We start from the raw sequence: 72,089 nt of genomic DNA on the forward strand, positions 1-72,089 counted from the left end.
TTTAAGTGATCCCTTACACAAGTTATAAGAGTTTTTGCTGTACATATGACGTGTAAGATTTCCAGCCGATTTCTATGCACTATTAACGGTAGCATTCTATGACGTCACCCTGCAGGTACTAACCTGTATGGTTCTAGGTTCAGAATCGAAGATAACGATCCATGACGTCTTCGACGACATTAGAATCCATAATGGCTGACCCAGGGATATGAACGCAGTCCTAAATAGTTGTTCCAATTCCTGTGGTGTTGCAGTCGAACACTCTGCCATTCATCCTCAGCCCTGGCTTGCTAATCACCAAGCGAACCCACCACCTCTGCGCTGTACTCAATATCGAAAGGCCGATACTCATAATCACGGATTGTCATCAGAGATCAACCACCTCCATACAGCAGAAACTGACTCACACACTACATTGTAAGTATTAAACCATTCTTCTCTCTCAGTCCTTATTGCTTGTGTGTGTGTGTGTGTGTGTGTGTGTGTGTGTGTGTGTGGTTTGAGGTTTTCACACACACACACACACACACACACACACACCCACACACACACACACACACAAAACAAGCAATGTCTGTATGTGTGTGTACATATGTGTTTTTCATGATCTTTTTTCATTTACCCTCAGTTCAACAGCTCCCTGATGTACATGATACACTTAAGGAAGAGCAGTAACAGGAGATATCAAACCAGAATTAGGCACACTACCTGATGCAGCTCCCAAAACGTTGGAGTCGAAATCAAGTACATTTGAGCAGTAGCAGAAGCAGAAATTAAGTCAGCATGGAGAACTGTTTCCAGTCTTTGAGGTTCCACTATATCCATCACCTAGACCAAAAAGCTAACATGTAGACAAGTTCTCTGATGTAGGCCAGATATATCAGAGCAGGAGACAACTGTTTTCAGACTTTGAGCTCCCAGCAAGTTCAATACAGGCAATACTCATCAAGCCTCAGCTAAGTCGTTACGGAGTACTGTTTTTTAACATCAGTTGTTAATTGACTGCCAAGATCAGAGCATGTTAATGATGGTTCAGCACCTAACATCGACTTTGAAGTTATAGTGGAAGAAGAGAATATCCAGCTGGCTACAAAGGTGCATTTCGGTGATATAGAGTGGGATCAATTGAGCAGAAAGCTGAAATGCACCAAGGACTGCATGGCAACCGATTATAATTCATTCCTTCGAGACGTCAGAGTCTTCGATGGCAGCAGCGTACCCATCATTGACACATTTGATGGTGATACAACGAGGTTAACATTTCAAGACGGAATACAATGAGTATATTTAAAGCATCCAACTGTCAAAAACCTTCGTGGGCTGTGCAATGCCATAAGGATGACCATGAAGAGATTCAGTGTAAGGTGAAGTTATGGTAAACCATTCTTCGATGATATTGTCAAGTGTGTATTGGTACATGAAATTCATGTTGAAGAAATGAGTTAGCTTCGTGTATATGTGTGTGTGTTTGTGTGCTACACCTAAGTCATTTAGTATTAATCCTAGAGACAGAAATTCTGTACAAGGAGAACTTACAGATGCCATTCCTAAGTCTGTCAGTTTTCCAATTGGACTGTGTGAAATAATTATGAATATAAATAACATTTAGTTGGAAATATTGCACAGTAATGAATATGACTGATGTAGAAAGAACAGAACAACAACGTTGTTTTTAACGATAATAATCTATTTTCCTCATTTTCATGAATTACCAAATGTATATTAATAATGTATAAAAATTGCATATTATAAATTATATTTGTTTACAAACTGCAACGTGTTTTATTCCAGGATACATGCTCCCCATGAGATTTATCAGTTCAGATGTAGGAGAGAGAGAGAGAGAGAAAGATAGAGAGAGAGCCTTAGTGGTTCATACAATTGCAGTATCGGAGGAAGAGAGAGACTTTGCAGTCGAGTTGCTGCTATGTCCTAGAGACTTAGGACATTTCAAATGAAGAAAAATTTAACCGTTCCGCTGTTACAATGACAGATAGAGTTATTACTTTTCCTAGAATGCTATTCACATGCAACATACCAACGCAGTGGACCACCTAGACGGAGCATGCTATTTCTGGCCTACATCCATACCTATACACCGGTACTCTGAAAGATCTAAGCTATATTTTCCGGTACAGCTTTACACAGTTTCTTCCAACACGTGACCGTTATCAAGTCTCTATCTATCACATTCCTACAGCATTGATACATTCACTGCCAGGAAGACAGATATCCGATGAGGTGTTGAAGAGATGTCTGGAATACTAAGAAAATAAGCATAAACTATAGGAAAAAGCCTTGTAATAACCGACAGCTACTGCAGTATTCGAGACAGCTCTCCAATTAGGACAGTAATTCTTAATGTCAGCCAATTCCACATTATATGGTTTGATCTCTGGTCTTCAGATGCTTTCCTGCTGATTTTATCTACTTTTCCTACCGCAATCACACTGTCATCCCCCTGACAGAAGTGAAATGCAGATAGCTGTTAACTGCACGGCACGCATTTGAGGAAAGTGTTCGTCAGTTTGACTCCCCCTGCTGCCAAGAAGTTGAAGACTGGTAAACACTTAGAGCAGAGCAAGCAGACATGACTGAAGGGGATGGGGAGAAGCTATAACTCACTGATGACGTCATCGATGATATCATCAATGACACACACTGTCTGAGAACTCTGTTAGAACAACTACCGACCTCTACAAGCTTTTTAGTAAAAACGTATAATATGTTTTGTTAGAAAAGAATTCTAACAATTACAGAATCGGAACCTCTGCCGCACAAAGGAAATAAAAATTAATAACAGAGATGAATGCGTCGGCACTGATTAATGTTGCGTTAATGCGCATCCTCACTAGAGGTTATTAGTAAATGCGACGTAAAAACACGAGTGGTTGCTTTTATATTTCTGATGTAATGCGGATATAATCAAACAAGAAGCTGAGCGCTGCCAGAATCCAAGTGCTGGCTGGCGTGCTAGGCATCTAGCCAGTAGCGTGAAACATGCTCCTGTGAAAGGAAGTCGCATTGGCACGACGCACGAAATTGAAAAAAAGTTACTGTTCTGTAAGATTGAAAACTAGAAGTCATGTCCTAAAAATCTCATATATACAGACCAATGACACTGCAAAAATATGTCTCGCAGCTAGAGTTCGAAAGGTTACTGTATCTTTCAGTTTGTCCTTTGTGAATGTAGTTTCAATCGAGAGTACCTTATCCTATTTACTCTTTGTTTGGTATTTCCACTATCACAATGTGAAGCTTTGCGCCCAACGGGAATTAATTTTACTTGTTTACTTTTTCATCGTCTGTTACTTATATTCCTCCAGTAAGCGTACATCAGTCGGCTGTCTTGTTGCCTCTCTTTAGTCTTTGAATAAAATGAATAAAAATATGTAATAATCTGAAACTTGGTTAGATGATAGTGTTCTGCGTGGTCTTGAATCCTATCAGACCAATGGAGTTGCGGGCTCTTTGGTAACATTTTATGTGAAACAGATTGGGATGAAGATAACATGGACAGGAACTGATATGTAATGAGATGTAATACATTGAGAAGAACTGTACTGTCTACAACACTAGAGGGAAAAATGACCTTTATTTTCTAAGATGTTTGTAAGCTGTAGGAAGGGATAACGCGGAAAAACAAAGAACCGTTACACCCACTGTTTTTTCCTCGGCGAAGAGGCCGGTCGGAGTGGCCGTACGGCACTGGGCGCTACAGTCTGGAACCGAGCGTCCGCTACGGTCGCAGGTTCGAATCCTGCCTCGGGCATGGATGTGTGTGATGTCCTTAGGTTAGTTAGGTTTAATTAGTTCTAAGTTGTAGGCGACTGATTACCTCTTAAGTTAAGTCGCTTAGTACTCAGAGGCATTTGAACCTCGACGAAGGGTCGTCTTTCGTTATCTGTAGGTCGAACTGTAAAGATGCGTGAGAATGTTTTGTGTGCAAAATGCTGAATAATTACCATATAAAAACGTATCGACACTGTTTTTCATTGACGGTGCAACGAATCCACAACCTTCGAATCCCATGAAGCTATTTCTTGGAAATTTTCTTTTCAAAAACTTGTACAAGATTGGGCGCCGATCATCGATACGACGCTGCATAATATCTGAGGTACGTGAATGCACTTGTTTACTTACTTTTGTGGTCACCATATTTAATTTTGTGCTTAGGTTATGGTCAGCCGCGAGCAGGAACCTGTAACTATTTTCCTTTCACCAAGTCGAATCCAGTCTATTTCTTTAAAGATAAAATAAATGCATTTCCCCTCAACTTTTCTCTACATAGGCCACAAGGGACAGGCCTTGCTCGCCTCTGAACGAAGTGTACGTTTGCAAGTTTCACATAGGGACACGTAAGTAACCAGTATAAATATTTGAGAAACATAGGATTATTATTTATTTGTGGTCTCGTTTTATCGCAAATGTACGTTCTTTCTTATTCTTACAGCCAGCCCACCCCTAAATTTTAGTAACTTTTGTTCTTTATCTTAATCGCACCACCACTTTACGTTGGAGTATATTATGTGATTTGTTGGAAAGCTTTCTCTTTCCAAATTGCCGCGCCGACTGGCCGAAATGTAGAACAACAAACATTAGCAGAAGCAAAGAGAGAAATTATACGGAGTTCAATATGCAACAATACACATTTTTGATTATTTGCCCAGTAACATAAGATGTCTGTCTGACAGGTAGCGAAGCAAGGTTTAAATCTAATTTTAAATATTTCTCCTGGACAACTCCTATTTCATTAACAAATTTCTACTTAGAAGCTGTTAGGTAGTAAGAAAACTTGTTTTAAAGTGTAGTTGCATGAGATGGAATTAAACCGCAATGTGATAATGTTAACACTAATCAGATATACATATCCTGTAAACTGACTCTTTCCACATCATTTCGATAAAAAATTGGTCTGTGGAACATGTAACCAACCATCTCTGTATTGAGAAGGGAGAAGAGGCGGTAGACGGTGGCTAGGACTGGACGACATATGGCAGATTATACGTTGTTGATAAAACGGTAACTCTCATGAAAGATTTCATGGTCTCTGAGCGGAAGGCGTTTGATATTGTCCTGGGAAAGGACATGGAACATGTGCAAAAAAATGGTTCAAATGGCTCTGAGCACTATGGGACTCAACTGCTGTGGTCATCAGTCTCCTAGGACTTAGAACTACTTAAACCTAACTAACCTAAGGACATCACACACATCCATGCCCGAGGCAGGATTCGAACCTGCGACCGTAGCAGTCTCACGGTTCCGGACTGCGGGTCTAGAACCGCGAGACCACCGCGGCCGGCTAACATGTGCAGAAGTAAAGAAAGTGGAAGGTGGGACGTAATGGTAATGGTGTGGCAGCAAGCGACAGTTCTCATGGACAGGATGTTTAGTAAGGTGTTGGGATTCGATTTTGGGTCTGATGCAGGACTAGCGCAGATATTCCAGGTGTTTGAGAACATGTGCGAATATGATCAGCTGTTACAAGATATGGGAGGAGAGTTTGTCCGGTTATGGAAAGCGAGTTATGGTGTACGATGTCAAGGATTTGAAGGGAGTGGTAAAACTGGAGAAAGGCGAACACCCATGCAACATCTGCTGTTAACATTTGAAGAGAGGACACATGAGGGTACGTGTATGTGCAGGTACGTGCGGTTGTCACGGGATTTAATCTTCATATTCGTCTGATTTGCTTTTTGGGTGTTTTTTTTTCAGCCCATCAGACTTCTGATTAGCTTTATGCAAGTCACTACGAATTCGTGTGCCGTCCCTTTATCTTAGCGTAACGCTCTCAATTATTTGTTCTATATATTCCAGTCTCTTATCGCTAGCCTATTTTCTTGTTGACATGATGACTTTTTGCGCTACTTTCTTCAATGAAATAGTCTGATTAATTTCTTCAATACTCTTTTCCTCCAAGAAAACGAGACAATCTTGACTCCATACGACGTACACTTAACGTATAATGGTGAAGATCTAAGTGACGTGCCAGTTTACTGTGCGGCTTTGCCATATTTTTTTTGAGATGTCGCTTGGCCCTTACTTGCCAATGTAGTTTATCTATAATTCTGGCGTTCATTACACCTCAAAGAGTTTGTTACTTGAGGCTGTTTTACTGTGTAAGGAAACAAGAGGCATGTCGTCGTCTTTTGCATTTCACTATAGATCTTTTTAATTATGTTAACAACAGCTTGCCATTCTATATTTGACAACTAGTCTCTAAATCCATTAAGCCCACGTAAGGATTGCTAAATTTTAAGGAGTTATGCAGATTCGACTCGACTGGACACCAAGTTGTTTCGCATTATGCAGCATTTGCTCAATCTGACAGATTGTCCAAGAACATTGAGAAAGTGTTACTCTGATTTAAGCGTTCCTGTTATCCTATACCTCATTTTTGCATGTAGAAATGTGATAGCTGTTGTATGATACCCAAGGTAACTGAAAATTTTATAAAATTCTTTACGGCGAAATTTTGTCCTTGTTAATATTACTTCCTTCGCAATTACGTGCACTTCTTAGTTGTATCGGGATTCACCATTTTTCAGTCAAGTCGTTTCTTTATGTTTTCCTCTTCAGCTACATTGAATGGCTGTACTAATAGGTTGATAATATAACTACACAAAGGTACTCCCCAATTTTTGTTATCGCTTTTAATACAACCTAAACAGAGTCATCAGGATTTGGCTTGGAGCCATGCCAGTAGCGTCTATCAGTGCTGTACTGGTAGCGATTTATTCTACAGTGAAAATTGAAGTAACTTTTTGTAACAGGTACTTTTACACTCTTATCACTGTGGATTCCGCTGTATCCATTGCAATAGATGAAGAAACAATCTCGTAATTTATTATGCGTCTCTCCGTATGTGTTCGAGTGAATGTTGACTTCATCCTTCATGTCATCTGATCTGAAGCTGCTGAGAAGTATGTCAGTATTTAATTAATGATGTTTAACTAACTAAACTTGTCACACACTAACTAAGAAAGCCAGCATAAGATTGCTTTAGGTGCAGAGCAAGAGATTAATTTGTGATACAGTGGCTTAAACGTTTATAGGTTGGCCAAAACTGCATTTGACTCACTGCTTATCAAAGATTACAAACAAAGTAAGGAAAGAGAATGTACTCCAGGATATAGTGGTCGTAAAAACCGTGGGAACTGATTTGCTACGAATTATGCTTGAACTTCTAATTGTTAATTGCTAATAACTTAGTTTTCCAATTTATTTATTTGATCATAAGTAGTGTAATAATTAACGTAGTAATACAAAGAAGGTGTCAAATAGCATACATATTTTGGATGCGTATCATAACAGACTTTTATTTTCACATATTGAAATACATTGTCACCTCCTTCTACAATTATTTTATACGTTGCACATAATGCTATTATGGAGGCCCTTAAACTGCATACTTAATCGAGTTGTTCCAGTCTTTTCCACCGTGGGTGAACTGGGATACTAAATGCCTATAGAAACAGTGGGCAGTCAAAAAATATATGAGGCATGATAAGTGATTACAAATAAGAGTATCCAGAGCTCTAGAATCACACGTATGGAAGTATACTTAACATGTGACCCACACTGTCGCAACACAAATTATTTGTAGTACCAGTCGCCATTGGAATAACAGAAATACTTCTGCCCGAATAACAACGCTAAACCTGGAGTCAGGCCATGTGTTCTTTCTTCCTGAAGGATTAAGTATCAACAAGATGACAGCATCAGAAGAGTAGTGAGAAGCAAGTAGAGAAGTTCGGCACGCATCACACAAATTAAATATGAGTCACCTTAACCGCTGGATGTGTCGATGCACATGGATTTCTCTCTGACTCCATGCGTCCCTAATTATTCGCTAATTAACACATTTATACTACCGCATTGTTCGAATTAATAAATTCTGGAAAAAGTATTGTAGGCACCCCGGTGGTCCCGGTCGCCTACAGTGGACTGGATGGCCATGCGGTGACCTCTCCAGTTGTCAGGATGCTAGGAAATGGCTGCAGAAGCGTCAGAAACGCCAAAGAAATATTATTAATTCATAGCAACTTTATTCCTGCTGAGTACAATGTGGCTTGGTGATATCAACGACCTTACCCGAGTCCTCGCTGACTAGTAGCGATGACACCAGCTCCGGGCCGCGCAGTCTTGCTAGCGCAGCGCCGCGTGCTGTGACGTAGCGGAGGAATGCGCTTACTTCGGCCACGCGTGGCTGGTCGCGCTCGGCTGGCCGGCCGTCTCGCGGCGGACAGCAGGCTGCTGCGCGTAGAGGATCCGGGTTGGAATCCCCGGCGCTGTCGGCACGAGGGGCGTTCTCGTAGTGCGGAGTGTACTCTATCCCACCCCGTCTTCTTCCCTGCTCCACCTGGTGGCTCGTCCGCGGTGGATGGGCGGAACGGGCTGCAGTCCCCCAGCGTCGTCGGCTCACCCGGTTGCGACGGCGGATGCACAGGGCCTAGGCCCCGCACGATCTCGACGACAGCTCACTGATGTGGCAGCAAGCGAGTCTGCCGCGATGTCTGCTAATCCTGGCTTTATGATTGACAGTGGCAGCAGAGAGGACCAAAGCTGGTACAGTCCCCTCACGTCTGCTGCTGGATGGGCCGCCCTTACTGCAACATCGCCTTAATAAAGATTAACATGTCGATCACCGAGCTGAGCGCTACACAGCGACCCAGTACACTTCTAACTGCAAGTCTAGCTGCGAGTGTAAGTGTCTTGCTGCTATCAAAGCTGGCGTATTTAAGGGAAGCATGAGCGACGTCCTGACGTCATGCTCGTTTGTAATGACCGCATTCGTTCCACTTATACTGCTAATTCAAATGGTTCAAATGGCTCTAAGCACTGTGGGACTTAACATCTGCGGCCATCAGTCCCCTAGAACTTCGAACTACTTAAACCTAACTAACCGAAGGACATCACACACATCCATGCCCGAGGCAGGATTCGAATCTGCGACCGTAGCAGCAGCGCAGTTCCGGACTGTGCGTCTAGAACAGCGAGACCACCGCGACCGGTTATACTGCTAATTCATCTGTCGTACTCGCCCCTTAGGCGTCCTTGCGACAGAGTTACGTGTTGTTGCAGCAGACTTACGCGAAGTTGTGAAATGCAGTACAGCTGACGCTATACCTCTGTCTTGCATTCTACGAAAGTCTCCGTCTAACACAAACCCGCGTGCTAAGCAATTCTCTCTTGCCTGTTGTGTGTAGCCAGGCCATTGCCCCTGCGTGACGACACATTCCATACATGTGCAACCTTCTTACCTCTAGGCTAACTTACTGCCTCTGGCTATCGGCATAGGCAACGAAACTTCGACAATATTCCACGTTACCAACTTTTACTATTCCGCGACACTACACATCCCCCTCCTTTAAGAAAATTCGTCCCGAATTTTACAATTCTGGTCTTACTGGTTGTGCACGCCATACTTCCTTATACTCTACAGACATTTTACAACTACTCCTTCAACACTGTAAAACTTTTCTTATCCGCTAACAAATCTACACTCCTGGAAATTGAAATAAGAACACCGTGAATTCATTGGTCCAGGAAGGGGAAACTTTATTCACACATTCCTGGGGTCAGATACATCACATGATCGCACTGACAGAACCACAGGCACATAGACACAGGCAACAGAGCATGCACAATGTCGGCACTAGTACAGTGTATATCCACCTTTCGCAGCAATGCAGGCTGCTATTCTCCCATGGAGACTATCGTAGAGATGCTGGATGTAGTCCTGTGGAACGGCTTGCCATGCCATTTCCACCTGGCGCCTCAGTTGGACCAGCGTTCGTGCTGGACGTGCAGACCGCGTGAGACGACGCTTCATCCAGTCCCAAACATGCTCAATGGGGGACAGATCCGGAGATCTTGCTGGCCAGGGTAGTTGACTTACACCTTCTAGAGCACGTTGGGTGGCACGGGATACATGCGGACGTGCATTGTCCTGTTGGAACAGCAAGTTCCCTTGCCGGTCTAGGAATGGTAGAACGATGGGTTCGATGACGGTTTGGATGTACCGTGCACTATTCAGTGTCCCCTCGACGATCACCAGAGGTGTACGGCCAGTGTAAGAGATCGCTCCCCACACCATGATGCCGGGTGTTGGCCCTGTGTGCCTCGGTCGTATGCAGTCCTGATTGTGGCGCTCACCTGCACTGCGTCAAACACGCATTCGACCATCATTGGCACCAAGGCAGAAGCGACTCTCATCGCTGAAGACGACACGTCTCCATTCGTCCCTCCATTCACGCGTGTCGCGACACCACTGGAGGCGGGCTGCACGATGTTGGGGCGTGAGCGGAAGACGGCCTAACGGTGTGCGGGACCGTAGCCCAGCTCCAAGGAGACGGTTGCGAATGGGCCTCGCCGATACCCGAGGAGCAACAGTGTCCCTAATTTGCTGGGAAGTGGCGGTGCGGTCCCCTACGGCACTGCGTAGTATCCTACGGTCTTGGCGTGCATCCGTGCGTCGCTGCGGTCCGGTCCCAGGTCGACGGGCACGTGCACCTTCCGCCGACCACTGGCGACAACATCGATGTACTGTGGAGACCTCACGCCCCACGTGTTGAGCAATTCGGCGGTACGTCCACCCGGCCTCCCGCATGCCCACTATACGCCCTCGCTCAAAGTCCGTCGACTGAACATACAGTTCACGTCCACGCTGTCGCGGCATGCTACCAGTGTTAAAGACGGCGATGGAGCTCCGTATGCCACGGCAAACTGGCTGACACTGACGGCGCCGGTGCACAAATGCTGCGCAGCTAGCGCCATTCGACGGCCAACACCGCGGTTCCTGGTGTGTCCGCTGTGCCGTGCGTGTGATCATTGCTTGTACACCCTCTCGCAGTGTCCGGAACAAGTATTGTGGGTCTGAGACACCGGTGTCAATGTGTTCTTTTTTCCATTTCCAGGAGTGTATTTACACTTAATACTGATTCCAATCTTATCATTGGGTATCTATTTATATTACGTTCCACTATTCCCGATCTATCCCATAGGTATTTTGATGTACGGTTGTTATTTCAGAACCAGACATCTTTTTCCGTATACAAAAGTAAGTTGCACAAATAAACAATAGAACTAATATTATGCTAGTCGTTGACACACCAAATATAATTGTGTTTTGCTTACGTTTCTCCCGATATTGCTCACGTGCTGCAGTAGTTGATTAACTGAGAGCTGCTCTTTTTCTGAGATAATCAAGCTATCTAAAGATTGTAGCAATGTGGGATCCAAGGACTCGTTAGTAAACGTTAGGTTCTAGCGAGGCAATATGTGTGGCGGTTCCTCTGGATAATACAAGGTAGGCTGTGGCACGTTTATCATTGTTGTATCCGTGACAGCAGCTGGTAGGTAAAAATGCTTCCCCACTATTTCATATCCAGTGCCATTAATCAATAACCGACAGCCCTGCAATTCAAGCTTTGATATATCTGTCAATCCACCATTTCTGTAACAAGTGGCAACTACGATCTCTAGTTCGAACACAGTAAATCCAATGTTCCCCAACTTTCTGAAATTTCGGTCTCGGAGTAACACCTTTTCGCATTCTAAGGTTCCCATATTCCCCAAGAACAACTACATCTCACACTAATGATTGTGGGTTGCCACCTCCTTTGCTGGACAAATAAAAACACTTCACCTGGAACAGTCTGTCAACTCTTCCGTAGACATTACCACTTCTAATTGTCTTGCAAACAAAATTCCCTTATCTAGTGGTTGCACCTGCAACACACAAATGACAAGTAAAAACTACACCTACACTATTACCTAATAACAATAAATATATGAGGCATGTTAAGTGATTACAAATAAGAATAGCCAGAGGTCTAGAATCACTCCTCCCCGAGGACACTTAATCTACTTATCCCTAGAGCTAGGTGCGTAAGCAACGTTCCTCTGCTGTTCTTTTAGCTTCAGTACCCTCACACCCTTTGTTACTGCTGGAGGAATCTGCGGTAACGCATCCGCTGCGCCCTTAAACGGCTTAATCCTACTCACATGAACTACTGACGACTTGTTTGGTAACTGCATCTTTACGTTCACTGGAGACACTATTTCATTTACCAGAATATTAAGTCAAAAACTTCTTCGTTTTACCCTTTGGAACATAAGGATTAGCCAACAATACCCATTGACCAATTCTGTATTGCGGCAGTTTACGTGTTCTTTGACCAATACTCTATTGTTTCTCCAAAGCTTTAGTATTAGCACGCCGTACCCTTTGCCAAATCTCTCTCAATTTCTTGGCGAAATTGTTCACTGACTCATCCTGTGAACCTACCTGAGGTATGAGCACATCAAATGGTGATGGCATTTTCCGACCATAAATTACCTCATACGGAGATAGCCCCGTTCCTTTATGAACTTTCCCGTTAAATGCGCTTGTCAACAGATTTGTATACACGACCCAATCCGTGTGTTCTGAATTTACGTAATGGCTAATCATCTTAACTAACATCCTATGAACTCGTTCTGTTCCTCCATTCGACTGAGGATGAAATGGGCTTGTCCGCAATTTCTTAACTTTCAATAAACGGCATAACTACTTCATCAGCTCCGACATAAAGATACTACCCTGATCTGTAAGTATAGTATCAGGCACACCATACCTCAGCAACTAGTTATTTACTAATGCTTGCGCAAAAGTGCTTGCCTTCTGATCTGGAATAGCTACCATTACCAGGTATCGGGAAAAATGATCTAATATTGTTAATACGTATCGATTACCCGCTTGGGTCTTGTTAAATGCCCCGATTACGTATGAATGGGAACGGACGATCCACTTCAGGTAGTCTCTGTAACTGAATTTTCTGATGACTTAAATCTGCTCTCTGCGCAGACGGTGTACAATTTTGCACATACTGCTCTACATCATTGCGACGTGTCTTCCAACAAAACCTTTCAGCTACCCGTCTACCAGTCGTTCTTTTACCACCACGACCCGACAATACATGGTCGTGCGCTTGTTTCAACACTTCTTCCCTCAGCGACTCCGGTACTACGACGCGTAGTCCGCACTTCGTCTTCCTGCAAAGCAACCCATCCTGCATTTCAAACTGCGGTTGCGTCCGGAACAATTGACACTCTCTGTCAGTGGCTTGCGCCTTCATCCATTCCTTCTCACTTATGCGCACAACTTGTACAGCTGCTATTTTTCTACTAAGCGCATCTGCATTCGTATGTTTTACCCCTGGTTTCTGAATTACCTCGTAGTCAAATTCACTTAGTTTCAGTGCCCATCTCGTTAAACGACTTGAAGGATCTTTCAACCCCAACAACCACTTCAATGCTGCGTGATCTGTAATTACTTTGAACTTACGCCCATATAAATAACAGCGAAAATACGAGATACCGTAAATCACTGCTAACATTTCTTTCTCTGAAGTTGAATAATTCTTCTCTGCCTTATTCAGTTGCCTGGAAGCATAAGTCACTGGATGTTCCTGTCCATTAACCCTCTGAGAAAGAATACAACCTACAGCAATATTACTAGCTTCACAAGATAGTATGAACTCTTGTTCGAAATCAGGACGTATCAACACTGGGTCTGATGTTAGTATCTATTTGAGCTCCTCGAATGCCTTGTGACACTGTGCTGTCCATTCAAACTGAACACCTTTCTTTAACAATCTCGTTAATGGATGTGCTATTTCCGCGAACTCCTTTACATATCGTCTGTAGTAATTACATAAACCGACATATTACTGAATTTGTTTAGTGGTCTGTGGTACTGGAAAATTACGCCCAGCGACGTTAGACAAGGATCAGTTCTTACACCATCCTGACTGATAATATGCCCAAGATAAGTCACTTGCGTCTGAGAAAACTGACATTTCTCGACATTAAGTGCAAGATTTGCCGCTCTTAGCCTAATAAGTACTTCGTTTAGTCGTCCCACATGCTCTTCTATATTACGCGAAAAAGTAACAATATCATCGAGGTATACCATAGCAATCTTCGGTTTCAGTCCAGAAAGCATACAATCTAACAGACGCTGGAAAGTAGCAGGAGCGTTTTTCAACTCAAATGGCATTCTGCGATACTGAAAGTGACCGAGGCTTGTCGTAATGGCCGTCTTCGGTCTACCCTCGGGACCTACTTCTATCTGATGGTACCCACGCTTTAGATCTAGTGTCGAAAAATATTTACACCGATGTAGGTTATCCAATGTTTCCGTGATGTTCGGTATTGGATACGCATCTGTTACAGTTCGTGCATTGAAAAAACGATAGTCACAACAAAATCTATACCTTTCTTAGGAACTACCACTATGTTGGCAGACCACGGGCTTCCACTGTTCTCTATAATACCGTCCCTTAGCTGTTGATTAATAAATTCTTCCACTAGTGGTTGTAGGTGTTTCGATATCCTGTATGGTTTTCTATAGACCGGCGGACTATCGCCAGTCGATATACGGTGATGTGTAACAGGAGTTGCTGGTAATGGACCTTCTAAATTAAACAAATCTAAGTACTCTAATAGCAAAGCTTCCATAGCTTTCCGATCACCATTCTCCAAATGACGAATCTTATCACGTAGTACAGATGCCTTGACGGTTTGCTTGACGTTATAATCACCTTGGGATTCACCTATATCCTCATCTTCGAGTATTTCCAAACTCGCTACCACTAAATCCTTTGGGAGATCCACTTCATCTGCCCCAAAATTATCTACACTGACCGGAATCATCAGTTCCCCATTTCTATCCGTTACGCGCGGAACGCTCCTCGTAATAAAACAATGCATTTCATCCAATGCTTCATTGCTCTGCAGTGGCTCCACCACACATAGTCTCTGCTGTGGTACATCGGTACCTATTGACAACCAAACTAACTTCCCTGTACCCGAAGGCAGTTTGACATGCTTAATCATCTTTAATGCCCTTGTACGCGGTTCAAATGGTGACATCTTAGCAACGGATGCACCTCACGACGTAGAAACATTTACAGCTGTTGTACCCATTGGAAACAAGTTTCCACTAAGTTCAACTGTACGCTGTGAAAGATTAATTTTGGCATAGTGTCTATCGAGGAAGTCCAGTCCGAGAGTCACAGAATACCCTTGTCCCACAGTTGGCAACACTTCCATTTGCTCTCTGAACTCTACAGTTCCAATCGTAAAACCGATCTGTGTTGTACCCAATGATTGCATCTCATTATTCCCTACTCCACGTAATCTGTACCTAGGAGTACCTAGTCTTCTCCTACCCACGAGGTCTAGACTAGCAACAGATACATGTGCCACTGTATCAGTCCAAAACTTACATCTCTTATTCCTTACAACACCCATCAAGCAACAATCTGTCTCTGTACTAGTTTTCACCGTACTCCTGATTACCGGGAATGTCTTCCGACGGACGAAACACTCCCGTTCCAGTTTAACGCTTTTTCCTGTTTATTCCCGTTACCATTCTGCTTACGACGACACTCATTCGCCTTGTGACCGTAGCGTTTACGGGCATAGCACTGCGGCTGTCTGCATTGAGCCTTCACGTGACCTTTCCTCCCACAACGGTAACAATTCCTCTCTGACGCAAAAAAGCGTTTATCATTCGAACCCTTGTTGCAAAGTCTACCTCCTGCAGATGCGTTGCAATACGCAGTGTTGCAGTTAAATCCCCAGGATTCTCCATCTTAACCCTACGAGAAAATTCTGCAGGAATTCCCCTGAGGAATACATCGAGGGCTCTGTTTTCTGCCTCTCGTAGTAACACACGATCCGCATCAGGAGTACCCGATAATTCATAGGTCTGCGAATTAATTTTCCGTATCATACCTGAAAAAGACTCCACTGGCTCATTGGCCTTCTGTGTCAAATTAGCTAACTTCTCCCTAAAACATTTTGCACTTTTCTGCTTACGATATCTTTGTCGTAATCCATCTGCCAATTCTTCAAACGTGCTCGCCTTATTAAGCGTCTCATGGTACATCACGAACGTCTTGGCTTCACCTGCAAGTCGCAAATTTGCCACACGTAACGCAGTTACGTCCGACCAATTGCTCATCGCAGCTGTTGCCAAAACATTGTTAACGAATGCTGTGACATCCTCTGTTGTTTTACATTAGAATGGCGTGATCAGATTAGCTACTGAAGGATATATTGCAAGGTTGGACATTGCTACTGACTTGCGCTCACTTGAACCCGTTTGCGACTCTTGCGCCGAACGCAAGGACTCCATTTGCGTCATTAATTCTACATGACGTAACGTATGCTGCGCATTCTCTTCTAACAATTTTCAGACATGCTTCGTCAGAGCAGCTATACTCACTTCAGTACTAACGGATCTTGTTTCCGGCATGATTTGTGCAAATTACGAACAACTTACTCTATACTGAATTTACTCCTCAGAACAATAACTACACTAGCTGCTCAACTCCTTTGTCACAGTTGAGCACTACACACAAGAAGACAAACAAGACTCACAATGCACAACTAAACAAAATTAATCCTTCCGGCTTGTTATTGCCCAGCGACACTCTCTACAATTGTGCACTGCGTGATCAAATCGTCTACAAATTGAACATTCTATTAGTACAAACTCCCCATGCCCTTTAAATTACTCACAATACATCTGACTGGTATCAAGTACGTTTCCCAACTGTTTCCCTTAACCTCAGATAAATCTGCTGTTTCCACAGGTCTCACAAAGTGCACTCCCAACAAAGAACGTGCATCCATAGTTATTAACAAATCTCGCCTTGTGCACATACCACTACACCAAATCTGTAGGCGGTGGGCGCGAGGACTTCTGACACCAAATCTGTAGGCAGTAGGCGCGACCACTTATGACACCAAATCTGTTGGCGCCCCGGTGGTCCTGGTCTCCTACGGTGGACTGGATGGCCATGCGGTGACCTCTCCAGTTGTCAGGATGCTAGGAAATGGCTGTAGAAGCGCCATAAACACCAAAGAAACATTATTAATTCATAGCAACTTTATTCCTGCCGAGTACAATGTGGCTTGGTGATATCAACGACCTTCCCCGAGTCCTCGCTGACTCGTAGCGATGACACCAGATCCGAGCCGCGCAGTCTTGCTAGCGCAGCGCCGCGTGCTGTGACGTAGCGGAGGAATGCGCTTACTTCGGCCGCGCTCGGCGGCGGACAGCAGGCTGCTGCGCGTAAAGGATCCGGGTTGGAATCCCCGGCGCTGTCGGCACGAGGGGCGTTCTCGTAGTGTGGAGTGTACTCTGTCCCACCCCGTCTTCTTCCCTGCTCCTCCTGGTGGCTCGTCCGCGGTGGATGGGCGGAACGGGCTGCAGTCCCCCAGCGTCGTCGGCTCACCTGGTTGTGATGGCGGATGCACAGGGCCTAGGCCCCGCACGATCTCGACGACAGCTCACTGATGTGGCAGCAAGCGAGTCTGCCGCGATGTCTGCTAATCCTGGCTTGATGATTGACAGCGGCAGCAGAGAGGACCAGAGCTGGTACTGTCCCCTCACGTCTGCTGCTGGATGGGCCGCCCTTACTGCAACATCACTTAATAAAGGTTAACACGTCGATCACCGAGCTGATCGCTACACAGCGACCAAGTACACTTCTAACTGCAAGTCTAACTGCGAGTGTAAGTGCCTTGTTGCTATCAAAGCTGGCGTATTTAAGGGAAGCATGAGCGACGTCCTGACGTCATGCTCGTTTGTAATGACCGCATTCGTTCCACTTATACTGCTAATTCATCTGTCGTACTCGCTCCTTAGGTGTTCTTGCGACAGAGTTGTGAAATGCAGAATAGCTGACGCTATATCTCTGTCTTGCACTCTACGAAAGTCTCCGTCTAACACAAACCTGCGTGCTAAGCAATTCTCTCTCGCATGTTGTGTGTAGCCAGGCCATTTACCCCTGCGTGACGGCACATTCCATACATGTGCATTCCTCTTACCTCTAGGCTAACTTACTGCCTCTGGCTTTCGGCATAGACAACGAAACTTTGACAATATTTCATGTTTCCAACTCTTTGCTATTCCGCGACACTACAGTATGCAACCGAGTAAAGATTAGTGGCTCCTGTGAACTATAGGAAACAACAAATGAAGAAAGTAAATGAGCTTTGTACATAATACTTGTAACTCTGTAGTACTTTGCAATTCTACACGTCTGACGATGGAAATTAAACCAAACCTCAGAATGCGAATGAAAATGAATGTGGCTTTCCTATTTACCTGCCGCAGGAAATGCGCCTCCCAAGATTACTAGCGACACTCACACCTCAAACTGGTTAATACGCCTAAACGACCAATTACAACATATTTGCACCTAACTGAGCAAGAAGAGTATCCCTAAAGCATTTCAGTATCGATTAATTTTAATTACGAGGTTCACTCCAAAAGAAATGCACACTACTTTTTTTAAAATTCATCTTTTATTCTACATGTCTGAAAGTTTTACAGTGTGTAGATACATCCTTTAGGAACAATATTTTCATTTCTCCACATAATTTCCATCCCTCTCAACTGCCTTACGCCATCTTGGAACCAGCGCCTATATTCCCGCATGGTAAAATTCTAGACCAACCTGTTGGAGCCACTGTTTGGCAGCATGCACAAGGGAGTCATCATCTTCAAAACTTGTTCCACGAAGAGAGTCTTCTAGTTTCCCAAAGAGATGATAGCCACATGGAGCCAGGTCAGGGCTGTAAGGCGGGTGTTTCAGTGTTGTCCATCCGAGTTTTGTGATCGCTTCCATGGTTTTTTGACTGACATGTGGCCGTGCATTGTCGTACAACAGCAAAACATCCTACTTTAGCCAATGTGGTCGAACACGACTCAGTCGAGCTTGAAGTTTCTTCAGTGTCGCCACATATGCATCAGAATTTATGGTGGTTCCACTTGGCATGATGTCCAATAGCAAGAATCCTTCGGAATCGAAAAACACTGTAGCCATAACTTTTCCAGCAGAAGGTGTGGTTTTGAATTTTTTTTCTTGTGTGATTTTGCATGATGCCACTTCATTGATTGCCTCTTCGTCTTTGGTGAAAAATGATGGAGCCATGTTTCATCACCTGTCACAATTCTTCCAAGAAATTCATCTCCACCATTCTGATACTGTTCCAAAAGTCCACTGCGTACCTTCTTTCCTGTTTCTTTGTGAGCCACTGTCAACATCCTGGGAACCCACCTGGCACAAACCTTTTTTAACTCCAACACTTTCAGTATTCTGCAAACACTTGCTTGACCTATCCCAACGTAGCGTGACAATTCGTTCACTGTGATGCGTCTGTCAGCAGTCACCAATTCGTTAACTCTCTGCACATCGTCTGGAGTGTGTGCAGTACGAGGCCTGCCGTTGCGAGGACAATCCCCAATATTGCCGTGCCCGCTTTCATCAGGTAACCTGCTTGCCCACCGACTAACTGTACTGCGATCGACAGCAGCATCTCCATACACCTTTTTCAACCTCTTGTGGATGTTTCCCACTGTCTCGTTTTCACAGCATAGGAATTCTATGACAGCACGTTGCTTCTGACGAATGTCAAGTGTAGCAGCCATCTTGAAGACATGCTGTGACGGCGCCACTCTCGGGAACAGGTTGAACTAAGTTTGAAAACAAGCGGGAAGGATTTATCTACATACCGTAAAACTTTCACACATGCCGAATGAAAACTGTATTTATACAAAAATAGTGTGCATTTCTTTTGGAGTGACCCTCGTACTTGTGCTTGAGAGAAGAAAGTGTATGCGTATGCTAGAACGCACTCAGTGACAGGTCTAATACATCTTTCTATCCCTTCTGATACTGCTGCCGCGGTTGCTGCTTTAGTTATTTAAAAATTTATGCAAAACGATTATTCAGAGGAGTTTAGTACTGTAATCTACACTGTCGTATTTTAAAACTCACCTATTTACTAACAATAATGATACAAAGACATGCGACCGCTCCCGTTCACGGATACCGGGAGAAGACAAGACACAGTTGTCTACCCCTGTCATTTATTTCACAACAAACGAAAGTGACCCGGTAGTAGGGACGCAAATTACTCGAGTGAGCGCTATCAGTGATAAATAAATACTTCACGAGTAAAAAATTAACACGAAAGAGATATCTAACATACAAAGCTAAACAGAAAGAGTTACGCCGCAGCGGGGTGCTGTGTAATACACAGTCCAGTCGCATTAATGTGATCACCTGTCAGAAGCGTGAATAACCATCTTTCGCAATGAGAACAGCTGCGAGACGATCAGGAAGAGAGCCAATGAGGTTCTGGAACGTATCGACAGGGATGTGAAGCTATTCTCACTCCAATGCCGTGCCCAGATTCCATAGTTGTCTCCGCTGAGAACCAATGGCGCGAACAGCCCGATCGAGTTGGTCCCAGACATTCTCGACTCTATTTATATCAAGTGAGTTTGGTAGTCAGAGGAGTATGGTAAAATCATCCTTGTGCTCTTCGAATCCTTCTGGTAGGTGGCATCGTTCGGAGGAAAAACTAACTGCATGTAGGAGTCGATATGGCTCCCAAGGATGGATGTATAGTTACGGTGATCCGCTCTAGAATACGAGATCACCCAGAAAATGCCACGAAAATATTCGCCAGACCATATCGCTCACTCCTCCGGTCTCGACCCCTTCCCATGATTGCTTGAGGCTGTTTCCTTTCAGACGTTTCACGCCGCTTACGCTATCGGCTCCGTCTGGCGACAGAACATTAAAAGTGATTCACTTGAAAAGGCCACCTGTCGTCCCTCAGAGGACGCTCAGTAGTGGTACTTATGTGGATATGGAGTCTGTTATTTTGGGTCTGTCTTGAAAATGGAAATTTGTGTTAGTTGCAAATAACTTATATTTAAAAATCTGTTTGACCTGTAACTGACTTTTTGACAATGCCTCCGCTTAGTTTGGTTTCACATACGGATTATTGGTAATAAGTAGAGAAATAATTTAAGAGATAGAGTGTTAAATACAGTACTGACAAAATTACTCGATTTACTTTATTTATTCACAGCACGATCCTTTACAATTCTTTAATACTACATGTATATATTGTGTATGCGCGCGCACATAAAAACCGAATGCCATAATTTAAAAATGGAATAAGAAATTATACTGAATTTATATTATCGTTCTGGCGAGAGGCGACAGTCTGGTAAGTGCATCAAGCTACAAAATCCTCCCCTAAAACATGGAGATAATGTAGGTGATGAGAAAAAGTGATGTACTCTGTTTAAACGTAAATTGGTAAGTATGCTTGAGATATACATGGAACTGTTCCCATTACTAAAAACCTACACTACTGGTCATTAAAATTGCTACATGCTACAGACGCGAAATTTAACCGACAGGAAGAAGATGCTGTGATATGCAAATGATTAGCTTTTCAGAGCATTCACACAAGGTTGGCGCCGGGGGCGACACCTACAACGTGCTGACATAAAGAAAGTTTCCAACAGATTTCTCATACACAAACAGCAGTTGACCGGCGTTGCCTGGTGAAGCTTTGTAGTGATGTCTCGTGTAAGGAGGAGAAATGCGTACCCATCACGTTTCCGACTTTGATAAAAGTGTGTCGTATCGCGACATTGCTGCTCGCGTTGGTCGAGATACAATGACTGTTAACAGAATATGGAATCGGTGGGTTCAGGAGGGTAACACGGAACGCCGTGCTGGATCCCAACGGCCTAGTATCACTAGCAGTCGAGATGACAAGCATCTTAACCTCATGGCTATAGTGGGTCGTGTAGCCGCGTCCCGATCCCTGAGTCAACAGATGGGGACGTTTGCAAGGCAACTGTTGTGGTTGTCAGGAGAGCCAACCGTGTTTTTCTAAAGGAGGCCGAAATGCATGCGTCTCAGCTCACGCAGGCTGGCGTGAGGTCTGGAACATGACAAGGGAATTAGAATTGAGAAAAACGGACGTAGCTGGTGGAATACTTAACTTTAATCCATTAATGAAGAACGTCACTCTTTATGGTACGTGATTCACAATATCAATAGTACGGATACTGGCGCCTTGCTAGGTCGTAGCAAATAACGAAGAAGAAGGCTATGCTAACTATCGTCTCGGCAAATGAGAGCGTAGAAGTCAGTGAACCATCGCTAGCAAAGTCGGCTGTACAACCGGGGCGAGTGCTAGGAAGTCTCTCTAGACCTTCCGTGTGGCGGCGCTCGGTCTGCAATTACTGATAGTGGCGACACGCGGGTCCGACGTATACTAACGGACCGCGGCCGATTTAAAGGCTACCACCTAGCAAGTGTGGTGTCTGGCGGTGACACCACATTCCTCCCCTGCAAATAGGCGTACGGTTGTAGCATAAGGCTTCCGCCCGCCGTGGTGAGGACCGCATGTCGACATATGCGACGAGGTGGGGAGCCTAACGACAGGCGAGGCTGTGCCACCCGCACCTTGCCATTCGGACCGCGGGGAGCTAGGAAACGCCTGAAAACCTGCGCCAGGGTACACACCAACATGCGGTGTATGCGCCCGTAGAGAGACAGGAGGGGCCGAAGGGTCGACCTCCATCGGGCCAGGGCACCCGACGGGCGAAGACGACATATGGTCCGGAGCGGGTAAGAGTTCCATGGAGGAGGACAACTGGTCACGGGAAGCGATCGGCTGCGCGTGACCCAGGGAGGCGCCCGGCGGTTGCAGCGACGCGTCCACTGCTGGCGTCGCCGGCGGAAGAACAGGCGGCGGCGGTGGCGGTGGCGGCGGCGGCGCGTCGCCATGGGGCAAAATGGAGGGCAGCGTCGGTAACACCTGGGGCTGAGCCGAACCAGTAGATGGGTCCCAGGGGCGCTGACCAGACGGCACCGTCGCTGAAAGCAGACGGTGAACGGCAGATCCCGTGCGACGACGGAGGCGCAGCTGATTGAGATGCCGACGCACCTCACCAGAGGCCCCCAAAACCAGATACATAGCGCGTCCGAGGCAGCGAAGAAATGCGCCCTTCGAGCCAACGCCGTGAACCTCGGCAGTGGCGATAGTATACAACGTCGCCTGGAGCAAAAGCAGGTGTCTGCCGCTGCACAGGAACCTGATGCGGCGGATGTAGCAAAGACATCAAGGTTGGATGAGGGCGACCGTGGAGCAACTCAGCCGGCGAGCGACCATCTCGGGGCTGAGAGCGATACGAGGACAAAAAGAGAAATAACGCGTCCTCCCGAGAATGCGACTCTTTCAACTTCAACATCTGCGACTTGAAAGTCCTGACCAATCGTTCAGCGGCACCGTTGGCCTGTGGCGAAAACGGCGCGGACGTCAAGTGCTGAATACCATTGGCCTTGCAGAATGACCGAAATTCTGCGGACACGAATTGTCGGCCATTGTCGGAAACAATAGTCCGTGGAAGACCTTCAATGCAAAAGATAGCGGATAACGCTTGGATGGTAGCAGATGACGTCGTGGAAGACATCCGGACAACAAAAGGAAAAGACTGAATGAATCTACCACAACCAACCATCGAGCATTCCAGAATGGATCAGTAAAATCGATGTGTAAGCGTTGCCAAGGGGAAGTGGCTTCTGGCCATGGAAAGAATTTTCGCGGTGGTGCTGACTGTTGTTCGGCATACACCATGCAAGAAGAGCACATATCCGTAATCGCGGCATCGATTCCGAACCCAGTACAGTGCTGACGAGCAAGTTGTTTCGTTCTCACTATACCCCAATGTCCTTGGTGGAGAAGCTGTAAGACAGAGGACTGTAACGAACGTGGTACCACGACCCTGGACTGATCATTATCAGAACGCAACAGCAAAACACCACGTCGAACAAAACGTCTCTCCTTGTGAGCAAAAAATCGGCGAACCAACGGGTCCCCGATCCGTGACTTTGACAAGGGCCATTGCGTAGCAACAAAACTCAGAACGGGAGCAAGAACAGGGTCGGCAGCTGTGGCTGTAGCTACACGACGAAAATCAATCGGAAACGATTCGACCACGTCATCGGTTTCCGCATCAATGAACATGCAAGCAAGTTCGGAGGAATCGAATGCCCTATCCTCAGCAACAGGCAAGCGGGACAACGCATCGGCGTTTCCGTGCTTAGCAGTGGACCGATACAAGATATCGTAGCGATACTGCGAGAGGAAAACAGACCAACGAATGAATTTCTGAGCTGTACGTGGAGGTACAGGCTTGGTCGGATGAAAAAGCGATGTCAAAGGTTTGTGGTCTGTGATTATGGTAAAGTGACGACCATACAAGAAATCATGAAACTTTGTAATACAAAACAAGAGAGCCAATGCTTCTTTCTCGATCTGTGAATAATTTCTTTGCGCAGACGAGAGCAATTTGGACGCAAAGGCAATAGGGCAATCGTGCGATCCATCTTTGTGCGCAAGCACAGCACCGATCCCGAAATCCAATGCATCCAACATCAACAAAAGGGGCTTCCGGGGATCGAATGTCGTAAGGCAAGTATTGGAAAGCAACGCCAATTTCAACTGGCGAAAGGCGCGTTCGCATTCCGTCGTCCAGACGAACAGAACACCCTTACGGCGTAAGCGATGAAGCGGAGCTGAAATGGAAGAGGCCTGTGGAACATATTTATGATAATAGTTGATTTTTCCCAGCACACTCTGTAGCTGCTTTATATTCTGCGGCGACGGCAAGTCTTGTATGGCGCGAAGGTGCGTGGTACTGGGATGTATGCCTTGGGCATTGAGTACATGTCCCAAGTATGGCAAGTCCCGAGCAAAAAACACACATTTGTCCTTCCGTAAGCGAAGACCATTTTGTCGCAAGACCTGAAATAATGTTCTGAGATTGGCCAAATGTTCTTCTTCCGTCTTTCCGGAGATCACAATATCGTCCAGATACAGTTTGTAGATATTGCTGAAACAATGCAGGGGCGTATGTACACCCGAATGGCAGTCTTTGGAATCGATACAAACCAAGATGCGTGTTAACCACCAAAACGCCCTGGGATTCTTCGTCCACCGGTATCTGCAAGTACGCATCCGCTAGGACCAACTTCGAAAAATATTTACCCGGGCACAGTTTGTCAAAAAGATCTTCCGGGCGGGGTAAAGGAAAAGTTGCAATCACTAGCTGTGGATTCACTGTTGCGTTTAAGTCCACATAAAGTCTCAATGTGCCGGAAGGTTTTGGCAAAATTACTAAGGGTGATGCCCAGAGAGAAGCCTGCACGCGTTCAATCACACCTTGTGATTCCAAATCGTGTAATGTTTTTGCGACCTCATCACGCAATGCGTGGGGAACATTGCGCGCTCTGAAAAATTTCGGCTGCGCGTTTACTTTCAGTTCGAAATGTGCTTTATAGTTCCTAGCGCAACCGAGGCCCGGTGCAAGAATGTCTGAAAAATTCTTCACATAGACGAGAAAAACTGTCTGAAGGCACGGTCTAGTTCACTGATAGGACCTTATTTACTATAGACAAGTTAAACAACTGAAATAAATCGAAACCAAACAAGTTCACTGCAAAAGAAGAACGAAGGACGTAAAATGACACAAGTTCTGTTTGTCCATTGTATGTTGCAAGAAGGCTGCACCGTCCTAACACAGGGATAGCTTGACCGGAATAACTACTTAAATTAACCTTTGCGGCACGCAACGGAGGTGTGCCCAGCAGTTTGTAAGTGTCTTGATTGATCAATGAAACTGCAGCTCCGGTATCGAGCTGGAATTGTATCACTTTGGCGTTAATGTCCAAGTCCACAAAAAGTTTATTGTCCTGCTGACGACAAGAGCGACTGTCTCGTGCAACGTGAACTGACACTGGTACATAATCACTTGCGACTTGACGGGAGTTCCGGCGATGTCGACGCACACTATTTTTGGGACGAACACAGTCCCTGTTAGAGAGAGTGGCACTGCGCGGAGTGGAATGAACTACATGAATTTCCATGGGCGAAGTTTCACGAGCCTGAGTATTCTTGGTTCGATTCCGATTCCGGCGCAAAGCAAAGGGCCTGGAACGGGTTAGAGCTTCCGATCGAAGCTTTTTCTGGCAAACACTCTGAACATGTCCTTTTTTATTACAATAAAAGCAAATAGCTTGGCGTGACGGGCAATTCTCACGCGAATGTTTAGTAGCACACCGCGGGCATGATTTGATCACTGCAATTGCTTGCCTGCGTGGCACACGTGGCTGAGAGCCTGGCGGCAGCGGCGCGGCCGGGCGTGACGGCTGTTTACTGCTCCGTGCAGCTCGCCCGGCGACCGGTTAACCTGACACACTGTTGGCGAAGTTTCAAATGATTCCTGAGGAAAGTCAAGCATGTCCTGCCGATCCAATATGTCCATCACTTGTTGAAGGGAGGGACTTACTAGTTTCAAAATCTGTTCCCTTATACGAACATCAGAAACGTTCTGTGCAATTGCATCACGTACCATAGTATCTGAATAAGGGAGTCCACATTGACACTCAAAAGCACAATCCCTAGTAAGGCCTTGCAAGGTTGCAACCCACTCCCGATTAGTCTGACCTGCCGTACGTTTTGTAAGAAAGAAGCTATACCTTTTCGCAACTACATTGACTGATTCCTTGAAATATGCATCTAATGCAGACAAAACTTCTTCGAGGGACAGAGTTGCTACGTCGCGTCGGGGAAATAATTTGACTATCACACGGTACGTGTGTACCCCGACGGAGGAAAGGAGGAAAGGCTGCCGCTCGTTAACTTGAATTCTGTAGGGGGCGAGATGGAATCCAAATATGCGGGACCACTCCCTCCAGCTTTCCAGTGCAGCATCAAAAGGTCGAAAAGTGGATGCAACAGCGTGTTGTGGCTGCGTTAACGGTGAAGCGGCTGCTGCCGCATCGTTTTGCATCGCACGTTGACCCTGGGTGAGCTGTCCAAGGGCATCCAGTAAGGCCTGCGTCTGCTGATTCTGTAAGCGATAAAATTCGGACAGTACATCTAGAGATTGTAGCGAAGCCATTACACAAGTAAATTTAGATAAGAACACTTTTACTCTCGTCGCCAATGTTGTGGTTGGCAGGAGAGCCAATCGTGTTTTTCTAAAGGAGGCCGAAATGCACCCGTCTCAGCTCACACAGGCTGGCGTGGGGTCTGGAACATGACAAGGCAATTAGAATCGAGAAAAACGGACGTAGCTGGTGGAATACTTAACTTCATTCCATTAATGGAGAACGTCGCTATTTATGGTACGTGATTCACAATATCAATAGTACGGATACTGGCGCCTTGCTAGGTCGTAGCAAATAACGTAGCTGAAGGCTATGCTAACTATCGTCTCGGCAAATGAGAGCGTAGAAGTCAGTGAACCATCGCTAGCAAAGTCGGCTGTACAACCGGGGCGAGTGCTAGGAAGTCTCTCTAGACCTGCCGTGTGGCGGCGCTCTGTCTGCAATTACTGATAGTGGCGACACGCGGGTCCGACGTATACTAACGGACCGCGGCCGATTTAAAGGCTACCACCTAGCAAGTGTGGTGTCTGGCGGTGACACCACAGCAAGAACCATCTGCACTAACAGTTCGACAACGTTTGTAGCAGCACGGACTATCAGTTCGGAGATCATGGCAGCGGTTACCCTTGACGCTGCATCACAGACAGGACCGCCTGCGATGGTGAACTCAACGACGAACCTAAGTGCACGAATGGCAAAACGTCATTTTTTCGGATGAATCTGCCCTTCATTCGATCCCTGCGAAACCATACATTTCAGCAGGATAGTGCACGGCCGCAAGTTGCAGGTCCTGTACGGGCCTAACTGAATACAGAAAATGTTCGACTGCTGCCGTGGCCAGCACATTCTCCAGATCTCTCACCAATTTAAAACTTCTGGTCAATGGTGACCGAGCAACTGGCTCGTCACAATACGCCAGTCACTACTGTTGATGAACTATGGAACCGTGTTGAAGCTACATGGGCAGCTGTACCTGTACATGCCCTCCAAGCTCTGTTTGAGTCAATGCCCAGGCCAATCAAGGCCGTTATTTCGGCCAGAGGTGGTTGTTCTGGGTACTGATGTCTCTCGATCTATGCACCCAAATTGCGTGAAAATGTAATCACATGTCAGTTCTAGTATAATATATTTGTCCAATGAATACCCGTCTGTCATCTGCATTTCTTCTTGGTGTAGCAATTTTAATGGCCAGTAGTGTATTTCCCGTAAATTATTTTTTGAAGTTAAGCATAGTTATTGCTCCTGACTTAACAAAACTTAATTTAGTCAGCATGCACATTTTTTGTCATGTTTTGTTATTGCAACAGGTGATATTCATACATAGACAAAATTTTGTAGTTTCACATGTGTTGTTGTCTTCAGTCCTGAGACTGGTTTGATGCAGCTCTCCATGCTACTCTATCCTGTGCAATCTGCTTTATCTCCCAGTACCTACTGCAACCTACATCCTTCTGAATCTGCTTAGTGTATTCATCTCTTGGTCTCCCTCTACGATTTTTACCCTCCACGCTGCCCTCCAATGCTAAATTTGTGATCCCTTGATGCCTCAAAACATGTCCTACCAACCGATCCCTTCTTCTAGTCAAGTTGTAACACAAACTTCTCTTCTCCCCAATCCTATTCAATACCTCCTCATTAGTTACGTGATCTACCCATCTAATCTTCAGCATTCTTCTGTAGCACCATATTTCGAAAACTTCTATTCTCTTCTTGTCCAAACTAGTTATCGTCCATGTTTCACTTCCATACATGGCTACACTCCACACAAATACTTTCAGAAACGACTTCCTGACACTTAAATCTATACTCGATGTTAACAAATTTCTCTTCTTCAGAAATGCTTTCCTTGCCATTGCCAGTCTACATTTTATATCCTCTCTACTTCGACCATCATCAGTTATTTTACTTCCTAAATAGCAAAACTCCTTTACTACTTTAAGTGTCTCATTTCCTAATCTAATTCCCTCAGCATCACCCGATTTAATTTGACTACATTCCATTATACTCGTTTTGCTTTTGTTGATGTTCATCTTATATCCTACTTTCAAGACACTGTCCATTCCGTTCAACTGATCTTCCAAGTCCTTTGCCGTCTCTGACAGAATTACAATGTCATCGGCGAACCTCAAAGTTTTTATTTCTTCTCCATGAATTTTAATACCTACTCCAAATTTTTCTTTTGTTTCCTTTACTGCTTGCTCAATGTACAGATTGAATAACATCGGGGAGAGGCTACAACCCTGTCTCACTCCTTTCCCAACCACTGCTTCCCTTTCATGCCCCTCGACTCTTATGACTGCCATCTGGTTTCTGTACAAATTGTAAATAGCCTTTCGCTCCCTGTATTTTACCCCTGCCACCTTCAGAATTTGAAAGAGAGTATTCCAGTCAACATTCTCAAAAGCTTTCTCTAAGTCTACAAATGCTAGAAACGTAGGTTTGCCTTTTTTTAATCTTTCTTCTAAGATAAATCGTAAGGTCAGTATTGCCTCACGTGTTCCAACATTTCGACGGAATCCAAACTGATTCTCCCCGAGGTCCGCATCTACCAGTTTTTCCATTCGTCTGTAAAGAATTCGCGTTAGTCTTTTGCAGCTGTGACTTATTAAACTGATAGTTCGGTAATTTTCACATCTGTCAGCACCTGCCTTCTTTGGGATTGGAATTATTATATTCTTCTTGAAGTCTGAGGGTATTTCACCTGTCTCATACATCTTGCTCACCAGCTGGTAGAGTTTTGTCATGACTGGCTCTCCCAAGGCCATCAGTAGTTCTAATGGAATGTTGTCTACTCCGGGGGCCTTGTTTCGACTCAGGTCTTTCAGTGCTCTGTCAAACTCTTCACGCAGTATCTTACCTCCCATTTCGTCTTCATCTACATCCTCTACCATTTCCATAATATTGTCCTCAAGTACATCGCCCTTGTATAAACCTTCTATATACTCCTTCCACCTTTCTGCCTTCCCTTCTTTGCTTAGAACTGGATTGCCATCTGAGCTCTTGATATTCATACACGTGGTTCTCTTCTCTCTAAAGGTCTCTTTATTTTTCCTGTAGGCAGTATCTATCTTACCCCTAGTGAGATAAGCTTCTACATCCTTACATTTGTCCTCTAGCCATCCCTGTTTAGCCATTTTGCACTTCCTGTCGATCTCATTTTTGAGATGTTTGTATTCCTTTTTGCCTGCTTCATTTACTGCATTTTTATATTTTCTCCTTTCAACAATTAAATTCAATATTTCTTCTGTTACCTAAGGATTTCTAGCAACCCTCGTCTTTTTACCTACTTTATCCTCTGCTGTCTTCACTACTTCATCCCTCAGAGCTACCCATTCTTCTTCAACTGTGTTTCTTTCCCCCATTGCTGCCAATTGTTCCCGTATGCTCTCCTTGAAACTCTGAACAACCTCTGGTTCTTTCAGCGTATCCAGATCCCATGTCCTTAAATTCCCACCTTTTTGCAGTTTCTTCAGTTTTAACCTACAGGTCGTAACCAATAGATTGTGGGCAGAGTCCACATCTGCCCCTGGAAATGTCCTACAATTTAAAACCTGATTCCTAAATCTCTGTCTTACCATTATATAATCTATCTGATACCTTTTAGTATCTCCAGGATTCTTCCATGTATACAACCTTCTTTTATGATTCTTGAATCAAGTGTTAGCTATGATTAAGTTATGCTCTGTGCAAAATTCTACCAGGCGGCTTCCTCTTTCATTTCTTAGCCCCAATCCATAATCACCTACTATGTTTCCTTCTCTCCCTTGTCCTACTGACGAATTCCAGTCACCCATGACTATTAAATTTTCGTCTCCCTTCACTACCTGAATAATTTCTTTTATCTCATCATACATTTCATCAATTTCTTCATCATCTGCAGAGCTAGTTTGCATATAAACTTGCACTACTGTCTTTGTGTCTATCTTGGCCACAATATTGCGTTCACTATGCTGTTTGTAGTAGCTTACCCGCATTCCTATTTTCCTATTCATTATTAAACCTACTCCTGCATTGCCCCTATTTGATTTTGTATTTATAACCCTGTATTCACCTGACCAAAAGTCTTGTTCCCGACTAAGATTTCCAGTGTATTTGTGTGCAGTCTAAACCGTTAGTTTCTGAAACCGCATTCACGAGAACATTCTTTGTAGTAAGCCGATTGAGCAGTATCCAAACTCCACTGACACTCAGTTACCACAGAACGTATTGAAACACACACGTTTATTATTTATTTACCTTATATCGGCACGTTTTAATGCAACTTCGATACAGTGAGCTATGTAAATACGCTAACAATAAGAGCGTTAAATAACATGTATGAATTAAAATCTCTCCCAGACTGTGGACGTATTTCTGTTGATTTTACCGTTAAATCAAACAATGTTCCAGCGATGAGCAAGCGGAGTCTTCGCAATCGGCGTACGGTCACAATCCAAAGAGCATCGCAAGCCTCAGTGTTTATTGCAGCGTCATATCTCCCTCTAATGTACGTCAACTGGATGTCAAGGTTAATTTTTATAGGTAGGACGTTCCTTCCTTAATATGACTCATTAACTGCTGAATCACAAAATTATACCTTATAACTTAGCAGAGATATATGTTGAGTCTAACAACACATTTTTCTCACCAAGAAAACAACAAACACCATTCCTGAATGGAAGGCAAAACTAACTGCCAAGAACCTACCTGACCAAGGCTGAAAGTTGGCTGTAGGTTTTCACTGGTGGTGTTCGTTATATTTCATCTTAGACAAAAATATGAAGGTCTTGTGTGTGAACGTGTGTGTTGTCCAAAATTATGAAGGCTTAGTGTGTGTGTGTGTGTGTGTGTGTGTGTGTGTGTGTGTGTGTGTGTGTGTGTGTGTGTGTGCGTGTAATAGACTATAAAAACGGACCTTGGTTATTTTGCATAAAAATTCCAGGGCAAGAGTTTCCCGATTGAGTATATGTGAGAGGGTATAGTCATTTTCGGCATTTTTCTTAAAAACAAGGAACCTTAGACGGAACTAGGCATGTACCAGGAATGTAAGACGGCCATAAAATTTATATATTAGGGAGTTATAATTATCAATGACCGGCCGCTTTGGCCCAGCGGTTCGAGCTACTTCAGCCTGGAACCGCGCGATCGCTACGGTTGCATTTTCGAATCCTGCCTCGGGCATTGATAAATGTGATGTACTTAGATTAGTTAAGACTAAGTAGTTCTAAGTTCTAGGGGGCTGATGACCTCAGATGTTAAGTCCCATAGTGCCCAGAGCCATTTGAACCATTTTTAATTATCAGTGTATTGCAATGGAATCTTTGAAGAATAGCATTGTCAGAGTTAGAAACAAAACATAGTCCGTCTATCTATTTTTGTTTCATTTTAACGGATCTTTTCATGAACATGTTTTATGAGGATGCAACGCAACACAGTATTAACGAATTTTCAAAAATCACTTCGGGTGAATCAGAAATTTCTGAACTAACTATGCCGCGTACATTTAATAGCTATATTTGCGGTGACAGAAACAAATTGCCACTCTTGGTGTCTATGACAAGTCAGAATCACAAGCAGATGAGTACATCTGGAGCAAGTCTTTAATGGTCTGTAACGAAAAAAAGGAATAGAGGCGGATGCTGTTTTTGTTGTGGTCTTCAGTCCTAAGACTGGTTTGATGCAGCTCTCCATGCTACTCTATCCTCCGCAAGCTTCTTCATCTCCCAGTACCTACAGCACCCTACAACCTTCTGAATCTGCTTAGTGCATTCGTCTCTTGGTCTCCCTCTGCTATGTTTACCCTCCACGCTGCCCTCCAATACTAAATTGGTGATCCCTCGATGTCACAGAACAAGTCCTACCAACCGATCCCTTCTTCTAGACAAGTTGTGCCACAAGCTCCTCTTCTTCCCAATTCTATTCAGTACCTCCTCATTAGTTATGTAATCTACCCATCTAATCTTCAGCATTCTTCTGTAGCACCACATTTCGAAAGCTTCTATTCTCTTCTTGTCTAAACTATTATCGTCCACGTTTCATTTCCGGACATGGCTACACTCCATACAAATACTTTCAGGAAAGGCTTCCTGACATTTAAATCTATGCTCGATGAAACAAATTTTTCTTCTTCAGAAACGCTTTCCTTGCCATTGCCAGTCTACATTTTATATCCTCTCTACTTCGACCATCATCAGTTCTTTTGCTCCCCAAATAGCAAAACTCTGTTACTACTTTAAGTGTCTCAGTTCCTAATCTACACTCCTGGAAATTGAAATAAGAACACCGTGAATTCATTGTCCCAGGGAGGGGAAACTTTATTGACACATTCCTGGGGTCAGATGCATCACATGATCACACTGACAGAACCACAGGCACATAGACACAGGCAACAGAGCATGCACAATGTCGGCACTAGTACAGTGTATATCCACCTTTCGCAGCAATGCAGGCTGCTATTCTCCCATGGAGACGATTGTAGAGATGCTGGATGTAGTCCTGTGGAACGGCTTGCCATGCCATTTCCACCTGGCGCCTCAGTTGGACCAGCGTTCGTGCTGGACGTGCAGACCGCGTGAGACGACGCTTCATCCAGTCCCAAACCTGCTCAATGGGGTACAGATACGCAGATCTTACTGGCCAGGGTAGTTGACTTACACCTTCTAGAGCACGTTGGGTGGCACGGGATACATGCGGACGTGCATTGTCCTGTTGGAACAGCAAGTTCTCTTGCCGGTCTAGGAATGGTAGAACGATGGGTTCGATGACGGTTTGGATGTACCGTGCACTATTCAGTGTCCCCTCGACGATCACCAGAGGTGTACGGCCAGTGTAGGAGGTCGCTCCCCACACCATGATGCCGGGTGTTGGCCCTGTGTGCCTCGGTCGTATGCAGTCCTGATTGTGGCGCTCACCTGCACGGCGCCAAACACGCATACGACCATCATTGGCACCAAGGCAGAAGCGACTCTCATCGCAGAAGACGACACGTCTCCATTCGTCCCTCCATTCACGCGTGTCGCGACACCACTGGAGGCGGGCTGCACGATGTTGGGGCGTGAGCGGAAGACGGCCTAACGGTGTGCGGGACCGTAGCCCAGCTTCATGGAGACGGTTGCGAATGGTCCTCGCCGATACCCCAGGAGCAACAGTGTCCCTAATTTGCTGGGAAGTGGCGGTGCGGTCCCCTACGGCACTGCGTAGGATCCTACGGTCTTGGCGTGCATCCGTGCGTCGCTGCGGTCCGGTCCCAGGTCGACGGGCACGTGCACCTTCCGCCGACCACTGGCGACAACATCGATGTACTGTGGAGACCTCACGCCTCACGTGTTGAGCAATTCGGCGGTACGTCCACCCGGCCTCCCGCATGCCCACTATACGCCCTCGCTCAAAGTCCGTCAACTGCACATACGGTTCACGTCCACGCTGTCGCGGCATGCTACCAGTGTTAAAGACTGCGATGGAGCTCCGTATGCCATGGCAAACTGGCTGACACTGACGGCGGCGGTGTACAAATGCTGCGCAGCTAGCGCCATTCGACGGCCAACACCGCGGTTCCTGCTGTGTCCGCTGTGCCGTGCGTGTGATCATTGCTTGTACAGCCCTCTCGCAGTGTCCGGAGCAAGTATGGTGGGTCTGACACACCGGTGTCAATGTGTTCTTTTTTCCATTTCCAGGAGTGTAATTCCCTCAGCGTCACCCGTCATAATTCGACTACCTTCCATTATCCACGTTTTGCTTTTGTTGATGTTCATCCTATACCCTCCTTTCAAGACACTATCCATTCCATTCAACTGCTCTATCAGGTCCTTCGCTGTCTCTGACAGAATTAGAATGCCATCGGCGAACCTCAACGTTTTAATTTCTTCTCCATGGATTTTAATTAATACTCCGAATTTTTCTTTTGTTTCCTCTACTGCTTGCACAATATACAGATTGAATAACACCGGGGATAGGCTACAACCCTGTCATACTCCCGTCCCAACCACTACTTCCCCTTCATACCGTTCGACTCCTATGACTGCCATCTGGTTTATGTACAAATTTTTAGTAGCCTTTCGCTCTCTGTATTTTACCCCTGCCACCTTCAGAATTTGAAAGAGAGTATTCCAGTCAACATTGGAAAAAGCTTTCTCTAAGTCTACAAATGCTAGAAACGTAGGTTTGTCTTTACTTAATCTTTCTTCTAAGATACGTCGTAGTGTCAGTATTGCCTCACGTGTTCCAACATTTCTCCGGAATCCAAACTGATATTCCCCAAGGTCGGCTTCTATCAGTTTTTCCATTCGTCTGTAAAGAATTCATGTTAGTACTTTGCAGCTGTGACTTATTAAACTGATAGTTTGGTAATTTTTACATCTGTCAACACCTGCTTTCTTTGGGATTGGAATTATTATATTCTTCTTGAAGTCTGAGGGTATTTCGCCTCTCTCATACATATTGCTCACCAGATGGTAGAGTTTTGTCAGGGCAGGCTCTCCGAAGGATGTCAGTAGTTCTAAATGAATGTTATCTACTCGTGGGGCCTTGTTTCGACTCCGGTCTTTCAATGCTCTCTCAAACTCTTCACGCAGTATCATATCTCCCATTTCATCTTCATCTACATCTTCATTCATTTCCATAATATTGTCCTCAAGTACTTCGCCCTTGTATAGACCCTGTATATACTCCTTCCACATTTCTGCTTTCCCTTCTTTGCTTAGAACTGGGTTTCCATCTGAACTCTTGATATTGATGCAAGTGGTTCTCCTTTCTCCAAAGGTCTCTTTAATTTTCCTGTAGGCAGTATCTATCTTACCCCTAGTGAGATAAGTTTCTACATCCTTACATTTGGCCTCTAGCCATCCGTGCTTAGCCATTTTGCACTTCCTGTCGATCTCATTTTTGAGACGTCTGCATTCCTTTTTGCCTGCTTTATTTACTGCATTTTTATATTTTCTCCTTTCATCAATTAAATTCAATATTTCTTCTGTTACCCAAGGGTTTCTACTAGCCCTTGCCTTTTTACCTATTTGATCCTCTGCTGCCTTCACTACTTCATTCCTCAAAGCTACCCATTCTTATTCTACTGTACCTCTTTCCCCCATTCCTGTCCATTGTTCCCTTATACTCTCCCTGAAACCCTGTACAACCTCTGGTTCTTTCAGTTCCCATCTCCTAATATTTCCACCTTTTTGCAGTTTCTTCAGTTTTCATCTGCAGTTCATAACCAATATGTTGTGGTCAGAGTCCACATCTGCCCCTGGAAATGTCTTACAACTTAAAACCTGGTTCCTAAATCTCTGTCTTACCATTATATAATCTGTTTGATACCTTTTTGTATCTCCAGGGTTCTTCCATGTATACAACCTTCTTTCATGATTCTTGAACGAAGTGTTAGCTATGAAATAATTTATGCTCCGTGCAAAATCCTCCCCCCATGAACCATGGACCTTGCCGTTGGTGGGGAGGCTTGCGTGCCTCAGCGATACAGATGGCCGTACCGTAGGTGCAACCACAACGGAGGGGTATCTGTTGAGAGGCCAGACAAACGTGTGGTTCCTGAAGAGGGGCAGCAGCCTTTTCAGTAGTTGCAGGGGCAACAGTCTGGATGATTGACTGATCTGGCCTTGCAACATTAACCAAAACGGCCTTGCTGTGCTGGTACTGCGAACGGCTGAAAGCAAGGGGAAACTACAGCCGTAATTTTTCCCGAGGGCAGCTTTACTGTATGATTAAATGATGATGGCATCCTCTTGGGTAAAATATTCCGGAGGTAAAATAGTCCCCCATTCGGATCTCCGGGCGGGGACTACTCAGGAGGATGTCGTTATCAGGAGAAAGAAAACTGGCGTTCTACGGATCGGAGCGTGGAATGTCAGATCCCTTAATCGGGCAGGTAGGTTAGAAAATTTAAAAAGGGAAATGGATAGGTTAAAATTAGATATAGTGGGAATTAGTGAAGTTCGATGGCAGGAGGAACAAGACTTCTGGTCAGGTGACTACAGGGTTATAAACACAAAATCAAATAGGGGTAATGCAGGAGTAGGTTTAATAATGAATAGGAAAATAGGAATGCGGGTAAGCTACTACAAACAGCATAGTGAACGCATTATTGTGGCCAAGATAGATACGAAGCCCACACCTACTACAGTAGTACAAGTTTATATGCCAACTAGCTCCGCAGATGATGAAGAAATTGAAGAAATGTACGATGAAATAAAAGAAATTATTCAGATAGTGAAGGGAGACGAAAATTTAATAGTAATGGGTGACTGGAATTCGAGTGTAGGAAAAGGGAGAGAAGGAAACATAGTAGGTGAATATGGACTGGGGCAAAGAAATGAAAGAGGAAGCCGCCTGGTAGAATTTTGCACAGAGCACAACTTAATCATAGCTAACACTTGGTTTAAGAATCATGAAAGAAGGTTGTATACGTGGAAGAACCCTGGAGATACTAAAAGATTTCAGATAGATTATTTAATGGTAAGACAGAGATTTAGGAACCAGGTTTTAAGTTGTAAGACATTTCCAGGGGCAGATGTGGACTCTGACCACAATCTATTGGTTATGACCTGTAGATTAAAACTGAAGAAACTGCAAAAATGTGGGAAATTAAGGAGATGGGACCTGGATAAACTGAAAGAACCAGAGGTTGTACAGAGTTTCAGGGAGAGGATAAGGGAACAATTGACAGGAATAGGGGAAAGAAATACAGTAGAAGAAGAATGGGTAGCTCTGAGGGATGAAGTAGTGAAGGCAGCAGAGAATAAAGTAGGTACAAAGACGAGGGCTGCTAGAAATCCTTGGGTAACAGAAGAAATATTGAATTTAATTGATGAAAGGAGAAAATATAAAAATGCAGTAAATGAAGCAGGCAAAAAGGAATACAAACGTCTCAAAAATGAGATCGACAGGAAGTGCAAAATGGCTAAACAGGGATGGCTAGAGGACAAATGTAAGGATGTAGAAGCTTATCTCACTAGGGGTAAGATAGATACTGCCTACAGGAAAATTAAAGAGACCTTTGGAGAGAAGAGAACCATGTGTATGAATATCAAGAGCTCAGATGGCAACCCAGTTCTAAGCAAAGAAGGGAAGGCAGAAAGGTGGAAGGAGTATATAGAAGGTTTATACAAGGGCGATGTACTTGATGACAATATTATGGAAATGGAAGAGGATGTAGATGAAGACGAAATGGGAGATACGATACTGCGTGAAGAGTTTGACAGAGCACTGAAAGACCTGAGTCGAAACAAGGCCCCCGGAGTAGACAACATTCCATTAGAACTACTGACGGCCTTGGGAGAACCAGTCCTGACAAAACTCTACCAGCTGGTGAGCAAGATGTATGAGACAGGCGAAATACCCTCAGACTTCAAGAAGAATATAATAATTCCAATCCCAAAGAAAGCAGGTGCTGACAGATGTGAAAATTACCGAACTATCAGTTTAATAAGCCACGGCTGCAAAATACTAACGCGAATTCTTTACAGACGAATGGAAAAACTGGTAGATGCAGACCTCGGGGAGGATCAGTTTGGATTCCGTCGAAATGTTGGAACACGTGAGGCAATACTGACCTTACGACTTATCTTAGAAGAAAGATTAAGAAAAGGCAAACCTACGTTTCTAGCATTTGTAGACTTAGAGAAAGCTTTTGACAATGTTGACTGGAATACTCTTTTTCAAATTCTAAAGGTGGCAGGGGTAAAATACAGGGAGCGAAAGGCTATTTATAATTTGTACAGGAACCAGATGGCAGTAATAAGAGTCGAGGGGCATGAAAGGGAAGCAGTGGTTGGGAAAGGAGTGAGACAGGGTTGTAGCCTCTCCCCGATGTTATTCAATCTGTATATTGAGCAAGCAGTAAAGGAAACAAAAGAAAAATTTGGAGTAGGTATTAAAATTCATGGAGACGAAGTAAAAACTTTGAGGTTCGCCGATGACATTGTAATTCTGTCAGAGACGGCAAAGGACTTGGAAGAGCAGTTGAACGGAATGGACAGTGTCTTGAAAGGAGGATATAAGATGAACATTAACAAAAGCAAAACGAGTATAATGGAATGTAGTCAAATTAAATCGGGTGATGCTGAGGGAATTAGATTAGGAAATGAGACACTTAAAGTAGTAAAGGAGTTTTGCTATTTGGGGAGCAAAATAACTGATGATGGTCGAAGTAGAGAGGATATAAAATGTAGACTGGCAATGGCAAGGAAAGCGTTTCTGAAGAAGAGAAATTTGTTAACATCGAATATAGATTTATGTATCAGGAAGTCGTTTCTGAAAGTATTTGTGTGGAGTGTAGCCATGTATGGAAGTGAAACATGGACGACAACTAGTTTGGACAAGAAGAGAATAGAAGCTTTCGAAATGTGGTGCTACAGAAGAATACTGAAGATAAGGTGGATAGATCACGTAACTAATGAGGAGGTATTGAATAGGATTGGGGAGAAGAGAAGTTTGTGGCACAACTTGACTAGAAGAAGGGATCGGTTGGTAGGACATGTTTTGAGGCATCAAGGGATCACAAATTTAGCATTGGAGGGCAGCGTGGAGGGTAAAAATCGTAGAGGGAGACCGAGAGATGAGTACACTAAGCAGATTCAGAAGGATGTAGGTTGCAGTAGGTACTGGGAGATGAAGCAGCTTGCACAGGATAGAGTAGCATGGAGAGCTGCATCAAACCAGTCTCAGGACTGAAGACAACAACAACAACAACCGTGCAAAATGGTACCAGGTGGCTTCCTCTATCATTTCGTAGCCCCAATCCATATTCACCTACTATGTTTCCTTCTCTCCCTTTTCCTACTCTCGAATTCCAGTCAACCATGACTATTAAACTTTCGTCTCCCTTCACTACCTGAAAAATTTCTTTTATCTGATCATACATTTCATCAATTTATTCGTCATCTGCAGAGCTAGTTGGCATATAAACTTGTACTACTGTAGTAGGTGTGGGCTTCGTATCTATCTTGGCCACAATAATGCGTTCACTATGCTGTTTGTAGTAGCTTACCCGCATTCCTATTTTCCTATTCATTATTAAACCTACTCCTGCATTACCCCTATTTGATTTTGTGTTTATAACCCTGTAGTCACCTGACCAGAAGTCTTGTTCCTCCTGCCACCGAACTTCACTAATTCCCACTATATCTAATTTTAACCTATCCATTTCCCTTTTTAAATTTTCTAACCTACCTGCCCGATTAAGGGATCTGACATTCCACGCTCCGATCCGTAGAACGCCAGTTTTCTTTCTCCTGATAACGACATCCTCCTGAGTAGTCCCCGCCCGGAGATCCGAATGGGGGACTATTTTACCTCCGGAATATTTTACCCAAGAGGACGCCATCATCATTTAATCATACTTTAAAGCTGCCCTCGGGAAAAATTACGGCTGTAGTTTCCCCTTGCTTTCAGCCGTTCGCAGTACCAGAACAGCAAGGCCATTTTGGGTAGTGTTACAAGACCAGATAAGTTAATCATCCAGACTGTTGCCCCTGCAACTTCTGAAAAGGCTGCTGCCCCTCATCAGGAACCACATGTTTGTCTCGCCTGTCAACAGATTCGCCTCCGTTGTGATTGGACCTACGGTACGGCCATCTGTATCGTCGAGGCACGCAAGCCTCCCCACCAACGGCAAGGTCCATGGATCGGGGGGGGGGGGGGGGGGGGGCGGGGGGGGGGGGCGGGGGGGGGGGGGTCGGACGGATACCGTAAAAATATGATAAAAGAGTAGAAACAGCGTTCAGAATAAAAAATAATAACACACGTGTTTCTCCCACAAGATCACTCTGACAGTAAATGGTACCAAAATTACTAATGTTCTCCCTGTGTTGATCATTCCTGTGAAAAGGTTTGTAATGTCGTTTCAGCACTGAAACAGTGCTAGTATCAAGCTAATCCGTCACTGTTTTAAATGTATTGCTTAAAAGGTACTTTTTAACTGGCGTTTTAAGTAAGTTTCTTTTGTAAGCTAATATCCTTGGGAAATTCACTGTACAATTTTTCCTTGCTAGAAAATGATGTTTAAGTTCTATGTTTATTCTTTGTTGGTAAATGTAAGTTAAGTGTAGGTCTTGTTACACGCCCGCGGGCAGAGCTGCTCGTGCAGCAATCGTCTTTGTTGTTTTTGATGTGTGTAACTGATTGCTGACTAACATACCCACATGGTGTATGTAAAATTCCCAACGTTCTGAACATATCCTGACAACGAGCCAAATTACAACTTTGATTATTATTATTATGAACTTTTCTGAAATTTGAAAAATAATTACAAATTGAGCGTACTTAGGAACAGTACGTAACTGCACTTCTCCGTCCGTTATATGCTGATGACAGGACTCGAAGAGCGTTCCAAGAAGATGACATTCTGCTTGCAGATATCTTTGTGTGTTCGCACCACTTCAAACGCATTCCTAGAAATTTTGTGTTGGTTGCACAGCCTATAGAATTATCGTCTGCATTAAACAGTTTCATTTTATGTCTCCAGTATGAATATCATGGCATTTTTTATGTGACATGTAAATAACTTGCACAATGACAATTTGTATAGTTCCTTGTGAGTTTCATTTGCTTCTTCTACAATACGTTCTCTTGTTTGGGTTCCGCGCGGGGTAGCCGTGCGACCTTAGGCGTCTTGCCGCGGTTCGCGGGGATATCCCTGTCGGAGGCTCGAGTCCTCCCACGGGCATGGGTGTGAGTGTTGTCCTTAGCGAAAATTAGTTAGAGTAAGTAGTGTGTACGCCTAGGGACCGATGACCTCAGCAGTTTGGTCCCATAGGAACTTACCACAAATTTCCAAATAAATTGTCTTGTTTTGTTAGTGACTTCAGTATTACTGTCACCGTGTTTTCTCATAAGTGACACAATTAGAAAAGTAACTGGTATGAATCAATAACAGTATTGGTCCCAGCAGCTACTCCGACGAACTGTGATATTGTTTCTTATGTATGGCAAAATGGTTCAAATGGCTCTGAGCACTATGGGACTTAACATCTGTGGTCATCAGTCCCCTAGAACTTAGATCTACTTAAACCTAACTAACCTAAGGACATCACACACATCCATGCCCGAGGCAGGATTCGAACCTGCGACCGTAGCAGTCACACGGTTCCGGACTGCGCTCCTAGAACCGCGAGACCACCGCGGCCGGCTCTTATGTATGTCATAAGTGTTTGACTAAACATTTAGTTATAGGTGAGATCTTTGTAATCCGTCTGTGATGTAAGACTTACACTCATCCTTACTAAGAGCATCAAGTACGACTTTTGTGAACTGTGCTATTGCTCATTTGCACTTCTACCACTTTTGGGACGAAAACGTGATTCCATTACAATGTTTTACTTGTTCAAGTAATTAATGAATCTGACTGTCATAATGGTTTCTACTTTTTTGGAGAACGGTAATAGCAGGGAAACGGGCCTTTCTTTTGCAGAGGCACAACTATCACATAACTGAAATACTCCGGAAAGTTCCTTGAAGCAAATAACTCATTCATTATGTTTGTTCAGAGACCTCGTATGCTCTGTACACATTGTTTCAGCACATAGATTAGTCATTCACGTAAGCCCTTTAACACTTTTATTTTTGACGTTTTTTACAGTTTTACTGATCTCATGATCTGTTGTTGCTGATAAGGTCATTGTACTTAGTGCACTATCATTTAAAGGTACTATAGCCGGCCGCGGTGGTCTCGCGGTTCTAGGCGCGCAGTCCGGAACCGTGCGACTGCTACGGTCGCGGGTTCGAATCCTGCCTCGGGCATGGATGTGTGTAATGTCCTTAGGTTAGTTAGGTTTAAGTAGTTCTAAGTTCTAGGGGACTAATGACCACAGCAGTTGAGTCCCATAGTGCTCAGAGCCATCATCATCAAATGTACTATATTTGTTGTTGGGAATGTGTGTATGAGTATTGTTGATGCTGAAGCTATCCAGTTGGTGTCGGAGAGTTTCGCTAGGACGTATTTTGTAATATTAAACCAGTTGCAACAATGAGAAAGTTCTCATAGTAGAGTATATTGTATAGTAGAAATGTGCCCAAATATATCGGGTTAGCGTCGGATGATATGATACCTCTTCTCGTAGTATTTAGTTGCTCATCCTCATATTTATCTGGAAGATGATCACTGAGAATACAGATACATCTTTGTGGAAGTCTGTTGAGCGTTTTCTTAATATGAAGACAGAGCTGTTGATCTATGCAACGTGATGTTGTGTCATATCGTTAGTCAACTTCAGCCTCATTCAGTGAGAAAATAATTCCATATTCAACTTATACAACTTGAAGATATCATTAACAGACTTGAACGAGCTTAGAACGTCACCTCCCATGAGTAAGAAACCCCGACAGTCTTTTTTATTCTATTGAAAGCAGAAATACGTTAGAAACAGGAGACATGGTATCTCAAGACCAAAAAAAGTTTAGACATTTCATTACTCTCTGTATTACAGAAGACGGCGAGCACGAAGTAAAGTAATTAAGTAACATATAAAATTGTATGATAATGAGTCGTGTAGCTATCCATTTCAAGAACGCAATGAACAATAGAAAGAGCAGGTGTATAGGGCCTACTACGCAAGAACAAGTCTACAAAAGCAAGGCCCACACTAACGAAACATACATGATGGATTTCTGTAACAGACAGAGAAACACAATAAGCTGCGTTATTTATGAAAATAAATAACCTCAGTTGATACGTTAACTGAGCAGCGCACCTGAAACTAAGGAGCAGACGATGGCTGAATGTTCCGTATAGACCTTTGTTTCGTATACGTGAAGAGATTACCTTGCTTTGAATATACAAGATGTAACCATAAAGCTCTTATTTTCATCTCCAAAAGCTTTTTTTCAGGTACGTGTCTATAGTCCTGGTACAAACTAAAATTCCTGCACCTTAGTTGCGTAGCTCGCCGCTTTTGGGTGTAAGTATTTGTGTGCAGTACGAGAGAGCCGGGCCAAGTCGTCGGCGGGCAAAGTGGCTACTGGAGTCCCGGAAGCTACGAGGTGCCGGCACCGCGCGTCAAATGCCACAGCTTATTCTCCATGGAAGGCCTAGTCATCCCGCGAAGCCTAACCTGTCTTAATGCCGCTCTTCGGAATTATGATAAATTTGTGGATTTTAGTTAAAATGGTTCAAATGGCTCTGAGCACTATGGGACCTAACTTCTGAGGTCATCACTCCCCTAGAACTTAGAACTACTTAAACCTAACTAACCTCAGGACATCACACACATCCATTTCCGAACGGTTCCAGACTGTAGCCCCTAGAGCCGCTCGGCCATTCCGGCCGGCTGGATTTTAGTAATCGTGATACAGGGTAAGTGGTCATTTTGTTTATTTATTATTGGGAGCTAATGTTATTTACGTCTTTTCAACGACATTGTGTTAAAAGTGTCACGTCTTGACACCACGACTCCACTTCAGTTATTGAAAGTTCGGTCATACTCTTAGAGCGCGGATTGCGTAATGGCGCAAGTGTAGTGAAAGAGGCCGTCTCGGCTGTGGCTCTGGCCACTTTGTGTAGGGGGGAAACGTGGAACAGAAGCCGAAAGAAGGGCTTCGCGGCGAGTTCTCCTAGCAGTGACGTACAAGGGACGAATAAAGAGAGAAGGAAAAGAAAGTAAAAAGAAAGAAAAACGGAGAGCAGCCGAAGAGAAGAAAAGTAGTAGAAAGAAAATTGAGAAGAGCAGAAAACCCGATCCAAGAAGGTCTTCTTTTCAGGATAACAATGAAGAGACGAGAGCATGTACCGATAGGAAAACACTTCAAACTCAAGGCCAGGTTCCCTTTGGGCTCACGAACTCTGAAGAAGAACTGAGTAACACAGTTTTACTGTTATTTGTGAAAAGTATAATTCGAATCATGATTCACAATACAACATATTTAGTTTTGTGATGCAGCAGTTTTTCCTTATTTTTGAGTTTAAAGCCAAGTGTCTACTTCGCCAGCTCATGATGGGCAAAGTGGCCGTGAAAATTGAATTGTTTGAAGTACTGATTTCGATAGTTGTAGATTACACTCAATGATTTCTATGCATTTCCATCCATTGCTACTCAGCTTTAAAACAGAAATTCCTTAGTCTGGCCACTTTATCCGGCTCTCCTCTAAAGGTACATATTGAAATCACTGCACCCACCACAGTATCGCTTCACACCGCTAGAGGAGGCAGCCCACCTACACTTTATTAATGGCATGTAGCATTTTGGTTTCCTCTAGCAGGGAGTTCAAAGTGTATAACAACTGCGAAAAATTTTGACTCCAAACAAAGCAAAAGGAGTATGTAACTTTATTTTTCTGTGGTGGTAAAACTTTGGTTTCCCTCGTACTTGAGAGTATACTGGCAGAAACTCGTGGAATTTCAGTGCCTTATTTCCACTAAAACTCCGAAAAGATTTTATTAAATGTTGTGGACGGTACACCACAAAGAGACGCTACAGCAGTGCTAGAGAATCATAACATGAAGCATTAAAGATGTTGTAGGGAACACATTCATGCCGCATAATTAAGCATCTCTCAGTTGCCGGGTCATAATCCACATCGGCACATGGGAATGTTGGAAATTCGGTCGGCTTGTTGTGGGTTTTTATCGTGATATTTCACGAGGACGCTCTGAACCACTTGAATTGAAATCATTCACAGTGCAACGTGTTTTCCTTAGTCGCCAATGTACATGTTTACCTCAATGTTACCGCGCGTTGTCGGTGACGGTCACGGGAGACCAGGTGCAATAATGTCTGATCGGGTAGGAAAAGCTACGAATATTTCTAGAATGCAGGGCTGTTACAGTAGCTGCAACCAACTACATGATCTCTGGTACAGGAACGGGCGAAACGACAGCAGGAAATAAAGTGCAACCTCAAACGTGCGAATCTGGCGGCTTCGATTTGAGCTACGCCACTGAGAACAATTCCTTAAGTAATAAAGCCACTCGCTGCACGGTGACATAATCGGAATAAATAAAACAGGAAACGTAGAGAATGAACTGAAGATTAAGGTATTAACCAAGTAATCCTCTACTTACGCTCTAAATTTATCATAAACCGAATTTTTAAAGTTTCAAAATGTCTCGTATTTTATTTACAAACGTGGTGCAGTAAAGGAAACAATAAAATGAAAGAAAATCTTTCAGAGGAACGTAAGAAACTGCAAGATGAATGATACCAATACATCTATTAATATAAACAGTACTTTTACCTCAGTGACAGGTAAGTGCCATCTCTTGAAAAAAGGGATGTCCTTGAATTTTCCACAGTGGAGACATAGAACTACCTTATGCATCTGTGTTCATTTAGCACACATTTCTCTCTTCTAGCTATTTCCATCTGTTCCTAAAAGGTTAGCTGCTGAGTCATCGTACACTGCACGTCGCTCAGAGCAGTGAGTACGTCGTTTAACGGAGACACACGGACGAGCACATTTCGGACAAAACACGTAGCAAGTGCTCTATTAACTCTAACGAGATACAACCTCCCTGCAAATGTAAGCCACCCACCCATCCTCTGTTGTAGCTTCATAATGTAGTCGCAGCGGTTGACGCAAGCCTACTGTACATGTTACTAAACAACACTGCCCTGGCAATGAAGCATGCAATACATTTTGCAAGATGTGCGCTTACCAGCCACAGTAACACAGCACGAGGGTTTCATCCGGCCTCTGTGCGGTGCAGCTCAGGTGAAAAGACGGCCTGTTCGCACAACAAATACAATACCGCACCTGCACAGTAAATAATCTGCTTATGGTCTCTAAAAGCGATTATTAACTCTACCAAATCGTAACTACGGACAAGCTTTTCTCACCTTTGGTGTTACACAGATTATAGAGAGGCTAATTTAGGAACAGCTAGCTACTTCTACTATTTTCGAAGTACAGATACACGAGAAACAACAGTGGTTTTTAGTTGTGCTTGTCATATTTTTGACATACATACAAATCTAAAAGAACATAATTGTATAAAGTGATGTAGATGTTCACGAGCATAGGAAGAACCTACACGTATTCGACATAAATCGCATATTAATGCTAAAATTGATAGTATACGAATTGTAGCCTAACAATTTATTACAGTAGTGGAAATTAGTATACAGGCAGCGTTCCTACGAAAGTTGTATACAATGTCTGACACACATATGTATCGTATTTATTATGAAAACAGAAGATACATGTAATACATAAACAATCATGGCCGAGTTACGTAGTTTCTTTCATAACACGACTAGCAAAACAGAGTGTTTATATTTCCTGGATGGGAATCGATACAAAGGCACTCACTGTCCTGTAGTGTTACTGCGTTGTTAGTAGTTTGTCCAACGTTCGTTCTTCCTAATTACCTCAAAAACTCTCTTCTGCAATGGTTTTCTTAGGGCTTGTAGTTCTTGCAGTGAAACTGTCGCCCAATCTTCCCGTATAGCTGTTTTCGGTTCACATACGGTCTGAAATTGCCTTCCAAATATTCCCCAGAGGTTCTCCACGGGGTCCAAATATGGGCTGCGTGCAGGCCAAGGCGGAACATCGATATCTTTATTTTCAAACCAATTTTTGGTTGTAACAGAAATATCTTATTGAAACAATAGGTTTCGCCCCCTAGGTCCTCATATATTCTAATCAGTTCTATCTCTAGCATCTCCGTGAACATGTAAGCGTTCATTCTAGCGTTCAGCCAAGTAATGCGTGATATATCTTTAGCGCAGAAGGTTGTCCAAATCATATCACTGTTGAGATAGTCCGCGCAATTGCGTTAACGTACCTGCAGTCGATCCCGGGTTCGAATCCCGGTTCGATGCACATTTCACTCGTGGCCGATGATTCTGCGTGATGTGCCGATGCAGCTGATAGTAGTGATCCCCTCCATATGTTTTCCTTTCTTCTCCTCTCCATACATATAACAGCTGCGGATTCTGTTTGGTGTCTACTGCATTCATATAACACAAAACTTCCACCAAGAAAGTTTCTGCTCATTTTTACCTGCTGCTGTGTGCTGAGATCATGCCAGTAATGCTGAAATCCATCCGGTCCATCTATATTAAGCATCTTCTCATCACTGAAGGTCACTTTATCCCATTCTGAAGTTCACGACATACGTTTTTCCAACCTGCTTATATTTCGGTGTTAGAGCGGGTTGGTGCAGAGGTTTCTTGAATGCATATGTTTTCTTATTGGACGAAATCTTTCATAGATCGCCGGCCGTTGAGGCCGAGCGGTTCTAGGCGCTTCAGTTTGGAATCGCGCGACCGCTACGGTCGCAGGTTCGAATCCTGCCTCGGGCATGGATGTGTGTGATGTACTTAAGTTAGTTAGGTTTAAGTAGTTCTAAGTTCTAGGGGACTGATGACGTTAGATTTTAAGTCCCATAGTGCTCAGAGCCATTTGTCTGGCAGTTCCTAGCAACAATAAATCAGCAACAAGTTAAGAAGAATAACGTTTTGTCGACCTTGCTTTGTGCGAAAGTAACTGTTTTGATGCCTCAGATAATTTTCAGTTTCGCCCATATTTTCCATTCTGACCAAATCATTTGCCCAGTCTAACAAAATTATCAATAACTGTACTTGAACAGTCCAACTTCTTTGCGATTAGAGTGTCCCAATTTCATGTACGCACCTATTTTTGCTTTTTCATCACACGACAACAATTTTTAGCATGGAACTGGCACGTTCGTGGTTTACGTACACAACACGCACTGTCACTAACAGTATCCGTTTCCTACCCGCAGTGAAGGCACGTGTGCACACACTAACACCGCACACAACCGCCTGCCTTTACACCGGGTTCTACCCTGCACCACCTTAGTTTTTGATGTCTTGTTATACACTATACTACTGAAATCAAATGCAGTTACATTTGACTGCATTTGACAGTATACTGGATCTCATACCATTGCATTTACACCGTGCACAACTACTCCAGTCGACAATGTTAATTTTCCTACAAGCATATATGCCTTTATACTGATTTCCACTACTGTGTTATTGATACTATAAGTACAGTAAAATTAAGTACCAGCTTCGTTTTACGTGCGTACGCTCTGTGAAACAGAAATTGATAAATACTGCAGAAGCAAATTTGCAATACAACTTTCATATTTCAACCAACACAGCGAGAAAGTGGGAGAGGGGGAGAGAGGATGGGGTGTAGAGACAGGGTTGTGGATTCAGTTAAGAGATACTGGGTCTGCGCGTGACGTCGGTACCCGCGAAGCTCGCAGACGTCATCACAACACGTCCTGCAAACGCGGGTGTTCTACTTCAGTGATTCTTGTGTCAGATGGTAAGTGATGGCAATTTTCCTCCCCACAGGATTATCCAGAAAGGCGAAATTAACGTACACTGCCATACTTTACTTTCAGTGCTTGATAGAGTCTGGTAGTCACACTGCCGATGTTAAATGGAATATCTTCTTTTAGAGAAAGTCAGTTCCCTACTTGCTTTCCAAGCATTCTAATTTTTTATATCGCCTCTCTACAGCTCTCGACCGTCATGTAAGTAAGCAGTTATATGACTTTCAAACTTTTGCTAGTTAATCACAAGAAGGTTGTCTTTCTTTTCTTCCCAGTTTCTACTGACGCATGGCTTTAGTAGGCTTCCAGACATGCGTAGAGAAATAATCGCTCACTGTACATGTCCATCCACCATCAGCGATGCCTAAAACACTTTCTGATGTCTCATTTACTTTGGCACCGTGTCCATCTGCAATGGACGTTGCTTCTTGTTTCTCGTGAGGGTGTGATTAGCAATGCGACATTGTAATTCACATCTACACTAGCAATTTTTTACCTTACAGAGGACCATCAATGTTGGACGAGATGCCTACTCTCAATCAACTGCCTTGCAGAGAAACCAGTTCACACGTAGAGTCCGTGCAGAATGACCTGCTCGGTAGATGTGCAATCGGCAGGGCACACGTGGGAACAGTGGTAGTGGTGGGGGTTGGTGGCAGGGCTGTAGGGGAAATGCCGTGTGCAGGAGGGAAAGTGCCTTTTTAAGCTGAAGCCCAAGCTCGCATATTTTGTGAATATTAAGTGGAGGCCATCCAAGTCGACACTTGCTTGGCGACCATTCATAAAGCTCTACTGTCACCTCTGCTCTGACTAGTATCTAGAAAGAATTCTGTTGAAAATAGAACAAAAACAGCGATTTATTTTCATCTGGTTCTGTAACTATTTGCAACGTTCAAAAAAGCGTCATGAATGGCCCACTTTGGCTGAAACCTACATTTCTCTTGTTGCTATGCTAGAAATTGCTTCTTTTGCCAAAGCACAGCGGAGTTTTCACACTGTCATCTCACTAACATGTTGCGTGGACGCAACTGCGAGAAAATCTGGAACTGGTATATTAAGTTTATAAGTGAGGAACTGAGAAGAAATAAGGTCAATAGCTTACGAAAAAAAGCTTATGCTCGGAACAAAAATAAACGTGTCATGTCTTCACTTATGCTTTTCCAAAAACAGCAGCATTTCTAGATTCATCAGCAAGAGATGGCGCATAAAAATTACATTCTTTCAATGAAAAAGTCTTTATTTAGTGCAATAGCATGGTAAATAATGAAGTTTTGTGTAATAGCCATATGACAAAATACTCTCGCCTTAGCGCGCTATCATTTGCCAAAATCTCATTTCGATATCTCAAATCGTTTATGAAATATGAGGAATCTGGTAGATATTTCATTGTGGTCTTATCGCTAGCGCGCGCGATCACAAACGAGTGTGGCATATCAGATCAGTTTTCTCCGTATTGCTAACAGATAGACTTCCACAGAAGTCTAATGAAAAATTCAATATCTTAGCTAAATTTCATATGCAGCAATGTATTACGTAACACGCACCACAGGCAAACTCACAGCGACCCCTATTTTTCATTTGAAACATTTTCGCATTTTCTACAGTCTTACTTAAATGGAAATATTACAATAACTATGACGATTAACGAGACGTTGGCCGTGTCGTCATGAAGCTGTAATATAAAGCTATAGGTAACGGAAATGTATTATTTTACCGAATAGTTTCTGTAAAATCGTTTGACAAAGAAAGCAGGGCGAGCGCCTCGATTCTGTCATCGCAGCTCGTCGCCGACCGGCCAAAGTGGGCAAACAATGTCGGCTTTCCCGTACGAACAACTGAACGAAATCACCCTCCGCTTTGGACGAAAGAATCACCCCGATTTTACAAACAGTGGTTCGCAGAGTTTGGCCTCTGTGCAACAAATCTATGGCAATTGTTGGGGCTTTCGTGGTCGCTTGTTGACGTATTGTCGTAGGATACGGCAGGTGTGGCCGTGCGGTTCTAGGCGCTTCAGGCTGGAACCGCGTGACCGCTACGATCGCAGTTTCGAATCCTGCCTCGGGCACGGATGTGTGTGATGTCCTTAGGTTAGTTAGGTTTAAGTAGTTCTAAGTTCTAGGGGACAGATGACCACAGATGTTAAGTCCCATGGTGCTCAGAGCCAATTGAACCTTTTTTTAAAATTTTTTTTTTGTCGCCTTAACGCCTTAAACAAACGTCAGCCGAATATCTTGAGACAAAAGTCTATAGGTCATACGTTGAATCCCTGAGATTCAGATCTCAATTTGTGAGTTTATGTTATCTGATCTATTGGTATTTAGCAAATGACAGTATTAAACTAAATTACTAGCTGACAAACTCGGCATTGGCCACGTGTACATTTTGCCAGTCTTCTATTAGAAACGAAACTGTTATAACTAGGAATAACGCAATAAATATATCATCGTTCTAAGGTTTATTGACACAAAACTGATACAGATAATTCTGTTAGCAAGCGCCAAGCTGTAGATGAACACTTTGTGGAAGATTACGTAAACTGATTGTGGTTATGCCAACGTCCAGGAAGTGCAAGTGAAATGCAGAATTCGGACGGAAATCACAAGTCCGTTGACATACTAAGCCTAGTGAACGTTGAATTTCAAGTTTCAGTTCAACTTTCGGCTTGTAAGTCCAGAGCGCAGCCGAATCAACGCCGAACAGCAGGTCCACCGCAGCGTAACACTTCCGAGTTGTGGAGTAGAGGACATAGCACAATGAGAACTGGCTTGTAGACATCAGGTTTGGCGTTAAAGTCTTCACAGTTGATGGATCCGGGCGCTGGAGTCGCTGTATATTCTGAGCGGCCAATCGCCGTCATAATTTTAGTGGCCAATCGCTGCATTTTGAAGAGCGCGCGCGAAGGCGGTCTGCTATGTTAGCAACGCATGGAGAAATGCGGCCAATGATGGGTTCTTGGGCCGCCCGTAATGGAGCGCTCCGCTGCTCGCTGCAGAGATTTAATAGTGGTGAATGCCATACCCCTTCCCCATTGGGGAAGCGGGGAAGCAACTGATGCGAATGGAACGACATCCATCGGGTCCTCCCCCAAGTCCTCAGTGGAGTCGGTGACTCGGAGCACAGGAGCATACGGACGAAAACTCCCCAGCTGGGGGCGAAGGTTGTATGGTGTGGACCTCGGCAATGTGGCCGGTGGAGCATGTCTTTATATTCGTCAGGAATTACTCGTGGTTGATGATTTGGCAACATCTCCTAGTGTAGGAAGGGCAGCTTCTGGGGCTTGGCGACGACTGGGGTATGTTGCTCTTGTTGGGGTGTGGTTCTGATCAGCTGGCTGTGGGCAAAAGGCATGTATAAGTTTGATGTTACTTTGGCTGGCTGGCTTGGGATAAGATGGGAACTAGGTGACATAATGGTAGTGTGGAGAAGAGGACGGAAAAAACTGTTGAGAAACTAGTCAATGAAGGAGTTGATTAGCATGTCGCAGAACCTCCCGGTCTGGAAGCTGCACTCCAAAGACCTTCCTGCCCTAGTACTGGACGATTACTCCCGAAATCCAGGCTGGATGGCGGCCAAGTTCTTCTCAAGAGGGTCCGGGTCTGATGTTCATGAAGAACTTCTGCAGGACTTTTGTCTCCGATGGTTTTGGACCTGTAGCTGCTAAAAGAAAGTTAGTGATCCATTGGAGGAGTGATCCTGGAGATATTTCTTCATCTGAGTTTTGGAAGTGGGGACCGTCCTCTCAGCTTTTTCATTCTATTGTGAATGGAAGGGGAAGGGGGGAGGGCGTTGGAATGTGGCGAATGCCGTGCTGGACACAGAAACCATGAAACGAAACCATGAAATTTCTCACTACGCAATTATGGACCGTTGTCAGTCACGAGCACTCCTGGCAGAACTTCTATCGTTTGTGTCCCTCGTCAGAAACGAGTAGAATTACTCCATCGAGCAACATAAGCTGATGGCGGCCATTAAAGAAATGATGGAATGTTGTGGAAGCCTTGGGAGATTGTCGTTCAGGCCATACTTGAAGTATGTGAGTCATGGCTTGTTGGAGTACCTTGTCGCTACCGGATGCGTCTGCGACCGAGGAGCTGGTAATGGTAAAACAGTCTACGGCGGCTTCTGCTTCTTCATCGATGTGAAACCACAGAATTTCGTCTTTGTCAAACTCTGGATTGAGTTCCCATAGAAGTCGGGAGAGGCCTAAAACGTTGGCATGTTCAGTTGTGTTGCCATGCTGCGCACAGAAACCATGAAACTTCTCACTGTGGAATTGTGGACCGTTGTCAGTTACGAGCACTACTGGCAGAAATTCAATCGCAAATTTTTTTTCTAAGGCTGTGATGGTGTCGGTGGTTGACATGTCATTGCATCGCACAGTGTACGGAAATCGGGAGCAAGCCTCAACCACTATCAAGAACTTGGCGTTGAACACTGGGGTGGCAAAATCAAAGTGTACGCATTCCCAATGGCGAGCACATGGTGGCCAAGAAGCAAATGAATGTTGTGTGGCTGCCTGCTGACTTTGACATGATGGACACGTTTGGGTGGGTAATTCAATCTCCTTGTTCATGCCCAGCCAGTAAGTGAACCTGCGAGCCAGGAACCTAGTTTGGGATTTCCGCCTGTGACCTTGGTGCAAAGTTGCAGTACGTGCCGACGTAAAGAGTAATAAGGAGTGACTACTCATGCGTGTCCTTCCATCGATCAACACGAGCTGATGGCGGGAATTAAAGAACTGACGCAATACCGTGGAAGCCTTAGGAGGTTGTCGTTCGGGCCATCCATGAAGTATGTGACTCCAGGAGCTGTTAATGGTAAAAGAATCTACGGTAGCTTTTGCTTCTTCATCGATGTGAAAACGCAGAATTTATTCTTTGTCGAACTCTAGATCGGGTCCCCATGGAAGGCGGGAGAGGGCATCAGCGTTGACATGCTCAGTCCTGTTGCAGAAGTGATTCTCATACTCGTAGCGCGCGAAAAATAAAGCCCAGTGCCGAAGGCGACGAGCTGTTCTGTCAGGAATCTTGACTACCGGACTGAATTAGGAGATCAGCAATTTGTGGTCTGTGACGAGGCGAAACTTTGTGTCATAAACAAACACGTGGCATTTGTTTAATGCAAAGATGATGGTCAGCGCTTCTTTTTCTGTTTGGGAGTCCCTGCGTTGGGTGTCAGTCAATGTTTTCGATGCATAGGCCACAGGGTGCTCAGAACCATACGCCTCCCCGTGTGTCAGGACTGCTCCGAAGCCTGCATCAGATGCGTACGTTGCAATAACTATCCGCTTTGTTGGATCAAAACGTGCGAGCCACAGAGCAGTCAATAACTGGGATTTCAACCAGTGGAAGGGTAGCTCGCAAGCTGGTGTCCCCTGGAAACGCACCTCTTTTTTGCATAACTGGGACCAGGCGGTTTCTATTGCTGCCGTGGGTAAGAATTTCCGGTAATATGCTATTTTCCCCAGAAAGGAACGAAGTTGCTTAAGCCTTGTAAGTATGGGAAGTTTGTCTATGGCTTCGACATGTTTGTCCAGAGGATGAATGCCCGAGTTGGAAATTATGTGGCCGAGATACTGAATCTCAGGCAGGAAAAAGTAACATTTTTCTTTTCTGCATTTTAGGCCAGCCTCTCTTAAGACGCTGAATAAAGATTTCAGATTGCGAAGCTGTTCCTCTGTGGTCCTCCCTATTACAATGTTGTCATCCATATGGTTAATGCATCCGTCCACTTTGAGTACTAATCTTTCCAAAAACCATTGAAAAATGGCGTGAGCACTTGCTGTACCAAATGTTTGGCGTTTCAAACGATAAAGTCCATGCGGAGTGTTAAGTGCAAGAAACTGTTGAGATTGTGCATCAATGGGAAGTTGTAAGTGTGCATCCGCTAGCTATTTTAGAGAAGAAATTTCCATGTATTAATTTTGAGAGTCGGCTTCGGAATAGGATATGTCTCAGTTTCTGATTGGGGTTGACGGTTACTTTAAAATCGTCGTACAATCAGATATTCCCCGATGGCTAGTGGGGTAGCCCATTGACTAGAAAGAATAGGCTCGAGAACTCCAGTTGCAGTTAGGCGATCCGAATCTTCGTTTACTTGGTCTCTGAGAGTTAACGAACTCGCGTGCTCGAAAGTACCAAGGCCGCGCATTACGATTCAGTGCGATGTGCGCATCAAAATCTTTGCAGTGCCGAGTTCCGGTATGAACAAATCCTCATAACCATGGCAAAGTGTCTCTACGTCCGAATTCGGCTCATCTTCGGACACCAAATTCACAGAATCGTCTATTGACAATGCAAATTTTTGAAAAGTGTCAAGTCCAAATCACTGTTAACGAGTAAGAAGGTAATGCGACGGGTGATATTACGATATGTCGTTGACAGTTCGACTTGACGACGTACTGGGATGGTATGTTTATTATTCGCCATAAGAAGTCTCTTTGTTTCCTTGCAAGGGAGGAGCTAAAAGTATGGAAGAGGTATCGTAAATCAGAATGTTCACGGCTGCACCGGTGTCTAATTGTAATTGAACTGGTTTCTTTGCAATTTACACTTCCATCAAAAGCTTGATAGTCTATAGTGGTCACCATATTAACATCCTTCTATTGGGTAGGAGGCTGTCTTGCCTGACGGGACTTAAGACATACAGAAGTTAAATGGCTGTTGGCAGAACAGTTTGGGCAATAATACCATCTGTCAGAGCAGACTACACGCTGATGTTTTTTAAAACTATCTGAACATGACAGCAATCGTTTCGATATCCAAGACCAGTTTTATCAGCTTGAGCGGGGTGGAGGACGTTGTTGGTTAATGGTACGGCGTATAGTTGCTACGTCCAAATCGCCATTACTGTGACCATTGACTGCGGACTCGGATATGTTTACATTAACGGCTGTTATGTCGATCCACGACTCCAGTTTCTTGCCTGCTGTTCGACAAGCTTCGAAGCTTTGTATTAAGTTCAAAACTTTGTTTAATGATGGGTCTTCGAGTTAAAGTGCCTCGTGCTGGAAATCCCTGTCTGGAGTAGCTTCGACGATCATGTTGCTGATCATGTCTTCTGTATATCACACCTTACTTTTAGGGGTAACAAATTAATATTATCGCCCAAACCTTGCAACTCCGTGCCCAGTCTTTATGACTCTGGTTTGGCTGTTTCTTGCATTGGAAAAATCTACCCTGGAGGAAATAACATCGGTATGAAGCTGGTAATATTTAGTCAACAACGAACGAATACTTGAAAAGGTGAGCTATGAAGGCTTAGAGTAGGGGGCCAATTTGCACAGTAGCCGGTAAATCTCAGTTTTTGACCATGACAAAAACAAAGATTTCATGAGGCTGGCGTGAGTTATCGTGAATGGTTGGAAATGCTCCAATAATCTTGATTCGTAGGCTTTCCAGTCCTCTAAAGCCTCATCAAAGGAAAGGAAATCCGGCACTTGCTGTGTTGCTTGCGTCTGCATTAAGCTTTCAAGAAGCGGTTGGAGGATGTTCCGTAACAGCTTCTGGTTCTCGTCCTGCTAATGAATAAGATGTGTGAGCAGAGCTTCCAATGTATATGGTTGCTGACTCGTCGCCATTTTTATTGTTTTATAACTGGGAATAACACAGTAAATATATCACCGTTCTACGGTTTATTGACAAAAAACTGATACAAATAATTCCGTTAGCAAGCAACAAGTTATAGATCAACGCTTTATCGAAAATTATATAGATTGATGGTGGTTATACTAACGCCCAGGAAGTGCAAGTGAAAACCACAGTTTCGGCGGAAATAGACATCGAACAGCACGTCCACTGCAGGGTAGCACTTCGAGTTGTGGAGTAAAAAACATATCACGATGGGAACTGGCTTGTAGATGTCAGGAGCGGCGATAAATAAGTCTCCATAGTTGATGGAGCCGGTGGCTGTGGTCGCTGTATGTTTTGGACGACCAGTCGCTGAGTTTTATGGATGGCCAATCGCCGTGTTTCTGAAGAGCGCGCGCGCGAAGGCTGTCTGTGATGTTAGCAGCGAGCCGTGCACCCGAAGTGCGGTCAACGAGCGTTTCTTTGTCTCGAATAATGGAGCGTGCTGCTGCTCCGTGCGGAGATTTAATAGTGGTGGATACTACAGAAACCAAAAAATGAAATATGTTTGTAGTGTACTAAACAAAAGATTTCTTTTCCATGTATTCGTGACAACACCTTTGAAATTATGAAACAGTCGTACTAAGAAAAATGCATAACATACAAATCTATAAGTGCAGTAGCCAAATTAAGAAACATAGTACACAAAATACAAATTCTCTGAAATGTTTATCTAAATCAGAACTTGATTATAAACAATAGTTGGCTGTTTAGGTTTTATGTTGGTAACGCCACGTAGTGCGACCCTGCCAGGATTCGAACCTGGAATCTTCTAATTTTTTCTTGTAGTTTGCGTAATGAGTGTAGTTAGTGTTTATTGCTAGCGCGTAATTGTATTCAAAATTTCCTCTGTAGTTGTAGTTTTTCATTGTTGTACAGTAAAACAGTTGTGACACGCATGTAGATTCCCACCAAGCACTTCGCCAGCGTGCTTGCCATTAATTAGATATTATTTTCAGTGCTATGTTAATGTTTTTCCTTATTTTTGCTCTTCAAATTGTGCTTTTCTGTATTATCGTGTGAAATATTGTGACAATTACGGCGTGTGAAAAACGTAATACTTGGCTCCAAAGTAAACTCAGAAATGACAGTGAAGATGAGAGTAGTGTGTTAGCGCCACCGTGTAATGAATTAACAAATATTCTGAATAGTTCAAATGACTCTAAGCACTTTGGGACTTAACATCTGAGGTCATCAGTCCCCTAGACTTAGAACTAATTAAACCTAACTAACCCAAGGACATCACACACATCCATGCCCGGAGGCAGGATTCGAACCTGTGGCCGTTGCAGCAGCGCGGTTCCAGACTGAAGCGCCTAGAACCGCTCGGCCACCGTGGCCGGCTCAAAATAGTAATTTGGTAATTGTGCATAGGGAAATGGACCAGGCAATAAATAATGACCTAGACAGTGAAACAATTAGTGAACAGGGAAGTACTGTCGATCGATCGGTCGGCAACAGCTCGTCTCAGGAATCCGAAATGAAAGGACACAACCTTGCAAATACTGTAGATTCAGGTTTTGCATCATTTCCTCAATTAAGTCAAGACACATTTTCTGCTTTTCAAAATGCGAATGTTTCCGATGCAAATGCACTGCCAAAAAGCACAAAGGAACATGTTTCAGACACCAGTGCATTGTTATTACAATTAATGCAACAAATGAGACAACAGCTTTGGAAGTTTGACACAATGGAACAAAATCAGAGACAAACACAGCAACAGCTTCAAAACCTAAACACGATGGAAGAACATCAGAGACAAACACAGCAACAGCTGCAAAACCTAGACACAATGGAACAAAATCACAGACAATCACAGCAATAGCTTCAAAAGTTAGACTCAATGGAACTAATGCTTGAACAAACATGTCAGGATTTAACTGCAGAGTTACTTAAAATCGAATCTAAATGTCAAAAGGTCTGTAATAACGTAAAAACACAAATTTGTGAGAATTATCAAGCTATTTCTTCGCGTCATGAAAATGCATTACAGAAAGACAAAGCAGCCATAATAGATTTACAAACGACTGTTCGTGAAAATCACGACACCTTGCCAGCTAAAATTGACTCAGTTGCGTCTACCGATTCAGTAACGCATCTTGCAAAAGCTCAAGGAATCTTAAAGGACATACTAGATACGCTTTCAACACAAATGGACACTCTGGACCTTGGTTCATAAAAACACACTGAGGAAATCAGTTCATTTTCGGAGAAAGTAGCCGAACTTTCAGATCAGTTCACTAACTTATCTACAAAGGTAGATGATTATCTGAATGACACAACACCAGTAGCCTTTACTGACACAGAAGTGTACGAACAAATTAGAAAATTCAAACAAAATCAGAATAAAATTAATACGCAACACAAAAGTGAAATCCGGTAAGTACAAGATCAGTTGCACAAGTAACACAAGAATTACATATTTCAGAGCACACTTGCGCCCCAATACGGGAAGAGGGATTTAAGAGATACGGAAAAGCCACAAAATAATAACACAGGGCATTTAGGAAATTATGAAAGAAATTGGTAAGGTGCGCCGAATTTTGAGATGGAACCGCTGACACGATGTAACAATGACCGCTGTGCGACTCGCCGACAAGGTGATTTTGACTATAAGCTGTGTATTACTACATGTAAATTCAAAACGTTTAAGAATTATGGCAACCACATTCATCCACAAGAGTGGCTTCATCAGTTCTCTCATTGTTTTCCTCCAAACTGGTCATTAGAGCACAGACTGGAATTTATGTGTGGCTATTTGGAAAATGAACCTGCTGTAAGAATGAGTTCGATCACTCGCGATTGCCACAGTGAAGGAGTATTTTATCATGCCTTCTTCTCAGCATACCGGTCTCAAGCTACTCAAGACCAAGTAAAACATAGCATTATAGTGATGAAACACTTTGAACAATTGAATTTTCCAGACTCATCAAACATTTTGAAGAGATTTTGCAAAAGAATCAGTACCTGTCAAACGGATACAACCCCTCAAACTAATCCGCATTTGCTTAATCAAATTTCCTGAACATTTGAGACATATTATTTTGGTGGGACGTTGAAAAGCTTTTCATGGACAGTTACAAGAATTGTAAATTATCTCTGACAATCGCGGGACGCGAAACCAGGTAAACAACAATCACAGGTCACATCTGTCACGACAAGGCTATTGCTACAGTGCAAGTCGTGATCAAAACAGATACCACCAGTATAACAACCGTTGGCAGAGTAATAATAATTACAGAAAAAGATCACCTCTCCGTGGTAATGACTATGACAGACACATTCAGAGAAACAGACAATATGGGAACCAAAATAATTATTATCAAGGGAGACAGAATAACATCAGACGCAACGGTACACCGTGCATTTGCGATTCCGGGAGAAATTCTCCACCATGTGACCAACAAGAAAGAAACTATGGAAACTACCGACAAGACGACAGACGATATAGTCTTAACAATAGGCCAGAATTTAACCAAAAGTGGCGTGATTCAAACAGAGCACGGCCCTCTGGACAAGTTGAAACTGTTGAGGTTAGATCTCCAAATCCCAATAACGACTTGCAACAACGAAGATACAGTAGACAATTACTCACACTGTTGGCAGCCACAAAATGTACCGTTGAAACTGACGACGTAGCTGCTGTAGCTGTTAATTACGTAAAAATGGAAGACATTAGGGACATCTTACTCCAGGAGCACGACGTAAAACACAACATTGCATATCCTGTAATTCACATTATAGTAAATGACGTAAAATTTACGGCACTACGGCAGTCCCATTTCATTAATTAGTGAAACAGCTTTTAGCAAATGCAAGAAATCCAACAACTGCCCCACACTTCCGTCACGTAAGATTAAATTAGAAGGTGCACTGTTTGGAAAAAGTGTTGATGTACGCCAGCAAACTAGCTGAGAAATTTTTTGTCAAATCCAGAGATTCTTTATGAACTTTGTTATTGTTCCATTATTGTCGACGGAAATTATATTGGGAGTAAACTTTTTGAATGAATACAAATCAATCTTGAACTTTCACGATGCTAAAATAAGTTTAGAGAAAGAAGGTGAGTCAATAGCTTTGAGATTTGAAGTTTGGCTCTCAAACCATGACGAGGATATTAGTTGGCTGTACCTCTTGTTAGACAACAGTTCGGAACTTTCTACGGAACTTGACACTAATAATCACTCTGCAAGTATTGACAGGGATGATATCGATGATGTATTTGATATTAATGACTTAATTCTGAATAAAATTTAAAGAATTGAGATCTGTAATAACACTGATAGGCTGTACCTTTCTGACATTTTACAAGCACATTCCACAGTTTTTGCTCACAAAACAGGAACAATCAAGGGATTTCAATAGCAGTCTCGTGTTAGTGAGCATGCTAAATTTTGCGTCAGACCATACGTAATTCCAGCACATTATAGGGACCGTGTCAGAACGGAAATACAATCTATGCTCAATAAGGGCATTATTGAGTATGCAGTAAGCTCATACAACAGTCCTTTACATGTTGTTGAGAAGAAAAATGGACCGATCAGGCTTGTCTTAGATTCGGGACAAATAAATACTATCATCATTCCTGAAACAGACAGACCGCAAATGTTGGAAGAACTTCTTCAAAATTTTAATGGTGTAAAAGTGTTGTCTTCTATTGATCTCAGATCCAGCTTTACTCAGATCGAACTTCATCCAGAATGTAGAAAACACATAGTTTTTCGTTGTTTCGGTGTTTCTTATCAATTTCGGAAACTTCTTTTTGGTTTGAACATTTCTTTGGCAGCATTCATTCATGGACTAAATTCCATATTACGTGAGCTCTTAAAACGTCATATCACCTTATATGTAGACGATATTCTAATAGCAGAAGCCTCATGGGAACAACATAATCGCATCTTCAACAGTATGTTACGTATTTTTGCAGAATCTTGAATTACAGTTAAGTTGGGAAAGTCTGAATTCGGTATGAGAAATGTGAAGTTTTTGTGACACATTATTTCTTCTGAAGGCATTCAACCGGATCCTGAAAAGTTAGAAGAAATCAGAGCCATTCCAGTTCCACCCACAAAAAAAGTTTACAGTTTTCTAGGTCTTGTAAATTTTTACCATCGTTTTCTGAATATGCAAATTCTAGTAGTAACACCAAAACATTGTTCTCTCACTGGAAGAAATACGATTTGGAACTGGAACGAACAGGCACAGTTGGAATTCAATTCTTTGATAGAAGCGCTATTTAATGCGCCAATACTAGCTAACCCAAATCTGTCACAAGATTTCTGCCTTAGCACGGATTCTTCTAAAGTTGGTCTTGGTGCCCATTTATTTCGAGAAGCCATAAAAAATGACACTACTGTTCAGAAAACTGTTGCTTTTGCTAGCCACGTGCTATCAAAATCTAAAAAGAATTAGTCCGTCATTGAATTAGAAGCTTTAGCTATCATTTGGAAATTTAACAAATTCAGTTTCTTTCTTTCTGGTATACATGAAAATGTATACAGTGATCATCGTGCATTACAATTTCTTATGTCTTCAAAATTAAATCATGACAGGTTAAAACATTGGGCATTGTTCTACAACAATTCCACTTCACAACAGTCTTTATTCCCAGCAAGGAGTATATTGTTGTGGACACACTGTCACATGCACCAGCTAGGTTTGCGAAAAATAACATAAGCTAACCTTGAGAAAAATTCCAGTATTTTTTACTGACTTATACGGCATGATAATAGCTTTGAAGACGACACTCTTGTACTAAGAAAAGTAAAGAACTACACCACATTTCTCATGAAAAACCATTTATTGAGAGATAATTTGCTTTCTGGACTAGTCGTTGCTATAAGATTTCTACTTCATGTTACTAGTACACTTCGTCACACTTAGAAACAGTTAACATTCAACAATGTTTTGAAGTTAACTACACAGTCAAGATCCTAGGGAACTTATTTAGACAGTAATTACGAGTGCATTTATATAGGAACAGACAACACAGTGTTATTGTGTGTACGTTCTTGTTTGTTGGTTGCACGATTATGTAACGACTATAATGATTACATACTTGTAAAATATACTGCTAATGAGATTTCAATGCAATATTTTGGTTTACTTGAAAAGGCAATCTGGATTTAAAGTACTTCCTAAGATGACCGGGTGGTTAGTTTCTTTGACAGCTACACGATTATATCATTATGTTACTAATGAGACAGACAATTTACATTATTGCTTTTGCACTGTATTTGTTTGGTGTCTGCACAGTTTTTCTACATTCTTCTGGAAAGTAAAACATGTTTCAGTAGTAACCTTTGTGGCATAGTTACAATGAGAGAGCTTTCTTTCATAACGCAACAATACATTACAGTACAGTATTTTCTTGATAACGGCAATGAGCGTAATAATTACTACAGCTTTTGTTTATGACAAGGTAAGTACATTGACTTCTGGAGAACTTTGCTTATGGACGATGATAACTACGACACTTGGCACATTTTTACCGTTAAGTGATGACAGAAATTATCTTACAGCAAGATGCACAGTTTAGCACTACAGGAAACGCACTTGAGTGATTAATTTTTGTACTTGGAACATTTTTAGAAAGATTCATGAATTACAAGGTTGTCGGTAAGACATTTCATTCAGTTGCTAAAATCTCTAACACCTGAGGTTATAATTACAATAATCCTCAGGGGGTACACGCCAGCTTTGTGTACTAAGCGTGTGGAGAGCGCTAGAAGCCCTGGCTAAAATGGTATGTGCTTATACAACTTTACACATCGCTACAATATTTCTCTAACACAGAATTACACAGCTATCTGATCATTTAAGAGGGACAGTCATATTATTTTTTACTACATCAGTGAATTCACACTTACAAAATTATATTTTGTCTGTACTTTGAGAACTGTTCATATTTTTTCGGAACCCTTGTGATACTCTGTGAGATTTGAATGATGTATTTTGTATGGGATCATGGTCTTTGAAGTACGTTTAAGGTAGATGACACGAGCAGAGAACTTTTTTTAGGTTTTGAAATTATTGAAAGAAGCTGCGACGATTTTGAGATATGAGTGATCTGTTATGATGATGTTATTACGATGACGATGTGTATTATGCTGTTGGGGTATGTTTATTATCAATAAGATGATGCTATATGAGGAATGTAATTACTTGTTTATATATATATGAATGATAAGTTGGAGTTAGGGACTCTGGTTTGTGAAACAGGATGTTGGATACCAAGAATCGTACTTCAAGAGTTATGAAATGTGTGTACATGCATGAATGTGAGTACTACTATGCTGACAGTAATTTTTTAACACTGTTATATTTATGGGATTTTGTTTCTACACATTTGTAATGTAAATTTTCAACCTTTCAATTTTTTTATGTATATGTGACCATCACTGTAGCAGAAAATGCTGTCGTAAATATTTCGTTAAGGAAGGTAGGTGACCTTGACATAATGCACTGTGGGTGCCCAGCTGCGTGACAGTCACCATGAAAAAAGGTACAGGTGGAGAGAAGAGACCATTAGCCTTGCTATTCACATTTCCCTGTAGAAAGCATCGCAAATACGGCATATCCATACTTGAAGACATATGATAACACTTTGGAGTTTGTATTTTCTGATATTTACTGAAATGCCTAATGAAATGAGAAATATTTTACGTCTACACACCTGATTGTGACTACTGTCTTTCTAGCTGAGAGATTTTTTACTGCCTTAGGAAATGCCATATTGCTACTAAATGACATTTAATGCCTTTCTTTATGTATATATTTGCTCATCTTGTTTAATATCGAGTTTCTAGCTGCCCTGCAGCATTGGTTAAAATAAAATTTAGTAGATGTACTAATAAAATATTTTCTGCCTACAGATCCATTAAATAATAATTTTATGATCTACTTACTTAAAAAATGGAGCACTGGAAAGCGAAAGAACTAAAGGAAGGAGAACTAATATAAATATTAGGATGTAAATAGACATTTCCCTTGACAGGAATTGCATACATAAATTTTTCAACGATTTGGTAAGTTGTTTGGTAGAGTAGGTTATTGTGATGCATCAACCTAGTGTTAAGATGTGACATAGGTATTAGACATTTCCTATCTTTACTGTAACATGTTTTCTGCTTGAGCTTTGTCATGTTTAGGTATAAGTTATTGCTTTTGCTGCTACTGTTTGCCAGGCATAGTCCTACTGAATTTCACTTTGTATTACTCTGCTACGCCACTTTTACTGCCTATTTTTCTTGTTGCTGCATATTGGCTCTATTAGTCATAATGTTGCATTTGCTTTGCTAACTTATATTTAGTGCTGCTTGCTGTGCCACTTTGCATTTTTTCTCGTTTTTGTTTCTGTTAATGTTCGTGCTGCGACATTACCTCATCCCTTATTTTATGTATCTGAGCTCAGTAGACCTAAGTTAGCTTAAGAGGGGGGATACTATATAAGAAACTAAGTATGAAGAATAGGAAAAGAATGCATTGAGAAGTTATATGAAAAAGTTTGGCCAAAAAAACGGTAGTGTACAATTAAGGATAATTACTTTGAAAGAGGATATGAACAGAATACAGAAAGCAGGCATAGACAGGGCTTTTTGGGAATAATGATGAACTAATGGATGATATCCGAGAAGTAAATAAAGTTTAAATACTGCAGTAGCAAATGCTATACTGAAAACAAACCCTGTCCTTTCCTTTTGTGTGAAAAAGGACATAGACACACAAGTTTGTGCTTATGTTCTTCCTTTCATTATGTGTTTAGCTGATAAGAGGTAAGTGGTAGAATTTTCTAATACTAAGCAACATTCACTATGATGAGGAATACTGTTATCCTCAAATATAATTTGCATTAATAATATGTCCTTTACTTTGTAAAGATGTTTAACATTATTTATTCTGTTCTGTTTTCAATGCTCATGTGTGAAGTTAATGTTTCGAAAGATATTCTCGTCTCTTATTTGTTTACTTACGTCATAATTCCTAAAACACTGATGTATATGTTTATTTCTACTCTTTTGTAAAGCCTGTATTACTAAAATGTTATCTGTATTGTTATGTTCTTTAATGATGTTTACTGTACCTTTATAACTGTATTCTTCTGCTGTAAATTTGTAATTATTTAGACACCAGTTCTTCAAAATATGTATATAGTAGGGTTTCATTTCATTGCACACGTTTCTGTTGGTCATAGTGTACGCACAATATGTGAGAAGTTAAAAGAAAGGGATTGTTAGTGCTCACACATGTGTTGATAATTCAGCAAAGGACTGAGTAACAGCACTGCTGGTTCCAAGGACATTCCTAGACGTTTTTGAATGCTCAAGTGATGCTTTATGGACTTGCTGTATTGTCTGCAAGACTCTTCAATAGTGATTCTGCAGCTGCACAGTCGCAACGGATGGCTGCTGGGCATCTCTACAAGGACTACAGTGGATCTGCACCATTGGCGGCCCACAAATACCATAATCTCTACCAGAACTACAGTGGGTCTGCTCTGTCATGAACTACCTACCAATATTCTTCAAAATTTCGACTGACTCTGCTGTGGGTTCGCTCTATTGTGACCCATTACCTGCCTGCATGTCAAGAGTCAGCACAGTCTTTTCGTTGGAAGGACAACACTACTTCTTGAAGACTGCATGGAAATCCACTACTTCCATGTGCATTTTCTTTTACTGCTCAGGCTTTGTGCAAAAACTGTAATTACTACTGTGATGAATGATCAGGACTGTCTTTAAGGACTGTATGAACAATTTTTGCGTCTGGCCAACAGTGCAGCAATAATTGTGTGCATTTGATATATTTATTTATTTATTTATTTATTTATTTTATTTATTTATTTATTTAACCTGGCAAGATTAGGGCCATCAGGCCCTCTCTTACATCTAACCAGGCATTCTACTTATTTTACAGTCATATGTTTCAGTAGGTATGTTAAACTACATCTAATACAAAAAGTGAGATAAACAATTAGAAAGGTACACCTCGAAAAATACATTATTGAAGAGAAAGATTTAAGATAGGAGTGCTGGCAGCAGGGAGTATGAGGGAGACTCATGGTGAAGCGAGGAGAAGAATAGAGAGACATGATGAAACATAATTAAGGAAAATATAAAGGAAAAGGAGACTGCGTGTCTAATAGAGATAGATGAAGAGGAAGGCATCTCAGGAGCAAGATAGGAGACACTAGCTTTGCTATTTGACAGATGAGAGGATATGCCTTGCACATTAATTTTGTGGAGAATTTTATGCGGATGATAGTAGGAAATGCTTCAACTTCTTCTTAAAAGCAACAGGAGATTGAATTTTCCTCAAGGTAAGGGGCAGTTTGTTCCAGAGGCGGACAGCGGCAACTGAGAAGGAGTTTGCAAAAGTTTTTGTTTTGTGAGTGGGCACAGTTAGGATACCAGATAAGAGTGACCTCGTGTTTCGATTATGATGGTATGACAGGATTTTAATCTCTGAAGCTAGGTACTGGGGTGCTTGCGCGATGAGGAGTCGGTGAAGTAGACATAGAGTGTGGTAGTCACGCAGTTTGTCCGGCCGCAGCCACCCTAGCTCGGAGTATGAAGCACTAACATGATCATATCGGCGAATGTTGCAGGTGTAACGCACACAGGCATTCATGGTTAGCTCTAGCCGTCTTTTGTTTTCACTACTCATGCCTTGTTGAATCACATCACAATAGTGGAGGTTCGGTAGAACGAGTGCTTGCACGAGCTGGCGTTTCAAGTCCTGTGGGAATATGTTCCGAAACTTTTTGAGAGCATAGAGACAAGCAGACGTTTTTCGGCACACTGCGACTGTATTCTCCGCCCAGTTGAGATGCTCGTCCAAAGTTACACCCAAGTTCTTCACTGTTTTCTGATATGGTATTGGAGTACCTTCGAGCAGAATAGGAGGTAGCCGTTCGCGGAAATCTGAACTTATTAATTTCTGATGGGCTATTAAGATTACTTGCGTCTTTTTTGCATTTAATTTAAGCCCCAGGTTTTTCGCCCATGTCACTACTGAAGACAGATCATCATTCATCAGAGCGATTGCAGTGTTTACGTCTTCAGGTCTGACGCTGAGATAGAGCTGGAGGTCGTCGGCATAGAAATGATGTTTACAGGAGGACAAAACCGACGAAATATCGTTGACATATAAAGAAAACAAAAGTGGTCCTAAGACTGATCCTTGTGGCACTCCCGAAGAAACATGTTTCCAGGAAGATTTTTCATTTGCGCAGACAACACATTGCTGTCTGTCTTTTAAGTAGCTTTCAAACCATCTCATTGCACTATCAGAGAAATTAAGCTGTTGCATTTTTCTGAGTAATATGTCAAAGTTAACAGTGTCAAAAGCTTTGCTGAAGTCCAGTAGCGTCAATATTGTTGCCTTTCGATTGTCGATGGCATATTTCAGGTCATCAGTTACTTTAATTAGAGCAGTGTTTGTGCTGTGATGTTTACGGAAACCGGATTGAAATTTGTCATATAGACTGAATTCATGCAAGTGTTCAGTGATTTGGTCATGAACAATATATTCCAGTGCTTTGGAAACAGCAGGCAGTATGCTAATTGGTCGGTAATCACTAGGCAGTTGCGGGTTTTCGACCTTAGGGATGGGTCGAATTATGCTTCTTTTCCATGCAGTGGGGTATATTCCGTTCACGAGGGAAAAATTAAATATGTCAGTTAAGACAGGTACTAAGATATCGGCAACATTCTTAATCATGGTTATACCGATACTGTCGTTGCCTATTGCATCAGAAGAGATTCTCATTATTGCTTTTCTTGCCGTATTTGTTGTTACATGTTTTAGATGAAAGGTATCGTTGTTAGTTATCCTGTTTGGGGATTCTTGTGGACGGAAATCATCAGCCGTGCTGGTATTCAGAGGTGCAGAGAAGAATTCATTTAATTCGTTAGCTGACACATGAAAAGTAGTTTCCGATTTTGCCTTTCCGACCCCCAAGCTACGGAGATTCTTCCATAGAGTCGTGGGTGTAAGATCGCTGCATACGAGGGAGCGAGCGTGCCTGATTTTGGCATTGCGAATGCATTGTTTCACTCTGTTCCGTAGCTTTCTATATTCTTCAAAACGTTCGGGTTTCGGATCTGCCTTGAAACGCCTGTGGGCAGCATCCCTATTAGTCATCATTTGACGTAATTCAGCTGTCAGCCATGGAGCAGGAGATTTTCTTACACGGACTGTGCGCACAGGTGCATGTTTGTCACAGCGTGAATATAAAAAATTTTAGCAAATGAGTATTGGCCACTGTCCAAAACAATATGTAAAATGTTTTTGGGGGACCATGGGGGCTATGTAAGTAGGCTGTTTAGGTTTTATGTTGGTAACGCCACATAGTGCTCTGTATGAAAATCGCTGACTGCGCTGTGTGCAGTCTGTGGCTGGTTGGTCTCATTGTTCGAATTGTAGTGTTGGGCGGTTGGATGTTAACAACGCGTAGCGTTGGGCAGTTGGAGGTGAACCGCCATCAGTGGTGGATGTGGGGAGAGTTTTGAGAGCGGACGATCTGGTGGTATGTTCGTCAGAAAAAGGAAATTTGTAAGACTGTATGTCATGAGCTGAACATTATTAAGGTAAATACATTGTTTGTTCTGTATCAAAATCTTTCATTTGCTAACTATGCCTATCGGTAGTTAGTGCCTTCAGTAGTTAGAAACTTTTATGTAGCTGGCAGTATTGGCGCTCGCTGTATTGCAGTTGTTCGAGTAACGAAGATTTTTGTGAGGTAAGTGACTCATGAAAGGTGTAAGTTACTGTTAGTCAGGGCCATCCTTTTGTAGGGACTATTGAAAGTCAGATTGCGTTGCGCTAAAAAAAATATTGTGTATGAATTTAGTGATGATTAAAATGAGTAAAGAGAGAAATGAGTACACTCAGTTTTGCTCAGCTGTTTGAAATTCAGATAACGTAAGAGTTTTTCTAGCACTGTCATCCTCAATTTTTAAAGGGAAGTTTCACATGTCCTGGAACTACGACGAACAGAGTTAGAAGCAAAGAAGTAACAAATTTAAGTGTCCTGCACAATGCTGCAGTTTTTCAGGCATCTCAGTGTTTATGACATCATATCTACTAATTATGTGTTGCACCATGATATAATTTTGTAGGTGTATTTATAGGCGTATTTGGATATTGTCCGTAAAACGTATTGCGTATTGAGTTAATAGCATGGAAGTAATAAATTTAAACATAATGCATGTTACAGCAAGGTTTCACATGTTTTATAGTTTATGACGACATATCCTTGAACTATGATACATAACCTAACAGTAAGGGATATGAGTACCAAGTTTGGTTGACAGCTGTTCAGTGGGTAAGGAGAAGATGTGGAACATAGGCACATACATCCGTCCATTTTTTTACTATGCATGTTTTCCTCATAGATCGACTTACAGCAGCGTTCAACGCAAAAAAGGAAAAGACGTCAATTTAACTTGGAGTAACCTGCAAGACAAGAATGTTGCAAGAGACACATGTCTTTTCAGTACATTCATTCATCACACTCCACTCCTAAACAAAACAAAAGGCAATATTAGTAATTAGCAAGGTACTTATACACTGAAAGTTAGGCCTGACACAGAGAAGTAATGTTGTTAGAGCAGGCGTTGTAAAAGACTTCAAAAGGTAACCTGATGTGTGGCACTTAGATTGATTACATTACTCCATGAATTAAAAAGTTTCCTATACGATACCTATTATAAATCAACTGTTTACAATTGAGATAATTATTGCAATAGCAAATGAGTTTATTATGAAATAAAAGAGAATGACAATAATTTAGCAACATAACAGACGAAAGACGAGAGATTTTAAACTCTTTCTACCTAAGTTTTCATGTTAAAATGGGTGAATGAATGCAGGAATTTACACGTCCTGTTTCTACAATCCTGCACTATCACATTCTGTTCTCGAATCAGTATAAATAAATACAACTCATTTGCATTGTACAGATGTGATGCCTATAATTAGCAGCCTACTCTTCCAATTCTTATCAAATGCACTATCGACGGCTTAGAGTCTATCTTCCCAGACGGCCTCTTCAAAACAACTCTTTCTTACGGCGGACCAAACTCAAGTATGAATTAGGATACACACAGTCTGTACATTAAAGGTAAACAAAAAGAACACACGCAGTCCCAGATTACTGACTCACCAGCATTAATAAGTTTCTTTAAGATACTATTTCACTGGACAACCATGAGAAAAAAATTCCGTTTTACATGTCTGTTCTTATATCCCGCTAAATTCCGATTTGCTGGAGCTTTACATTTAAAATATCAATCTCCTCAAAGCCTGGTACGAGCGTTCTTTTGCTTGCGCGCTCCTAAATCCATTTATCACGTTTCCAGTATGCCAAAATACATCCGCAACTCACCTTACTGTTGTTAATATTCTGTGGGTGGATTCTTCTGTTTCATATGCTGACAAATATACGTAACACAACGTATCTACGCGAATATATGGATTGAAAACGTGCTCAGTGGGAGCTAAGTATAGTGAAACCTCTTTGTGTTCCTTGTGACGCAAACATTTTGTTAATTTCAAGGGAACTCTAAAACTGAACATAATTCCTTTATTTTTTATTTTCAGCATTTTTCGCATTATAGTTGTTTTCTGTTATTTTGATTAATAGCAGCTACAGTTGTCTGCATTATCTTGACTCCCATTATGACATACTTCTCCTGAAATGTTTTTTTTTTTTTTTGTTATGGCAAGTCTCATCTCAATATCATTTGGATGCACAGAACTATTTGCATTGTTAACCATTAAGACAACATTTAATTTTCATGAGTAGACACATTTTAATCCTGGCGAATGGTTCGTCTGACGTGATGGAAATGACGACACTAGCTGCTAGAATAAAAGTATCAGCCTCAGATAAAGTGAGGTGTTTTTTGGCAACAGCATTTGCATGGGCGGGTTGTTGTGGTAAGGACCTTGGCTTATCTTGCAGACGACAGATGGGGGTTCGTTCAGAAGATGGCGCTGTAATGTTTTTGTCTAGGGCGAAGGTGACAAAACTGCCTCACAGGGCCAATAATATACGGTACTTCAGTCGTTCTGTGCATCAGTGTCATGTCGTCTATGGGCAGGACAGTAAAAAACCAACCTTATAGGAAATGTTTGTTTATTACAGTAAAAAAATAAGAAACGATTCACGACAGAAGGAGTTCACAGTTACCGTAAGAAAAATTTGCAACTAGTAGCATACCAATAGTGCTGTTCTACAGAACATAGCTGTCGAAATGTGAGAAGTACAAAATCGAGAGATTGTGGCGTGAAAATGTGTCTGCGTTTTTAAGTGAAGTGGCAGTGAGACGTCTAACGTGTGAAGAAATGAAAGTAAGCGTAGATTTAGGCCATGGAATGAATTAGTATAAT

Source organism: Schistocerca gregaria, chromosome 1, assembly GCF_023897955.1.
Source record: "Schistocerca gregaria isolate iqSchGreg1 chromosome 1, iqSchGreg1.2, whole genome shotgun sequence".
Classification (NCBI taxonomy): Eukaryota; Metazoa; Arthropoda; class Insecta; order Orthoptera; family Acrididae; genus Schistocerca; species Schistocerca gregaria.